Raw genomic sequence first — 72,089 nt, 5'->3', positions numbered from 1 at the left:
TTTGTACAGAAATTGTGCCTTCCTAGATACAAAGATTTATATCTAGTAATGCCAGATCGGAAGTACTTAACGGATGAATCCTCAGCACCCGACTGTGAAATACTTAAAGACTATAATTCCAATGTCTCACTGGAATGGCTAAAGGAACAGAAGTTTAACATGGTCTTTAGTGATGGTAGTCATAACATATACAATGCTGTGTATGCCGTGGCCCATGCACTCCATGAGATGAATCTGCAACAGGTTGATAATCAGGCAACAGACAATGGGAAAGGAGTCAGTTCTCCATGCTTGAAGGTAGAGTTTTTTTTATTGGATGAATGTTGGTGTTTTCTATTGCATAGTCATTTAGAGACTCTCAGATGAGCACAGTTAATGAAATGAGAAATATTTTCCAAAATAGGTTTCTGAACACTTTTCCTAAAGAAAAAGGAAATCTAGTGAGTGGTATAAATATGAATGTAAATAGAAGGTAAAAGGTATCAATGAAATTTTGTGGTTTAATATAGAGCACCGAAATATTCATCAGTGTACCCCTCACAATATGTATACCGAGGCTTTCCTCTTGAAGATTTTCCATAACAGGATGTTAAGTTTTATTTTTATTTGTCAATTAAATGAAAATTATAATTTTTTTGAAAAATTAATATCCCTTATTTCATTTTTTTAACTGGGTTAGCATCCGACTATCAGTGACTGCCTATTATGTCTGTTCTTATGTAACTGGGTTATCTCACTGAGGATGATATTCTCTAGATGCAACAATTTTCTTTTTTGTTTGTTTTTTTACAACTTTATTTTAAAAAACAAAGATAAATGTAGAGATTTTAAGAACTTTTTGCATAAAAGTATACAATACATTTTTGTCAGTACTTGTTTTTTTTTTTTTTAAAGGTTTGATAGTGTGATTAAGATCTTACAAGTTACAATGAGCATAAAGGATATGTAAAACAAGATGTAACCTGGAAATAGTCAAAGTTTTCTTGGTGTGTAAAGATTTTTTTTTACAATGAGCAGACAGTATATGTAATACAGGGTGTTACCTGGAATTTGTCAAAGTGTTGTTGGTGGGTAAGGATTGAGCATGACTTTTTTTGTTTTCTTTTTTTTTTTTTGGACTTCACACAGTCTGTGAGTTGTTTCTGGGGCAGTGCGAGCCTCTGGAGTTAGCATCCCATTATCAGTGACTGCATATTTTGTCTGTTCTTTTGTAACTGCGTTATCTCACTCAGGATGATATTCTCTAGATGCAGCCATTTTCTTAAGAATTTGGTTAAGTCATTGTTTCTGGTGGCTGAGTAGTACTCCACTGTGTAAATGTACCACAATTTTTGTATTCATTCATCTACTGAAGGACATCTGGGTTCTTACCAGCTTCTGGCTATTATAAATAGAGCTGCTATGAACATTGTGGTGCATGTATCTTTGTTGTGTATTAAAGTGTCTCTGGGGTATATGCCCAGAAGTGGAATAGCTGGGTCTTCAGGTAGTACTTGTCCAATTTTCAGAGGTATTGCCAGACTGATTTCCAGAGTGGTTATATCAGTTTGCAACCCCACCAACAGTGGAGAAGTGTTCCTCTTTCTCTGTAACCTCGCCAGCATCTGCTGTCATCTGAGTTTTGGATCTTGGCCATTCTGACTGGTCTGAGGTAGAATCTCAGGGTTGTTTTGATTTGCATTTCCCTGATGGCTAAGGATGTCGAGCACTTCCTCAGATGTTTCTCAGCCATTCAATATTCCTCAATTGAGAACGTTTTGTTTAGCTTTGTACCCCATTTTTAATAGGGTTGCTTGATTCTCTGGTGTCTAGCTTTTTGAGTTTTTTGTATACTTTGGATATTAGGCCTCTATCTGATGTGGAGTTAGTAAAGATCTTTTCCCATTCTGTTGGCTGCCATTTTGTTTTCTTGACAATGTCCTTAGCCTTACAGAAACTTTGCAATCTCATTAAGTCCCATTTGTTAATCTTTGACCTTAGAGCTCGAACCATGGGTGTTTTGTTCAGGAAATTTTCTCCTGTGCCTATGTGTTCTAAGGTTTTCCCTACTTTCTCATCTAATAGTTTCAGTGTATCTGGTTTAATGTGGAGATCTTTGATCCACTTACACTTGAGCTTTGTACAAGGAGATAAGAACGGGTCTATTTTCATTCTTTTGCATGCTGAGTGATAGTTGGACCAGCATCATTTGTTGAATAGGCTGTCCTCTTTCCATTGAATGTCTATGGATCCTTTGTCAAAAATCAGGTGACCATATACATGAGGGCTCATTTCTGGATCTTCTATTCTATTCCATTGATCCACATGTCTATCTCTGTACCAGTACCATGAAGTTTTCAGCACAATTGCCTTGTAATATACCTTGAGGTCAGGGATAGTGATTCCCGCAGATGTTTTCTTGTTGTTGAGGATGGATTTCCGCTATTATAGGTCTCTTGTTGTTCCATATGAAATTGCACATTGATCTTTCCAACTCAATGAAGAACTGGGTTGGAATTTTGATGGGGATTGCATTGAATCTGTAGATTCCTTTTGGTAGGATGGCCATTTTTAAAATGTTGATCCTTCCAATCCATGAGCATGGGAGATCTTTCCATTTTCTGAGATGCTCCTCAATTTCCTTCTTTAGAGGTTTGAAGTTCTTGTCATACAGGTCCTTCACTTGCTTAGTTAGAGTCACACCAAGGTATTTCATAGTTTTTGTGAATATTGTGAAGGGTACCATTTCCCTAATTTCTTTCTCCACATGTTTGTCCTTTGAGTATAGGAAGGCTACTGATTTGTTTGAGTTAATTTTTTATCAAGCCACTTTGATGAACTTGTTTATCAGCTGTAGAAGTTCTTTGGTGGAATTTGTGGGGTCACTTAAGTACACTATCATGTCATCTGCAAAGAGTGATGTTTTTACCTCTTTTTTTCCGATTTGGATCCCCTTGATCTTCTTTTGCTGTTTAATTGCTCCAGCTAGGACTTCCAGTACTATGTTGAATAGGTAGGGGGAGAGTGGTCAGCCTTGTCGAGTCCCTGATTTTAGTGGGATTGCTTCAAGTTTCCCACCGTTAAGTTTGATGTTTGCTGTTGGTTTGCTGTATATTGCTTTTATTATGTTTAGGTATGGAACTTGGATTCCTGTTCTTTCCAGGACTTTTAACATGAAGGGGTGTTGGATTTTGTCAAATGCTTTCTCAGCATTTAGTGAGATGATCATGTGATTTTGTTCTTTGAGTTTGTTTAAATGGTGGATTAGATTGATTGATTTCCTTATATTAAACCATCCCTGCATCCTAGGGATGAAGCCTACTTGGTCATGGTGAATGATAGTTTTGATGTGTTCTTGGATTAGGTTTGCAAGCATTTTGTTGAGTATTTTTGCATCAATGTTCATAAGTGAGGTTGGTCTGAAGTTCTCTTTCCTTGTAGGGTCTTTGTGTGGTTTAGGTACGAGGGTTATTGTAGCCTCAAAAAATGAGTTAGGTAATATTCCATCTGATTCTATCTTGTGGAATATTTTGGAGAGTATTGGTGTTATATCCACAATAAATGTCTGAATAAATTCTGCACTATACTCGTCTGGACCTGGGTTTTTTTTTTTTTTTTTTTTTTTTTGGTTGGGAGGCTTTTTCTTTTATTTCTTTAGGTGTTATGGGATTATTTAGATAGTTTACTTGGTCCTGGTTTAACTTTAGGATCCTGTATCTATCTAGGAATTCGTCCATTTCCTCCAGATTTTCCAACTTTGTGGAGTATAGGTTTTTGTAGTAGGATTTGATGATTTCTTGAATTTCCTCAGTTTCAGTTGTTATGTCTCCACTTTTCTTTCTATTTTTGTTAATTTGTGTACTCCCTCTTTATTTTAAGGAATGGTTTTTTTTAGTTTTCTCCAGTGATTCTTCCCCCACTCTAGACTCTGGGGAACTTACTTGGTTTTCTCAGAGTAAGTAAAAAAGAAATAGTGTTGGTATTCAGTTTGGTATATAAATGTGTGAATTTATTTTTCTTACTGTGTACATGTATATTTTTTACTCTTTCCGTGTATCTGTGTTTATATTTGTGTTGTTTTGTACATACATGTTCATCCCCTTATATTACTGTGGAAGTAAGGAACAATTTTTGTTCTATGTACGATTTTGTTTTATAAGCATAATTTATATGTGCGTGTTTGTGCATTTATCCAAGTATGTTTTCTAATGTACCTATTTATATATTTTGTGTGTCTGTGTGTTTATATCTATTTGTGTGTACTGTACTGCTGAAGTGTCTGCCTATATATTTTGTGTACTTCCCTTGGCATTCCCCTGCCTTTTTGTCATTATTTGTGAGTATGAGTTTCTCTGTGTCTCAGTATCATTATGGACTGGTGCTTACATGGTAACACCTCTCCTCATGTTTCATTGTCAATGCATGTTTTTGTACATGATTGTGTGTGTATGGGTTCATGTGTTTGTGCCAGTGTATGTAATTTGGGTTATTTTGTATGTATATTTTTATGTGAATACATATATCTTTCTTTTTGCCAGATTGTTTACATATATGTTTCAACATTTATGTATATTTGTTTGTAGATAATTATAAAGCTGTATTATATGTGCGACTCAGAAAAGATGTGAGTGTTTCTCTGTGTTGATTTGTCTGTCTGTGTGTGTGTGTGTGTGTGTGTGTGTGTGTGTGCTGCATATATGTGTTTAGTTCTTCATTCATATTTGCTTTTGTTTGTCAGTCTTCCCTGAGAGAACTGAAATTCTTGGAATATTATCATTTCATTTCATTTGCATATGCTGTGATTTCTCTTTCATTTTTTAAATTACGTTGCCATTTCTATGTCATCATAATACATTGTGTGCCTTGAAGGAACATATGTACAATATATAATGATGCTTGTCTTTCAGATAAATTCCTTTCTGAGAAAGGTCAACTTTACTAATCCCCTAGGGGACAGGGTGATTGTGAAACATAGAGAAATTCTGCAGGAAGACTATGACATTTTTCACTTTTGGAATTTCTCACATGTTGCATTTAAGGTGAAGATAGGACAGTTCAGCCCATATTTTCCACATGGTAGACTGATTCATTTATCTGCAGGAACAACTGAGTTGTCCACAGGAATTAAAAGGGTGAGTGTGTACTAACTTCTTGATTCAAATTATGCAGCAGTAAACTATTGAAATGAAATATTTTGTCATACCAGGAACCAATTCCTAGGCTCCTGTAGTATCTTTTTCATTTTCGTTATTGACATACATTTACTAATTCTTTAAGAATTATTACATGCATTGTTTCTTAGCAATGTTTGATGTACTTTCCTTTAAACTGAACATTATTCCTTCATTATTACACAGTAATCTCCTCCATTACCATAAACCTCTGGAACAGATGTTGATATGGTTGAGGTTAATGTTACAGTTATGAAATACTAAGAGTCCTGATTGTTAACTACTGTTATTATATACAAAATTGTCATCCCCTATAATAGAAGGACATTTGGCAAATTCATTAATGAATGTAATTAGAGAAACTCACATTCACAGAAAATCAGTTTTAGATAAACTTGAAGAACTCCTGCACACTTTTGAGTAAGATAAACACAATGTCAAAGAAACACACAGACAGCACTAGAACTCCAAAGAAATGAATATTAAAATACATCAAAAACAGCAATAACAGTAACCAGACAAAATAACAAGTAATTTTCGGTTATAATTAAATATTTTAGTAACATTCTCTAAAAGAAATCTAAGCAACAAGGCTGATTATTTAAAGACATTCCTCGGTTACATGCAGAGGATAGAGAGACTCCTTCACATACAAGAGGAAAATTTTTCTTTATAAAAAATTGGAAATAAATATAATGTATAATAACGGGAATAAGGGAAATTAGAGAAAAATACATTTGATGATTATGTAAGAATCATTCCTGATGAAAACACGAACCATAAAACCAGAACATACAACACAAAGATCAGTCTCTGGGGAAAGAAAGAATTTATTCCAGAAATGCAAGTAAGGTTCAACATTTGCACATCCATTAAGTGTAAAACACCACACAATACAGAATTACATTATTTTCCAAGAATGGCTAGAAATGGCTTCTTTTTATCAGATTGAAATTTGTTTCATTCTTCATGTATGATTTTAAATATTTTTATGCAATGTAGGTTCATCACATTTTTCACAGTGGAATTATTTTGAAATAAGTGATTATTTTGTTCTAAAACATATTGAATTTCTATAGAAAGGTGATGTATTAAAATTCAACTTACAAATCAGCATCTTCATTGAGAATTATTTCATTCTTCTTGGATCTGTTGAGGCCTGTTTTGTGACCGATTATATGTTCAGTTTTAAAGAAGGAACCATGATGTCGTTAGAAGAAGGTATATTCTTTTGTTTTATGTTAAAAGTGTGTGTATATATATATATATATATATATATATATATATATATATATATATATATATATACATATGTGTATGTGTTTGTGTGTGTTAAATCCATTTTGTTCATAATTCTGTTAGTTTCACTATGTTTCTGTTTAGTTTCTGTTTCCATGATCTTTCCATTGAAGAGAGTAGGGTGTGGAAGTCTCCCACATTAATGTGTGATGTGCACTGTGTGCTTTGAGCTTTAGTAAGATTTCTTATATGAATATAGGTGCCCTTAAACGTGGAGCATAGATGTTCAGACTTGAGAGTTCATTTTGGTAAATTTCTCTTTGATGAGTATGAAATATCCTTCCTTATCTTTTTTGATAACTTTTGGTTGTAAGTCGATTGTATTTGATATTAGAATGTGTACTCCACCTTGTTTCTTGGGACCATTTTCTGGAAAATCTTTTTCTACCCTTTTACTCTGAGGTAGTGTCTGTGTTTGTCATGGAAGTGTGTGTCCTGTATGCAGAAAAATGCTGTGTCCTTTTTACCTATCCAGTCTGTTGGTCTATGTATTAGGGAATTGAGTCCATTGATGTTGAGAGATATTAGGGACCAATGATTGTTGTTTCCTTTGATTTTCATTGCTAGAGGTGGAGTTGTGTTTGTGTGGATGTCTTTTTGCTAGTTTAAAGTAGACATTTTTTCACCTTTTCTAGGGTATAGTTTCCCTCCTTGTGTTGGCAGTTTCCATCTGTTATCCTTTGTATGCCTGGATTTTTTAAAGATATTGTGTAAATCTGGTTTTGTTATAAAATGTTTTTGTTTCTTTTTTTGTCTTATTCATTAGATCGTCTGTATTTATATTTAAGAAGTTATTCCTTTTTAGCAGCCCTGCTCCCATCTACCCTACCCTCCATTTGCCTTCACAAAGATGCACTCCCTCCTAATCACCCTCTCTACCCCTTTGCCTTGGCAAACACCTACATAGGGAAAACATGTCCTCCCTGGAACAAAAACCTCTTCTCACATTGATGCCAGACACTGCTATCTTTAGCTCTATACCAAACTGTTTCAATAGGTCTCTTAAAGTGTGTGCAAAGGTTGGTGCTTTACTCCATGGGCATTTTGGAGAGTTTGGTTGGTTGATAATGTTGTTCTTCCCATGAGGTTGCAACCGCTTTCAGCTCCTTAGGTCCTTTCTTTAGCAACCTCATTGGGGTCCCTGAGTTCATACAGATGGTTAGCTGCAAGCATGCTCAGCTGTATCCATATGACTTTAGCATAGTTCCTGAGGTGGTATCTCTGTCTCATTCCTGCCAGTAAGTACTTTTTGGGAACAGCTATAGTGCTTGGATTTGGTGCCTGCCTATGTGGTGGATCCCAAGGTGAGGAGGATTCTGAGTGATCTTTTCTTCAATCCCTGTTCCTCTATTTGACCTTGCATTTTCTTCCATGAGAGTTTTGTCCTCTTTTCTAAGAAGGACTGAGGCATTCCCACTTTGGCCTTCCTTCTTTTTGAAATTCATAATGTCTCTAAATTGTTTCTTGGGAATTGTTTATTCAGAGCTTTCAGGGGCTAGTATCCACTTATCCGTGAGTACATACCATGTATGTCCTTTTGTGATTTGGTTACCTCACTCATGATGATAATCTCTAGTTCTATCTATTTGCCTATGAAGTTCATGAAGTCATTGTTTCTAATAGCTGAGGACTACTCCATTGTGAAAATGTACCACATTGTCTGTATCTATTCATCCGTTGATAGATATCTAGGTCCTTTATGACTTCTGGCTATTATAAATAAGTCTTCTATAAACATAATGAGCATGTGTCCTTGTTATATGTTGGAGCATCTTTGGGGTATAGGTTCAGGAGTGGAATAGCTAGGTTTCCAGGTAGCACTATGTCCAATTTTCTGAGGAACCACAGACTGATTTCCAGAGTTGTTTTACAAGCTTACAACCCGACTAACAGTGGAAGAGTGTTTCTCTTTCTCCACATCAACACCTGCATCAGCTATAACCTGAGTTCTTTTATCTTAGCCATTCTAACTGGTTTGAGGTGGAATCTCAGGGCTGTTCTGATTTTCATTTTCTGATGACTAGGGATGTTGAGCTTTTCATGAGGTGCTTGACAGCCGTTTGATACTCCTTAGCTGAAAATTCTTTGTTTAGCTCTGTACCCTATTTTTAATAGTATTATTTGATTCTCTATAATCATGCTTCCTGAGTTCTTTGTCAATATTGGATACTAGTACTCTATCAGATGTAGAATTGGTAAGAATAATTTCCCAATCTGTTGCCTTCCATTTTGTCTTCTTAACAGTTTCTTTAAACTTACAAAAGCTTGGCAATTTCATGATATCCTTATTTTGAATTCTTGATCTTACAGCATAAGCCATTGTTATTCTGTTGAACTATTTCCCCTGTGTCAATGTTTTCTAAGCTCTTCCATACTTTCTCTTATAATAATTTCAGTGTACATGGTTTTATATGGAGGTCTTTGATCCACTTGGACTTGAGCTCTGCACAAGGAGATAGGAAAGGATCAATTTGCAATCTTCTGCATACTGATTGCCAGTTGAAGTGACACCATTTGTTGAAGAGGCTGTCCTTTTTCCATTGAATGTTTTAAAATCTTTTTTCAAAGATCAAGTGACCATAGGTATGTGGGTTTATTTCTGAGTCCTTGATTCTGTTCCACTGATCTCCTTTCCTATCTCCATGAAGTTTTTACCACAGTTGCTTTGTAATATAACTTGAGATCAGGGATGGTGACCCCCCCAGAAGTGTTTTTAGTCTTGAGAATAAATTCCACTATTCTAGGTTTTTTGTTATTACAGATGAATTTGCAAATTTGCTCTTTACGTCTCTATAAAGAAATAAGCTGGAATTTTGATGGGGATTGCAATGAGTCTAAATTGCTTTTGGAAAGATAGCCATATTTAAAATGTTGATCCTTCTGAACCATGAGCAAAGGAGATCTTTCCATATTCTGAGATGTTTTTCAATTTCCTTCTTCAGAGACTGAAGTTCTTGTCATACGGATCCTTCACTTGCTTGGTTAGGGTAACCCCAATGAATCATATATTCTTTGTGGTTATTGTTAAGGATGTCAGGTCCCTAATTCCTCTCTCAGCTGTTTATTTGTTGAGTAGAGTAAGGAGTTTAATTTGTTTGAGTTAAATTTATGGAAGTTGTGTACTAGTTTTAAAAGTTCTCTAGTGGAATTTTTGGAGTCAATTAAGTATACAATAAAATCATCTGCAAATAGTGATATTTTAATGTCTTCCTTTCCAATGTGATCCCTTTGATTTCTGTTACATTTCTAATTGCTCTGGACAGAACTTCCAGTACTATATTGAATAGTTAGGGGGAGAGTTGGCAGGCTTGTCTAGTCGATGTTTTCAATGGAATTGCTTCAAGTTATATAGTTTCCATTGCTTAGGTTCTTTTGCTTTTCTCTTGACTTCTGGTTTTCTGTGATTTTAGGTGATCTTGTTATCTCTGACTGGAGACTGTCTCTCATGTGGATCTGAGGGCCCATAGGTTCAGGAAGGAAATTGCTTCTTTGCAGACAGGTAGTGAATTCTGACTCCAGAGACTCTATTCTGTCTCCATGGGCTCAGGTTGGAGAGCTCTTAAATGCTTTTCTTCCAGCTGAGCTTTGTGTAGGCAGGCCCTTAGCCTTGATAGCAGTCACCCTGTCCTCTCCTTCGTTTCTTCATCTATGTTAATTAAGAGTTTTGCTGGAGATAGTTGCCTGGGCTGGCATTTGTATTCTTTTAGGATCTGTATGACATATTCTTAGTATTGTCTAGCTTTCATAGTCTCTGTTGAAGAGTCTAGTGTGATTATGATAGGTCTGCCTTCATGTGTTACTTGACTTGTTTCCCTTAATGCTTTTCATATTCCTTCTTTGTTTTGTGCATTTTGTGTTTTGACTGTTATGAGAAGGAGAGAATTTATTTTGGATAGAATCTATTTGGAGTTCTTTAGGCTTCTTTTATGCTTGTGTGCATCTCTTTTTTTTTAGGTTAGTGAAGTTTTTTTTTTTTTTTCTGTAATTTTCTTGAAGATATTTACTGTCCATTTGGTTGGGAACATTCACTCTATTCTATATTTATCCTCAATTTTGATCTTTTATTTGTGTTCTGGATTTCCTGGATGCCTTGGGTTAGAACCTTTTTGCATCTAGTATTTTCTTTGACTGCTGTGTCAATGTTTTCTATGGTATCTTCTGCCCTGAGATTCTTTCTTCGACCTCTTGTTTTGGTGATGCTTCTGTCCGTGACTGATGATATCTTTCCTAGGTTTTCTAACTCCAGGGCTGTCTCCCTTTGTGATTTCTTTATTGTTTATATTTCCATTTTTACATCCTGGATGGTTTTGCTCAATTTCTTCACCTGGATGGTTGTTCTTTTCCCTGTATTCTCTGTGGGTTTTGTGTGTCCTGTATTCCTCTTTCGGTCCTGTGTGAGTGTGTGTGTGTGTGTTTGTGTGTGTGAGTGTGTGTGTGTGTGTGTGTGTGTGTGTTTGTGTGTGTGAGTGGGTGGGTGCGTGTGTTTATGTGTTGTCTTCAAGGGCTTCTATCTGTTTACCTTTGTATTTCTGTATTTATTCAAGGGAGTTATTTATGGCCTTCTTAAAGCCCTCTAACATAATCACAAGTTGTGATTTTAAATCAGAATCTGGTTTTCCTGGTGTACTGGGGTATCCAGGAGTTGCTGATCCGGGAATAACTGGGTTGTGATGATGCTGTGAGCCTTGTTTTCTGTTGCTTAGGCTCTTTGACTTGCCTCATAACATCTATTCACCACTGCTGTTAACTGGTATTGCTGATTCTGACAGGGGCTTGTCAGTTTTGTACTCCTGTTTGTCATCACTACTGGAGGACCAGCTCTCTCCCAACAGGTTCTGCGTAAAGAGAGCTGTGGCACAGTGTCAGCTCAGTGCACAAACATTAACTGGAGGAAATCTGGCCCAAAATGGTTTTTGATTCCTGTGTTCTGAAGGCTCAAGTCAAGTCGCTCAGAGCAGAATTGGTGGATTTACCTGTGCCCTCAGGTGTGTCAGCACTCCTAGGAAGCCTGCTCTCTCCCAGCCAGATCTGGGTACAGTGAGCTGTATTACTGTGTCAGGTCGGGGCGCAAATTGAAACCAGAAGGAACCTGTCCCAGAATACTCTTTGGTTTCTGTGTCCCGAGGGTCCGGGTGGGTACTTCTTAGCACAGAAATTTGAGCAGAAGTGGTCTCTCCTGTGTTTTCAGATATGTTATCACTCCTGAGAGACCAGCTTTCTTCTACTTGGGCCTGGGTACAGAGAGCTGTAGCACAGGTTCATCTCCAGGCATAGACAGAAACCAGAAGAATCCTGTCCAGACTGTTCCTCAGTTACTGTGTCCTGAGGTCTCCAGATGGGTCCCTCAGAGCAGAAGTGGTGTTCTTAATTGTTCTTTGAGGTGCATGGTATTTCTAGGAGACCAGCTTTTTTCCCAGCATGGTCTGCATGCAGAGAACTGTAGCACAGGCTCAGCATTTCCTGTCCTCCAAGCTTACATGCACACCCCTCAGAGCTCATGGTAGAAACACAGAACCACTTTCACTGAGACATAAAACGACTTGCACTTCATGGGCTTCAGAATCCTCCCTCTCTTCTATACCTATTATCCTTACTTTTGATCTCATTTGTCCTGGAATTCCCAGATGTTTTGGGTTAGAGGTTTTTACAGGCCCAATACTAGTTCGTTCAGAGTTAAAGAAACAAAACAAGTAATAGAACATCAGGGAGACATATTGATATGACAATGTTTCTTTTCCAACCCAATGATAGTACGATAATTCATACAGAGAATATTATTATCCATGAGCATCAGAGATAAAAGTCAGGTAGTTTTGTTAGTTCATGTTTGTATCCAAGCACTTTTTAGGCAGAGGTCTGAAAATCTCTATCTCTTTTGTACAAGTCTGCTATATATTTGGAATACAAACCATCAATGGGTTATATGAAGACACTACCTGAAAACACATTAACATAAAGTACAAAAATATGCCCATTTTCCTTACAATGACTTAACATAGTCTTCAAAATATTGCAAAGAGTTGACACAAACTTATAGAAAATTATAGATAACAAAAGGAGAACATGTACTCTGATCTTCATTGGGAATATTAATCTACTGATACATCATGATAAAACCCTGTTTCAACCATATCAAAAATATTGAAAATATTCTTCAAATCTTTAATTAATTTTAAACAACCTTATTTTTATTTAGCCTTTTCCAGTATTTGTAGCCACTGAAAAAAATTGATCTCTTGAATCACTGCATATTCAAGGGCACTACACATCAATTTATCATTTTTCACTGTATAAAACCAGTGTCTATATATTCTGCTGTCATTTTTATATACAGTTTTTCATACTTTGTAATGCTAATTTATTCCAGATAATATTTTTTACCTATGATTTAGGGACATATTTTTCAGTTTTAAATGTATTCAAATAATAACTTGCTTCTCTGCTGTTTTAATTAAACTTTGGTCATGAGCAACATGAGGAGAAATAGGTAATTTAAAGAATGGCAGATTGTCATAGGAAAAAAAGTGTGGATATCTAGAGACAGGCACTAAAGCATAGATTTTAATAGAACACGGCTTACTCGCTCTACTGCCCACAGTGTAATGGGCATTCCCAAATCAATTACCAATTAAGAAATGCTTCAAAGTTATGAGAACAGGTAGTGTTGGATGAGAGAGTATTTCAAAATTCCCTCATTCTGTTCACAGTACGTAGTGCCAAATTGAAAATAATTACCCAAAAATCATCATGTTGCAATTTCTTTAAATTTCCCACACAGCTCACTATCAGCTCTTTTTCTGAGTTAGTGGGTGTTCAGAAACTATCCAGCATTTCTTCAGGGTATTTCCCATATTCATGTGGTCATTAAACATAAAACAAGGTGAACTGTCAATCAGTTACTGTACATGAAATAACCTTAATGAAATCAAAATGTGCTAATATAAATCATAAAAGAAATAGCTAAACCTCAATATACACGTGTGTCTAATTTATCTCAGATGCCATCCTCGGTGTGCAGTGCAGATTGTAGTCCTGGATACAAAAGAATCTGGAAGGAGGGAATGGCCCCCTGCTGTTTTCTTTGCAGCCCTTGTGCTGAAAATGGAATTTCTAATGAGACAAGTGAGTATTTGCTGCTTTGATAAATCCTGTAAATATATATACTCTTGTACCATACTGAGATGATGAAGTATAAAATATATAACTTTTCTAATTTACTAGTTTTATATATATATATATATATATATATATATATATATACATATATACATACATACACACACACACATATATATATATATATATATATATATATACATATAATCGAGAGAGAGAGAGAGAGAGAGAGAGAGAGAGAGAGAGAGCATTAGTGAAATTCTGCCAAAAACATATACAAGAATACATACCTTGTTTCTTGACCTACATACACGCTGACTCTATTTGAACTAATGGAAGATTACATTTTCACAAAGAAATGCTTTAGAAATAAAACTGCTATTTGAGGCAGTTCTCCACAAGATTTCCCCAATAATTAACCTAGAATTATTTTAGTGCTACTTCATGAATATATATGTTCAACATAAAATTATGCACAACATGTACATATAGGAGCCCCTACAAACTAATACTAATATAGAGTAACTTGACTAAGTCATGAGACTGCTAAGTACTAAACCCACGTTCTCTGTAAGATTAATACAGAAAAGGAAAGTATTTGCTAATTTGTGAGAAACTGCTAAGAGTATTTTATTCAGGGGACCATGTTCAAAGCCAGATATGATCTGAATCAAGGATGTAAAGGACAAGAGTTGACCCATGACGTAGAATACAGGAAGAGAATTGTGTCGGCATGTTACATACCATGCCCATAATTAAAATATTTATTTAGGGTTTACAAAATGCAGAAAGTTTATAATTAGCTTTTCAATCATTTTGCCCTTCATTCTATATAATGAAAGAAAGTTCTTAGAAGACGTATCATGCCTGTGCAATGGTTCAACAGTTAAATCGTTCGTTTTTGAGGTTTACAAATTAAGGATGCATTTTTTCCAAGATGCATTGAAACAAGCTACCTACTCAAGAGATGTCTTTTGAAGTGCTGATTTCTAACATACACTATGTTCGAAAACAATTTTTTAAGTATACTGAAATTGTTTGATATGTAAAAATAAATAAGAATTAATATTTACATCAATGGATTCCACAAAAATTACATAATATATTTTATCACATTAATTGCTTACATATGTGGGATGGGTAACACATGTTGGGAACACATATGAGCAAATAATACCCCTGTATGTACATTTACATGCACTTGTGAGACACCTGACATGACTGATGTGTCTGAACTCAGGTTCTCTTAGAGCAGAATGTTCTATTCATACCTTATTCAAATTCTTAGGCTTTTAGACAACTTATCAAATAATGGCTCTTCACAAATGCACTGCTCTAGATAAGAATTCTGAAAAACCAACAAAGCACATCAAGATTTGCTGAAATGACATAAAAATGAAGTGCAACTACAATCAGTTCATATAGTGGCCATGATCAGGATGACCACTTAGGAATGGGGTACTATTTCTTAAACAAACCGTCTGGATTACCACTCTAGCTGGAGAGATCCTCTGTTCTGTTTCTTATCCTGCTTGTCAATACTGATTTCATCTCTGAGTGCATTCACAGACACTGAGTCCCCTAGGAATGGAGATGAGGCAAGGATGAAAGTGCTCAGCGCTCCAAATGAAGAATTGAGTTGAAGGAGAACTTTTTACTACAACGTATCTACACAGGTCTTTTTTCCTTTTCAATGCTACTGCATCCCATTAACAATTACCAAAATGTTTACTTACTTACTGCCAGATGAGGATATTCTGAGGACTCATTTCTTTAATGTTTTTTAATTTTCAAATATTTATATTATATTACCTTTATTGTCCACCTTCTTCTAATGAATTATGACAGGAATCATGAAAATTTGATAACACAATTGTTACATTTACATAAAACACAGACACACACACAAGCCCACAGACATGCACCCATATGCACACAAACATACATGCAGCCTACCTGTTTAATTTAGTGTTTTTTTCTATGTCAGGGAGATTGAGCTAGTAAATTCTCTAGGACATATTATAGGTCTTGTCTCTGTAGAAGTCAGAGTCTCAATATGTCACAGGGACAGAAAAAATATTGCACTCAATGGTCTCAAGAATCAGTGTAGAGTTTTATATTTAGAAATTATACCCAACCGCATTGTAGTTAATGAATATATCTTCTCTGACTTCAATAATCTGCTTGATATGAACTTAGAACCAACACATGATTCAGGAAAAGCTTGGATTCAGATAACATTATAAATTATATAATCAACATGTTAAATAGATAAAGAATTGCTGTGTTTGATATTCACTTAAATCTTTATGATCATTAAAATTTGAAAGTGATGGTGTGCAGCAACGTCTTTCAAATAAATTCTCATTATCAGAGCAGCATTGCAAGGCTTCTCTCAACACACTCACTTGAAATATCTTGCTGATAAAATTCCTCAAACAGCGCTAACAAAACTTTCCTCTGCACATCAGATATGGATCAGTGTGTGAATTGTCCAGAAGGCCACTATGCCAACACTGAACAGAACAAATGCCTTCAGAAAGCTGTGATCTTTCTAAGCTATGAAGACCCCTTGGGGATGGCTCTTGCCTTACTAGCCTTCTGTCTCTCTGCATTCACAGATCTGGTACTTTGGGTCTTTGTGAAGCACCATGACACTCCTATAGTGAAGGCCAATAACAGAATCCTCAGCTACCTATTGCTGGTGTCACTCATGTGCTGTTTTCTGTGCTCCTTTTTCTTCATTGGCCATCCTAACAGAGTAACCTGTATCTTACAGCAAATCACCTTTGGCATTGTATTCACTGTGGCTGTTTCCACAGTTCTGGCCAAAACAGTAACTGTGATTCTAGCATTCAAAGTCACAGACCCAAGAAGGAAGTTGAGAAACTTCCTGGTATCGGGGACACCCAAGTACATTATTCCCGTATGTTCCATATTTCAGTGTATTCTGTGTACAACCTGGATAGCAGTTTCTCCTCCCTTTGTTGATACTGATGAACACTCTGAGCATGGCCACATCATCATTGTGTGCAACAAGGGCTCGGTTACTGCATTCTACTTTGTCCTGGGATACTTGGCCTGCCTGGCCCTTGGAAGCTTCACTGTGGCTTTCTTGGCCAAGAATCTGCCTGACACATTCAATGAAGCCAAGTTCTTGACCTTCAGCATGCTAGTGTTCTGTAGTGTCTGGGTCACCTTCTTTCCTGTCTACCATAGCACCAAGGGCAAGGTCATGGTTGCTGTGGAGATCTACATCTTGACATCTAGTGCAGGGATGCTTGGATGTATCTTTGCACCCAAGATCTACATTATTTTTGTGAGACCAGACAGAAATTCTATACAAAAGATCAGGGAGAAATCATATTTCTGAACAAATATTTCAGGAATTTTGTCAAATGTAAAATTGGAACCTACCAACTAAATATTGGGTTAAATGCATGTTTGTAGTTTTAGAATCTCTATCACTGGTTCCTCTAGTGATGTCTAGAGTATGCTGATGTAGTATGCATTGTCCATAAAATCTTCCTCTCATTCACTTGCTTGCTTTCCTTTGGGAGTACAAAAATTCTCAAGTTATTATTAAAATTTTAGTCATCATGTTACCTTCATGGAGATTGTCCCTCATAATATCTTCCAAAAAAGGTGATATAGCTTTTATATATATGAGTTTGTATGGTATTTGGGTTCCAAAACAGAGCCGGCCACACATCAAAACCATCAATCAAACCAAACAATCACTCAGACCAACTAAGGAATCAACAAAGATGAAATCAGAACACATTCACTGGCTTCATTAGGACTACACACATGACAGAATACTGACTGGTTTTTCAGCTGCTCTTCAAGCTATTGGCCCATAGTCCAAGGAGGAAATAGTCTTTCTCTGCTCCCAAATACAAACATACTATATCCAACTGTGGAAAGAAGCTGGCGATCCTTATGGTCAAATCAGGGAATAATAGTTGGTAGAAGCTGAGGAGGAGGGTGACCCTAGGGGAGCACCACCAGTCTCGAACATTATGGACAACCAAGACCTCTCCAACACTGAGCCACTAACCAGGCAGCATGCTTCAGCTGATATGAGGCCCCTGACACATGTGCAGCACAGGACTGCCTGATCTGGCCTCAGTGAGAGAAGACATACCTAAACCCCTACAGACTTGTGGCAACAGGGATTGGAAAGATCTTATGTTGGAAGAGGAAGAGATATCCTTCTACAGATGGGAGAGGAGGTACAGAATATGGTAGGGGATGAGGAAGAGTCAGGCAGTGAACAATTAGTGGAATAACAACTGGACTGTAAAAAGTAGAATAAAGAATAATAAAATAAAACAAGCTTGTAGATATGTTCACATGCTATTATTGGGTAGTTATGGAATGAAGTGGTAAAACTACAGATATTTGCCTGCCCCTATTTTTTTTCAGAGACTGCCCTTGTGTGTAGTTCTTGTTGAGCTTCTTTACTCAGAAAATTCTAGAATGATGGACAGGGACCCAGATGCTTTGGTTATGCTGCTTCCTAAAAACTAAACTGTTCAAAAGAACAATTGACTGTTTGCAGCTGCACATAATCCTTCATATTTGACAATTGTCCTCCCACAGTGAGATGTGAATGTGTCTAAAATGTATCAGCATTAACACAAACTATCACTGCCTTAAGTTGGTCTTCTCAGAAATATCATCATTACCAGTGTCCTTGTAAGGAAGACATTCTGCGTTAACACCAACAGTTTTCTCATAGAAAATTCATGGATGATGTCATTTGTACCAAAGTTCCCTTGGTATTTAAACTGGAGTTTAAGGAAATACTACACAAATTTGTTTTGAGTGATCTCCTCTATAATACCATTTTTATTATATTCCAGTCTTGACTTTTATCGATGTTTCCTTATACTTTCTTATCATAAAGCATGTGTCCCTATATATTCTGTGATTACAATGTAAGTGGAGGAGACAGTGGAGAACATGAAGTGGTAAAAGTTCAACTGGACTTTACTTGGCAGCTACTGGAAATCCAGGCTTAAGAACTTTGTTAGATTAGTGAAGAAGACACATGGATACTTGTAATATTAAGAGAAAACTAGTAAAGAAAATACTGTAGGCTATTTTCAAAAATCAGACATCCCATTTCAAAAATTCACATAATTTTATATCTTTTATAAAAGAATTTGTGAATAATTTTGACACTTGTTATATAGGATATAAGAAATCTTATATTGACTTTTTATATGCACCTAGTTTATTGTGCTGCAATATAATGAGTCAAAATATTATGGAATTATAACATTTTAATTAAGAGTGGTAAAGAGCACTTACTGCTCTTACAGAGGTCCTGAGTTCAAATTTATTAACCACATGGTGGCTCACAACCATCTGTAATGGGATCTGATGACCTCTTCTGGTTTGTATGAAGATAGCAACAATGTAATTATATATAAAAAATAAATGAATCTTTAAAAATATTATAAAATATTATTGTATATCTTAGCCACAGAACTCAAATTGTCTTGTCAACAACAGAACAAATATTACTACAACATTATGTGTGGAGTGTTGGCTACATATACATGGGAAACTGGTAGATTTATCCTGTTATAACTTATTAAAAATTAATGTCTTGACAACAGCCAAAGAAAGCTCAACTTGCAGGAGCTCTAACATTCCCACAATCACATGTGATAGGGTCAGAATATCTGCCCTAGTACTCAGCATAACTGGGACACCCAAAGAAACCACAGAAACACAAACACTTGACCACAGAAAAGTATGGTTGCCTTCTACTTTACATCTGTACCTGGAGAAAACCTAGAGCTCTGGCTCCCCACCCAATCCTCCAACCCTCAGAGAAAGCTTGACCTCCAGGAGCTCAGATTCCACAGAACCTGGGGACCTTGGTGAGACCAGAGTTTTAGGATCTCAGAGACAGTTTGACTACTAGGAACTCTAACACACTAAGGGTCACAGGATAGAAGAATCAAAGAATCACTGAGAGCTCTGCACTCTGAGGAGTTCTGGCACAACAAGGATCACAAAAGGGACAGGTTCAAGTCAGAGACAGCAAGATGAGATAAAACAAGAGAAAACCACATGTGAGAGACAAGCACAAGAACATATGCAACAGAATCAAATGCTACATGTCATAATCAGAATCCAGATATCACCCTACATCAAGTCCTGCATACACCATCAAACCACAAAAGCCAAGATTCAGATTTATAATCACATTTCTAGATAATGATAGAGGACTTTAGCCCACATTCACATAGAAGCTGAATAGTTCTCTACTCAAGGATAGCTTGGTCAAGGAAGAAATAAAGGAAGAAATCACAGACTTTTATAATTTAATGAAAATGAAAGTACAACATACCTAAACTTATGTGGTAAAATAAAGCAATGCTAATTTATTTAATTAATAAATAAACTCATAGGTCTAAATGCTGCCCAAAATAAACTAAAAGAGAGCATACACTAACAGATTGACTGCACAGCTGAAAAATCTAGAACAAAAAGAAGCAAATGACCCAAGAGGAGTAGATGGCAGGAAATAATCAAACTCAGAGCTGAAATTAACCAAATACAAATATAAGGAACTGTACAAAGAATTGACAAATAAACAGGAGCTGGTTCTTTGAGAAAAACAACAAAATACATAAACCATTAGCCAGACTAATGAGAGGGCACAGATAGAGTATCTACAATTACAAAATCCTAAATGAATGAGGAGACATAACAACAGAAATGTAAGATATTTAAAAAGTCATCACATCCTACTCCAAAACCCTATACATAACAAAACTGTAAAATATAGAGAAAATGGAAAATTTTTTAAACAGATCCCATGTATGGAAGTTAAATGAGGTTCTTATAAACCATCTAAACAACTCCATAACCACTAAAAAAAAATAAAAGCAGCCATCAAAAAAAAAAAAAAAACAAAAAAACAAAAACAACAAAAAACCACCAGAACCACCACATGGGCTTAGTGCTGAATTCTATGAAACCTTTCTACAAGACCTACTCCCAAAACTCTCCAAGCTATTTCACTAAATAGAAAAAGAGCAAACACTACCCCACTCATTCTTCGAAGCCACAATTATGCTTTTTCATAAAGCACACAAAGACCCTGCAAAGAAAGAGAACTTCAGGCCAATTTCCCTCATAACATTGATGCAAAAATTACTCAATAAAATTTTTTGAGGCTACAATAACCCTCGCTCCTAAACCACACAAAGATGCTACAAGGAAAGAGAACTCACTTATGAACATTGATGCAAAAATCCTCAACAAAATCCTTGCAAACCGAATCCAAGAACATATCAAAAAGATCATTCACCATGATCAAGTAGTCTTCATCCCTGGGATGCAGGGATGGTTTAATATACATAAATCCATCAATGTAATCCACCATATAAACAAACTCAAAAAAAAAAAAAAAACCCAAATGGTCATTTCACTAGAGGCTGACATAGTATTTCATATCTCAGGAGGATAATGTTAGAGGACATTTGGAAGGATATAAATAACTTCCTTAAAGAAATAAAACTGAGGTGAACACATAAGCCCTTAAAGAGGAAACACAAAAATTACTTATATACTTACAGGAAAACACAACCAAACAGTTAATAGAATTGAACAAAACCAGCCAAGTTCTAAAAATAGAAATAGAAGCAAAAAAGAAATCACCAAGAAAGACAACCCTGGAGATTGAAAACCTCGGAAAGAAATCAGAAGTCATATTCAAACATTAACAACAGAACACAAGAGATAAAATGGAGCATCTCAGGTGCAGAAGACACCACAGAAAACATTGACACAATAGTCAGAGAAAATGCAGGTTGCAAACAGCTTGTATAATCCATGTACTGCTGATATCAGTTGGAAAACTCTGCTTTGTTGGTCAGCCTAGGCATTGGAACACAGGTGAAGTTGCTAAGTGTTGGGTGACTAAAGTTTTTGCCTCCCAGAGTCACCAGAGGGTGTTTCCAGAGCTGCATGGCTAATAACTGATCAGAAAATATCTGAAGGCACTGGATGAACTCACAATTATGGCAAAATACAAAAGAAAAAAAATAAAACCTCCCAAAAATACCCCCAAAGGCACAATAGTTAAATCATAAACAAAAAACAAACAAACAAACAAACAAACAACAACAACAAACCTAGGCATCTCCCAATTGCCCAAACAAGTTGTGCAAATTCCATCAGGTCCTCCCAGTTCATCAGACAAGGTACCTTTTCCAGAACCCAGAAACCCTAAGCAAGCCTACTGTTTTTCTCCAATCCTGCAGTTCACCTTAGAAATCTGCAGAGGGAATGCATTTCCCGGAGACCCTGGATCAGGTGGGTCAGCCCACCTTTCGATTATCCTGAATGAAAAGCAAATTTGGGCCTGTTATCTCCTTATGTACCTCCATACATTATTCTTGAGTTTTACTGGAAAAACCAACTCAACTGTTTTGGTTAAATATAAAGCAAATGTTTATTACATATTAAGTACTGAGGAAAAGATGGACTTGGTTGAATAATATCCTCAGGACATCCCAGCTTCAATAGCATGTGGTCAGTTTTTGCAAGGGTTTACACAGACCAAAGATTTAGCCAGCACACTTTCCCAGGAGGGCTTGTTACTTACAAAGAACTACAATTCCCAGCATGCCTTGTACTGGCCAGGTTCCTGAGCAGATGGTGCTTACAAGTTTATTTGGGAGTTATACGTGAAAGCTTGATTTTAAGCACATAACCACCCTCACTTTTGCAGGCATAAGGGGAAGTACATAAGGAGTAAAGTAAAGAGAGTTCACAAGCTCCTGATTGCCCAAAATAAGGAGCACAGATGGAGGTGAGGAGGTGGGTTCTTCCCAGTGCTGGTTGGGAAGACAGAGTAGTAGGCTATTGCAAGCAAGAAGGGCCCACGTGCTACCAACATGCAAATTTCTGTGTATCTGGAAAAGGTCTGGTACAGATTTGAAGTCAGGGCCAGCAACCACTAAGCACAGTCTAAACCTCAGAAAGGTACTCATGTAACTCAGGGCTGTGAGTTGGACCTGTCAATCAGAAGAGGAGGCAGGATCTGCCGGGTGCCTAGCTTCAGCTTCAGAGATGTAGGATAGCTGGTTTGAGAGTACTCTAAGAACTCAAAGAACTAGAGGAAAACAAAACCATAGGGATGAAAGAGTGGAAGAAGGAATTTAAAATGGAAATTGAAACAATAAAGAAAACACTAAAAGAGACAATCCTAGAGGTAGAAAACCTAAAAACGAAATCAGGAGTCATAGATACAGGCATCAACAACAGACTACAAGAGATGGAAGAGAGACTCTCAGGGGCCGAAGACAACATTGAAAACATAGACAAAACAGTCGGAGAAGATGCAGAAACCAAAAAGCTCCTAACCCAAAATGCTAACCCAAAAGATCCAGGACACAATGAGAAGACCAAACCTAAGGATAATAGGAATAGAAGAGGGCAAAGAATACCAACAAGAGGCACAGCAAACATCTTCAACAAAATCGTAGAAGAAAACTTCCCTACCCTTAAGAATGAGATGACCGTGAGCATAAAACAAGCCTACAGAACTCCAAATTGAGTGGACCAGAAAAGAAACTCTTACCTACACATAATAGTCAAAACACCAAGAACCCAAAGCAAAGAAAGAATACTAAAAACAGTAAGGGAAAATGGTCATGTAACATATAAAGGCAGACCAATCAGAATCACACCTGACTTCTCAACAGAGACTATTAAAACTAGAAGATACTGGACAGACATCATGCAGACCAAAAGAGAACAAGCTGCCGTACCCAGCAAAACTCTCAATCACCATAGATAAAGAGACCAAGATATTCCAAGACAAAACTAAATTTACACAATATCTGATCCACAAACCCAGCACTACAACAAATTATAGGTGAAAAGCCCAATACAAGGAGGGAAACTACATCCTAGTAAAAACAAGAAAATACATAAGCAAGAAAACCAAAAGGAGAAAGACACAGAGGCACAATTCTACTTCCAAAAGCAAAAATAGCTGGAAACCGCAACCACTATTCCTTGATATCTGTTAACATAAATGGACTTAATTCACCCCCAAAAAAGATATAGGCTATCAGATTGGATACAGAAACAAAACCCAGCATTTTGCTGCATACAGGAAACTCATCTCAGAAACAAATACAGGAACTATCTCAGAGTAAAAGGTTGGAAAAAAACCTTCCAAGCAAACGGCCCCCAAAAGCAAGCTGGAGGGTCCATTCTAATATAGGATAAAGTAGATTTTCAACCAAAAGTTATCAAAAAAAGATATGGAAAAACACTTTTTACTCATTACAACAAAAATTTGTCACCAGGAACTCCCAATCCTTAACATATATTCTCAAAATACATTAGCACCCATATTCATTAAAGAAACCCTACTAAAGCTCAAAAACTACATTTCACCCAACACAATAATAGTTGAAGACCTCAGCACCCCACTCTCACCAATGGACAGATCATGGAAATAGAAAGTGAACAAGGACACAGTAAAACTAGCAGAGGTTAAGATCCAATTGGAATTAATAGATATCTATAGAACATATCATCCTAAAACAAAAGAATACACCTTCTCAGCATCTCAGGGCACCTTCGCCAAAACTGACCATATAATCGGTCACAAAGCAAGCCTCAGTAGATATAAGAATATTGAAATACTCCCAGGCATTCTATCAGATCACCATGGTCTAAGGCTGGTCTTTAATAACAACAAAGACAACAAAAACCCCATATTCTCATAGAAACTAAACAATGCTCTATTAAAAGATAGCATGGTCAAACAAGAAATAAAGAAAGAAATTAAGGATTTTCTAGAATTTAATGAAAACAAATAAAAATATACCCAAACCTATGGGATACAAATGAAAGTAGTACTGAGACTCATAGCTCTAAGACCTTCAAAAAGAAACTGGAGAAAGCATACACTAACAACTTGACAGCACAGTTGAAAGCTCCAGAAAAAAAAGGAAATAAATACACCCAAGAGGAGTAGATGGCAAAAAATAATCAAACTCAGAGCAGAAATTGACCAAATAGAAAAAAAAGAACCAGTCAAACAATCAACAAAACCAAGAGCTGGTTTCTTAGAGAAAATTAACAAGATTGATAAACACTTAGCCAACTAACTAGGGGCGAAAGAGAGAGAGAGAGTATTCAAATTAAAAAAATTAGAAATGAAAGTGGACACATAATAACTGAAACTGAGGAAATTCAAGAAATCATCAGATCCTACTACAAAAGCCTATACTCAACAAAGATGTAAAAACTGGTTGAAATGGATCAATTCTTAGACAGATACCAGATACTAAAGTTAAACCAGGACCAAGTAAACCATCTAAATAATCCTATATCCCTAAATAAATAGAAGCAGTCATCAAAAGCCTCCCAACCAAAAAAATCCCAGGTCTAGATGGGTTCTGTGCAGAATTTTATCACACATTTATTGACGACATAATACGAATACTCTCCAAACTATTCCACAAAATGGAATCAGATGGAACACCACCTAACTCATTTTTGAGGTACAAAAACACTCTTTCCTAAATCACACAAAGAACATACAAGGAAAGAGCACTTCACACCAATCACACTTATGAACACTGATGCAAAAATACTCACCAAAATACTTGCAAACTGAATCCAAGTACCCATCAAAACAATCATTCACCATGATCAAGTAGGCTTTATCCCTGGGATGCAGGGTTGGTTTAATATACGGAAATCCATCCATGTAATCCACCATATAAACAACTCAAACAAACAAAAAAAAACTACATTTTAATCTCACTATATTCTGAGAAATCATTTGACAAAATTCAACACCCTTTCATGTTAAAAGTCTTGGAAAGTATAGGAATGCAAGGCCCATACCTAAACATAATAAAAGCAATATACATAAACTTACAGCCAACATCAAACTTAACGGTGGGAAACTTGTAGCAATCCCACTAAAATCAGGGAATCGACAAGGCTGCCCACTCTCCCCCTACATATTCAACATAATACTGGAAGTCCTGGCTGGAGCAATTAGACAGCAAAAGGAGATCAAGGGGATACAAATCAAAAAGGAAGAAGTAAAAACTTCACTGTTTGCAGATGACATGATAGTGTACTTAAGCGATCCCAAAAATTCCACCAGAGAACTTCTATAGCTGATAAACAAGTTCAGCAAAGTGGCTGCATATAAAATTAACTCAAAAAAATCAGTAGCCTTCCTATACTCATAGGACAAACATTCGGAGAAAGAAATTAGGGGAAAGATACCCTTCACAATAGTCACAAAAACTATGAAATACCTTGGTGTGACTCTAACTAAGCAAGTGAAGGACCTGTATGACAAGAACTTCAAACCTCTAAAGAAGGAAATCGAGGAAGATCTCAGAAAATGGAAAGATCTCCCATGCTCATGGTTTGGAAGGATCAACATTGTATAAATGCCCATCTTACCAAAAGCAATCTACAGATTCAATGCAATCCCCATCAAAATTCCAATGAAATTCTACATAGAGGTGTAAAGAACATTGTGCAATTTCATCTGGAATAACAAAAGACCCAGAATAGCAAAATCCATCCTCAACAGCAAGAAAACATCTATGGGAATCACTATCCCTGACCTCAAGCTACAAGCCCACAATTATAAGGCAATTGTGCAAAAAATTACATGGTACTGGTACAGTGATAGGCACGTGGATAAATGGAATACAATAGAAGGATCCAGAAATGAGCCCTCATGTATATGGTCACTTAATTTTTGACAAAGGAGATGTAAACATTCAATGGAAAAAGACATCCTCTTCAACAAATGGTGTTGGTCCAACTGGCACTCAGCACGCAAAGGAATGAAAATAGATCCTTTCTTATCTCCTTGTACAAAGCTCAAGTGCAAGTGGATAAAAGATCTCCACATTAAACCAGGCACACTGAAATTATTAGAAAAGAAAATACGGAAAACCTTAGAATACATAGGCACAAGAGAAAAGTTCCTGAACAGAACAACAGTGGCTCGTGCTCTAAGGACAAATCTCAACAAATGGGACTTACTGAGATTGCAAAGTTTCTGTAAGGCTAAGGACACTGTCCAACTCTTCCCACCACATGGGGCTATGGTTCTCAGTCCCAAGACCACTGTATGGTTCAAGTAAAGCCTTTGAGATTCCTGTGTTCCCTGGAATAACTATTTTATTAGTGTCCCCGTGAGTTTGTCCCATTGTATGGTCATTTCTTCTGACTTTGTAGATGTTACTCATTTTCTCCCATTTCTTTCCACTTTCTCTAAGTGAATCATTTGCAAAATGCCATTCTCTTAAGAAGCTTACTTGGCACAAGATGTAGCTTGCACAGGATCTCCCTACTCCGGCCTTCACCTTTTCTTCATTCTACCTTCCCTGTCTTTCTCATTTACTGGGGACCTCTATTTAGGGCCCTGTCACTGACTCATGGCACTGATGTACTTGAGAAGTTATTCTGTGTTGCAGGATTTTCGTTTTCATTGTGAACCCCAAGATTGTTTTATTTACTGAAAAACCTATTTTTATTTGTTCTATGGCTCAACATTAGCACATACCTTAAATCCTGAAGGTTCCTGCTTTAATTTTACAAACAGGAATTCATAACATCAACCATAGGTTGAGAGTCAGAAGAGGTAACCAGAATGTGGAAATAGGATTAATAAGAAAAATCCATAAAGAGTGAGGAGTCAGGAAGATGGATAGAGAGGCACAGGAATTAGAAGGGAGTCACATTTGAAGCTTGTTAGGTTTTGTGATGGTATGAGAGTGAAGGACATTCTTGGTGGGGTGTCTGCTGAGGAGGAAGGTCATCTGGGTGCTTTTACTGTCTCTCTGATTAGCAGACTTTTACCCCAGAGTCTGGCTGCTAGATCTTCATTGGTAAAATAGAATAATGGAGATTTATTTTAAAAAATCAAACACAATTATGGGACTATCTTTGCTGAGTAAATTTCCCATCTGTGATGGGAGTGGCCTGCCTTGGAGACTCTTTTTTTATATTTAATTTGTTCAAAACTTAACATAATGTGAGGACTGAACCTAAAGGAGACTTAAAGTTGACAGCATATAGGAAATAAGAAATCTGTTCTCAGTGCCTTTATTTGAACATTAGCCAGAACTGAATACACGCAATCATAAAAGAGATCATTTTTAATTATTCTTTTAATGGTATGTGTATTTATCTCTGGGAAGGCATATTAATTCTAGAAGAGCTGCATCTAATCAACCCTCCCTGTCATGTAGCTTTCCTGTGTGATATTACATATGTATCCATATATTTGAATAGTAATTCAAACATTAGCTTTCCTTACACAAAAAGATACAACTTTGATATTACATGTGCAGGAACCTCTGTAATTCGACAATCTAAACTATTGGCAGATAATGAAAAAATCACTTGGGTTTGTTTCTTGTGTGATTTATATTTCACATTACTGAGAGCAAATCTTCAGAGTTGACAGATCTGGACAGTGTCCTCAAATGAGCTCTTCATGGATTCCTGTTACCAACAGTTTCTGTGCTTAGGTATTTGAAAACCTATGTTAATAGGGGTTTTTAAATTCTTTAGCATGCCTCCTTGCCAATAAACCAAAAGTATGGGAGAGCAAAGTTTAATAGGAGAGGAGGTATGTAGAAGTAGGTTTAGAAGAAATTCTTTAGGGTGATTCCAAACATGAATCAGTGTGGCCCTCCAGGCCAAATGTGACTTTAAACGTGAGCCTGCCTCTCTCTGACTTGGACTTTGTAATATAATTTTTAGATGTTCTGATTGTATTATTACTGAATGTGAATCATCTGAAACAATCCACTGACATCATTTCTAATCGTGTTCACATAAACACCTTGTTGAAACTTCCCAAGGACAATTTTGAACAAAAGAGCTTCCTTCCAGGCATTCAAAATCATGAGTGATGTCATGGATCCTGAGAAAGTTTTATCCTCCTAAGTGTTTACCTACCCTTGTTTATTACATGGACTGTGGGTAGCAGTTGCAGAGCCGCAGGGAAGAAAGTCTTTAAGATTCCTCCAGGGCTCAGGAGCAATCTGAAAAACAAATGAATCATGAGTATGCAACAAACATCTCCTTTGCCCAGAGAAATAAAAGCTGGTAGAAATTTGACGTGCTGATATGCATGGCACTTCACAATCCATTCTGCACAGATTTCAGACAGGAAGATATGTTCATTTGGATGGCAGTCTTATTCCTCCTCAACATTCCACTTCTCACGGCAAATGTCATTGATCCCAGGTGCTTTTGGAGAATAAATTTGAACGAGGTCAAGGATAAAGACTTGGGGCTAACTTGTTCCTTCATCCTTGGAGCAGTTCAGAAGACTATGGAGAAAGATTATTTTAACCAGACTATGAATGTCCTGTAAGTGCATTTTAATTATTCCTTGTAAATAAAATTGAATATTTTTGAGTGATCTGAACATGACGATTAGGCAAATCCTTTAATCATCTCGCCTGTTGCTAAGTCTGAACACCAAGAAACACACTTAATTCTTTTACTGATTCAATCCTATTTTCTCCTTTTTATTATTCCAATAAAAGGTTTGCTTTTCTTCCAGGTGGCCCATGACCTAAAGCATGGAAGCTGAGGTACACAGGACTATATACATTGATCCTTCTCATAAAGCTCCCTCATTACAGTTTATGTTGCACTCTAGAAGTAATTACTTGTTGTAATTGATCATGTAATATTTCCCTGTCCTTTATCCCAAATAAGGACAAATAAGTGGTACCCAGATGTACTCAGAGTGAATACATCACATTACCGTGTAAATAGAAACTAGGTGAATGATGCTGCAGTAGTGGACAAGTCCTTAATCTCTGTACAATGAACCTCTCACAAGTATATATTGTTCATTTGAAGCAAGGATAGTCTACTGTAAAGTATCTGATAAAACAGTTGCAAGTTTAACTCTCTTAGGACCTTAATAATTCTTGCTCAAATACATACAAACATATGCATAGACATGTAAAATTTATCAAATGCATGTATGATATATAATTTTATTTAAAAATAAATCATAAGAAAAATATGTCTTTCACTAAAAATTGAAAGAAAAAATTAACATGATGAGGAAAGATATGAGGGGACATATTAAGAATATTGCCCACTTACTATAAATATTTGTAAGTAGAGAAGCAAATGTTACAGCAGAAAGGCTATTATTCAATTATAAATCATGTTTTCTTTCTTTTACCAATAAAGTTAACTTCAAAAGAATTTATCGTGAACTCAATATTTCTCAGAACACTTGTGTTTTATAATGCTCAATAATTTCAAAATGACAACATGATCAGAATTATTGTCTTATCAAAATCTGTGCTTTTCTCTTGACCTTTTGAGCAAGGACTCTAAAACAGAGATGGAAATCCTGTCTTTGAATGAGGTCAATACCATATCGTATTTATTGGAGAAACAATGTTGTAAACTTTTAAAGTGTTTGCTAGTTTCCAGATACTCTTGTGAATTCATTCTCACAACAAAAGCTATTTGTTTCCATTTATAGAGGTCAGATGGAGATACTTCCTGGACAGAATAGTGCACCTATTGAGTACAAGTGATCATGTCTAGATATCTGTCCACAATAAACACTGTTCTCTTTTACAGAGAAACAACTAAAAACCACAAATATGCTTTGGCATTAGCCTTTACAGTAGATGAGATCAACAGGAATCCTGACCTTTTGCCAAATATGTCTTTGACTATAAAACACACTTCGGGCCATTGTGATGGAAATACTGTAACACATCTACCATATGAACTTCATGAAAAAGAGATGCATATGCCTAATTATATATGTGATGAAGAAACCATGTGTTCATTTGTGCTTACAGGACCTGATTGGTGGACATCTTTAAATTTGTGGATATACCTGGACATCTTTGTATCTCCACAGGTGAGTTATCATAGGCCAGAAATTCTAAAAGTCATGTCTCTTTGAGGGATTTTGATAGCAATTAAGAAAGTTAATGAATGAGACTAGACACATGCTGATATCATGTTCCATGGCACTTACTAATCGGAAACATGAAAGTCCTTTTGCTAGGGGCCACCTCCAGAAGTTGACTGACTCCAGAAAGGAGGAATTGAGGAGGTCACGAAGAATTGAGTCTGTCATGGAGGAAGAGAGAATCTTGCAGCCTTGACTGACTAGCATGCAGAGATTTATTTATACACATCTCAGTAAGCAGAGATTGATTCATGTTGTTTAAAAACATAGAACATACTAATTCTGTCCCCAGCTATGTGTCATCTTAGACATTCGTTTAGATTATCATTGGTAAGACAAAAAATAACAGAGTTATCACTTACAATCATGGATCATTTACACTCAAGGGGTTGTTAAAAGTCTAGTTTTCAGTGATAAACTGTGATGGAACAGAATTATATTTACATTTACTCAAAAACACAAATTTTAAGTATCTAGAGTATTTTTTGCAAAGCAATTGCAGATTATTCTTAACCTGGCAAATCATGACATTTCAGTGGCCCTGGTTAGGATGACAAGCTCCAGTGCAGTCTGCAGAGTTAGCCATTTTACTACCAGTGAATATGTGACTGACCATTAATGGTCTGAGTGCAAATGTCAGTAGACACGCAGCAAAAAATTTCAGCAACATACTGTTATAGTTATTTTAAGTCATTTTTAGTAATATGATTATTTTATCTTTTATGGAATTCTTGATATGTTTTAACTTGTTTTTCTTTTGTTTCCTCATCATAAGATGCATGAGTGGACCTTCATAAGTAAACTTTTCTAAGAAAGAAGGGTTCGGTGGTTCGGATAGCTTGTTCTTTTCATATTTTTACATGCGAATATTTTTCCTTCATTATAAAACATTTCCTATGGAGGAATGGACACCATCCAGTCTAACTTTGTTTCTCTGTACTTTCCTCAAGATATACAATCTATGAGTCCTACATATTTGCCCCACAATTGACTGGGTATTTAGAAGGAAGTTTTGATCTGCTGTAAACACTTTTCTCCTAGCAAATCTTGTTTACAATTGTATGTTCAGGTTATTCTGTTTTTCTATTTCCTGAGGGGTGTACAAAGGCAGATTTTTCGACAGTATTTGAAGCTTTATTCTAAAAAGCAGGTATCTGGGATCTTTATGTGAGTTACAACCTGTAGTGTACAAGATAAGAATATTTTCCCTAAAAGCTAAGCATTTGTATTCACAGAAAATTCCAGTTAAATATTAGAAGTATTTGTAAATTAAGACATAATAAATGACTCTTAAAAATGGTCAAATATCCCCTAGTTGTAAATATATTAAAATCCCTCCAAAAATTAAAACACTGATATCAATACAGAAGACAAAATGACAGTTATAAGGTGCAAATATGTTTCATTTCACCTTTGTTAAACAGCCATGCTTGCTGTTCCCATTAGAAGTGTATGTGCCAGGCTTCCACATCTGCTCACTTGAATCAGAGATGAGAGGACAAGTCACAGGTAATCACTGTTTTCAGGTAAATATGATCACAGGTTTTTATGTGCACTGCACCTCATGCTGCTCTCTGTGTTGTAGCTCCTTCAGCTGACCTATGGACCTTTCCATTCCTACTTCAGTGATAATGAACAATTTCCCTATCTCTATCAGATGGCCCCAAGGCACACATCTCTAGCATTGGCCATGGTCTCCTTCTTCCTTTACTTCAACTGGAACTGGGTCGGCCTTGTCATCACAGATGATGCTCAAGGCAATGAGTTTCTCTCAGAGATGAAAAAAGAGAGCGAAACCAATGAAATATGCTTTGCCTTTGTGAACATGATGTCAATCACTGACGTTAAATTCTATCAAAATATTGAAATATACCACAAAGAAATTGTGATGTCATCTACCAATGTTATTGTCATTCACGGGGAAGCAGAGAGTATTATTGAATTGAGCTTCAGAACATGGGAATCTCCAGCTATACAGAGAATATGGGTCACCACAAAACAATTTAATTTCCCTACCAGTAAGAGAGACTTAATTCATGGCACATTCTATGGGACACTTACTTTTCTCCACCACCATGGTGAGATTTCTAGGTTTAAAAATTTTGTAGAGACATGGTACCATCCCAGAAGCACAGATTTATATCTAATAATGCCAGATTGGAAGTACTTTACCAATGAATCCTCAGCATCTGACTGCAAAATACTAGAGGATTATACATCCAATGTCTCAGTGCCATGGCTAATGGAACAGAAGTTTAACATCGCCTTTAGTGATGGTAGTCATGACATATACAATGCTGTTTACGTCATGGCCCATGCAATCCATGAAATGAATCTGCAACAGGTTGATAATCAGGCAATAGACAATGGGAAAGGGGTCAGTTCTCCCTGCTTAAAGGTAGAGTTTCTTCTATTGGATGATGCTGGGTCTTTTTAATTGCGCTGTCATTTAGAGACTCTCAGATGCCCACACTTAATGAGATAGTAAAGATCTCTCAAAATTGATATGTGCCAAATATTTTTTCTAAAGAAAAAGGACATCTAGTGACGGTATAAATTTGAATGGAAAAAGAAGGTATAGGGTCCAGATGCAAATGTGCTGCATTTGGCCTTGGGCTGGAAAGTGATATCTATTTTTTTTTTAGTTAAGTTCCTATATATATCTCTCTCTGTGTGAAACTGTTTACATATATGTATCAACATTTATTTATATTTGTGTGTATATAATTTAAAGCTGTATTATATGTGTGATTCAGGAAAGATGAGTCTGTATTAATGTGTCTGTGTGTGTGCATGTGTGCGTGTGTGCTGCATATCTGTGTTTGGTTCTGCATTTATGTTTCTTTCTGTCCTTCAGTCTTCTCTGAGAGAACTGAAATTCTTGAAATAGTATCACTTCATTTCATTTGATTATGTTGTGATTTCTCTTTCATTCTTTAAATGACGTTGCCATTTCTATGTCATCATAATACATTGTGTGCTTTGAAGGAACATATGTACAATATAGAATGATGCTTGTCTTTCAGATAAATTCCTTTCTGAGAAAGGTCAACTTTACTAATCCTCTAGGGGACAGAGTGATTATGAAACATAGAGTAATACTGCAGGAAGACTATGACATTTTTCACATTTGGAATTTCTCACAACATGTTGCGTTTAAGGTGAAGTTAGGACAGTTCAGCCCATGTTTTCCGCATGGTCGGCTCTTTCAGTTATCTGCAGGAACAACTGAGTTGGCCACAGGAAGAAGAAGGGTGAGTGTGTAATAACTTATTGATTAAAAATACAGAGCAGTAAACATATTGAAATAAAATATTTTTTTCACATCAGAAACCAATTCCTAGGCGCCTGTGTTAGGTGTCTCTTTTTTGTTTTTGATATATTTTTGTAATTATTTGAAGATTTCATACAAGCATAAAATATACCTTCGTCATACCAAAACCATTTTCTGAAATTTAATAATTACAAACTGTTTTTTATTTGTTGTTTGATATTCTTTCCTCTAAAATAAACAGCATTCTCTTCATTATTATAGTGTAATCTCCTCCATTATCAGAGGCCTCTGGAACAGATGCTGAAAAGGGTGAGGTTAATGTTACAGTTATGAAGTACTAAGAGTCCTAATTGCTAACTGCTCTTATTGTACCCAAAACTGTCATCCTACAGAATAGAAGGATATTTATCAAATTTATTAATGAACACAATTAGAGAAACTCATATTCATAGAAAATCACTTTTAGATAAACTTGAAGAACTTCTTCACACTTGTCAGTAAGGTAAACAAACGGTCAAAAGAACATACAGATAGCACTAGAACAATAGACAAAAAAATAACTATTAAAATACATCAAAAACAGCAATAACAGCAACCAGACAAAAGTTACAAAAATTGTCAGATATAATAGAAGATTTTTGGTAACATTCTCTAAATTAAATCAAAACAATAGAGTTGATTTATTTTTTAAGACATTTTTGTTTGCATGCCAAAAATAGAGAGACTTGCATACAAGAGGAAATCTTCTTTTATAAAAGAAAAACAGTGGAAAAATAGAATATATCTTGAAAGGAAAAAGCGAAATTAGAGAATAATACTTTTGAAAATTATGTAAGAACCATTCCTGAATAAAACATGCACCATAAAACACAACACAAGGATTATTTTCTGAGGAAAGAAAGAATTTATTCCAGGAATGGAAGCAAGGTTCAACATTTGTAAATCCTTTAAGTGTAATACACCACACAATACAGAATTACATTAATTTCCAAAAAGCCCAGAAATGGCTCTTTTTATCAGTTTGAAAGTTGTTTTATTCTTTATTTATGATTATAAATATTCTTATGTATTATATGTTCAACATATTTCTCAAAAACGCATGTTTTGAAAAAATTTATTATTTTGATCTAAAACTGAATCTCAAGAGAAAAACTGTTGTATTAAAATTCAACTTATCAAATCAACATCTTCATTAAAAATTATTTCAATCTTCTTGTATCTGTTGAGGCCTGTTTTGTGACCGATTATGTGTTCATTTTTGGAGACAGTACAATGATGTGGTAAGAAGAAGGTACATTTTTTTGTTTTAGGATAAAATGTATATGTTTATTATGTCTAACATTTGCTAGTTTGATTATGTCTCTCTTTAGTTTCTGGTTCCATGATCTGTCATTGAGGAGAGTGGGGGGGTTGAAGTTTCCCAGATTTTTGTGTGAGGTGCAATGTGTGTTTTGTGCTTCAGTACGATTTCTTACATGAATGTAGGTGCCTTTGCATTTGGAGCATAGATGTTCAGAACTGAGAGTTCTTCTTGGTAGATTTCGCTTTGATGAGGATGAAGTGTGCGTCCTTATCTTTTTTGATAACTTTTGGTTGAAAAACAATTGTATTTGATATTAGAATGGCTACTCCAGCATGATCCTTGGTACCATTTGTTTGGAAAAGTGTTTTCTACCCTTTTACTCTGAGGTAATGTCTATCTTTGTCACTGAGGCAGTTTCTCGTTGTGCAGAAAAATGCTGGGTACTTTTACCTATCTAGTCTGATAGCCTATGTCTTTTTATTATGGAATTGAGTCAGTTGCTGTTGAGAGATATTAGGGACCAATGATTGTTGTTTCCTTTTAATTTTTTTTTAAGGTTTGATACTCTGCATTAAGATCTTACTAGTTACAATGAGCAAAAAGTAAATGCAAAACAGGATGTAACCCGGAATTAGTTAAACTTTTCTTAGTGTGTAAGGATTGAGCCTAATTTTTTTTTCTTGAACTTCAAAAGTTAGTAAAATGTTTCTGGGGCAGCCCTAGCCTCTGTGGTTAGCATCCCATTATCAGTGACTGCATATTATGTCTATTCTTTTGTGACTGGGTTATCTCACTCAGGATGATACTCTCTAGATGCAGCCATTTTCTTAAGAATTTGGTTACGTCATTGTTTCTGGTGGCTGAGTAGTACTCCATTGTGTAAATGTACCACAATTTTTGTATCCATTAATCTACTGAAGGACATCTGGGTTCTTTCCAGCTTCTGGCTATTATAAATAGAGCTGCTATGAAGATTGTGGTGCATGTAACTTTGTTGTATATTAAAGTGTCTCTGGGGTATATGCACAGAAGTGGAATAGCTGAAACTTCAGGTAGTACTATGCCCAATTTTCTAAAGAATCGCCAGACTGATATCCAGAGAGGTTCTATCAGTTTACAACCCCACCAACAGTGGAGAAGTGTTCCTCTTTCTCCACAGCCTCGCCAGCATCTGCTGTCATCTGAGTTTTAGATCTTGCCCAATCTGACTGGTGTGAGGTGGAATCTCTGGTTGTTTTGATTTGCATTTCCCTGATGGCTAAGGATGTCAAGCACTTCCTTAGATGTTTCTCAGCCATTCCATATTCCTCAATTGAGAACGTTTTGTTTAGCTCTGTACCCCATTTCTTAATAGGGTTGTTTGATTCTCTGGTGTCTAGCTTTTTGAGTTCTTTGTATACCTTGGATATTAGGCCTCTATCTGATGTGGAGTGCCATTTTGTTTTCTTGACAATGTCTTTAGCCTTACAGAAACTTTGCAATCTCATTAAGTCCCATTTGTTAATCTTTGACCTTAGAGATTGAGCCATTGGTGTTTTGTTCAGAAAATTTTCTCCTGTGCCTATGTGTTCTAAGGTTTTCCCTACATTCTCATCTAATAGTTTCAGTGTATCTGGTTTAATGTGGAGATCTTTGATCCACTTACACTTGAGCTTTGTACAAGGAGATAAGAAAGGGTCTATTTCATTCTTCTGCATGCTGAGTGCCAGTTGGACCAGCACCATTTGTTGAATAGGCTGTCCTTTTTCCATTGAATGTTTACAGCTCCTTTGCCAAAAATCAGGTGACAATATAGGTGAGGGCTCCTTTCTGGGTCTTCTATTTCATTGATCCTCGTGCCTATTTCTGTACCAGTACCATGCAGGTTTCATCACAATTGCCTTATAGTATAGCTTGAGGTCAGGGATACTGATTCCCGCAAATGTTTTCTTGTAGTTGAGGATGGATTTCGCTATTCTACGTCTTTTGTTATTCCAGATGAAATTGCACATTGATCTTTCCAACTCAATGAAGAACTGGGTTGGAATTTTGATGGGGATTGCATTGAATCTGTAGATTGCTTTTGGTAGGATGGTCATTTTTAAAATGTTGATCCTTCCAATCCATGAGCATGGGAGATCTTTCCATTTTCTGAGATCTTCCTCGATTTCCTTCTTTAGAGGTTTGAAGTTCTTGTCATACAGGTCCTTCACTTGCTTAGTTAGTGTCACACAAAGGTATTTCATAGTTTTTGTGACTTGTGAAGGGTATCTTTTCCCTAATTTCTTTCTCCACGTTTGTCCTTTGAATATAGGAAGGCTACTGATTTGTTTGAGTTAATTTTGTATCCAGCCACTTTGCTGAACTTGTTTATCAGCTGTAGGGGTTCTCTGGTGGAATTTGTGGGGTCACTTAAGTACACTATCATGTCATCTGCAAAGAGTGATGTTTTTACTTCTTCCTTTCCAATTTGTATCCCCTTGATCTCCTTTTGCTGTCTAATTGCTCCAGCCAGGACTTCCAGTACTATGTTGAATAAGTAGGGAGAGAGTGGGCAGCCTTGTCGAGTCCCTGATTTTAGTGGGATTGCTTCAAGTTTCCCACCATTAAATTTGATGTTGGCTGTTGATTTGCTGTATTTTGCTTTTATTTTGTTTAGGTATGGACCTTGGATTCCTGTACTTTCCAGGACTTTTAATATGAAGGGATGTTGAATTTTGTCATATGCTTTCTCAGCATCTAGTCAGATGACTATGTGATTTTGTTCTTTGAGTTTGTTTATATGGTGGATTACATTGATGGATTTCCTTATACTAAACTTTTCCTGCATCTCAGGGATGAAGCCTACTTGGTCATGGTGAATGATTGTTTTGATGTGTTCTTGGATTCGGTTTGCCAGAATTTTGTTGAGTATTTTTGCATCAGTGTTCATAAGTGAGATTGGTCTGAAGTTCTCTTTCCTGGTAGGGTCTTTGTGTGTTTTAAGAACCAGGGTTATTGTAGCATCAAAAAATGAGTTATGTAGTATTCCATCTGATTATATCTTTTGGAATAGTTTGGAAAGTATTGGTGTTATGTCCGCAATAAATGTCTGATAAAATTGTGCACTGAACCCGTCTGGACCTGGCCTTTTCTTGGTTGGGAGGCTTTTGATGACTTCTTCTATTTCTTTAGGTGTTATGGGATTATTTAGATGGTTTTCCTGGTCCGGGTTTAACTTTAGGATCTTGTATCCATCTAGAAATTCATCCATTTCCTCCAATTTTCCAACTTTGTGGAGTATAGGCTTTTGTAGAGGGATCTGATGATTTCTTGAATTTCCTCAGTTTTAGTTCTTAGGTCTCCACTTTCCTTCCTGATTTTGTTAATTTGCATACTCTGTCTTTGCCCTCTAGTTAGTCTGGCTAGGGGTTTATCAATCTTGTTGATTTTCTCAAACAACCAGCTCTGCGGTTTTTTTTTTTTTTTTTTGTTTTGTTTTTTGTTTTTGCTTTTTTTTTTTTTTTTTTTTTTTTTTTTTTGATTCATTCAATGGTTCATTTTGTTTCTATTTGGTCTATTTCTACCCTAATTTTGATTATTTCTTGCCGTCTACTCTTCTTGGGTGTATCTGCTTCCTTTTCTTCTAGAGCTTTTAGCTGTGCTGTCAAGTTGCTGATGTGTGCTCTTTCCAGTTTCTTTTTGGAAGCGCTCAGGGCTATGAGTTTTCCTCTCAGTACTGCTTTCATTGCATCCCATAGGTTTGGGTATGTTGTGTTTTCGTTTTCACTGAATTATAGAAAATCCTTAATTTCTTTCTTTATTTCTTCTTTGACCCTGCTATCCTTTAACAGAGCTTTGTTTAGTTTCCATGTGTATATGGGCTTTTTGTTGTCTTTGTTGTTGCTAAAGACCAGCCTTAGACCATGGTGATCTGAGAGGAAACATGGGAGTATTTCAATCTTTTTATATCGATTCAGCTCGTTCTGTGTCCAATTATGTGGTCATTTTTCGAGAAGGTGCCATTGGGGGCTGAGAAGAAGGTGTATTCTTTTACTTTAGGATGATATGTTCTGTAGATATCTACTAATTCCAGTTAGTTCATAGTCCCTGCTAGTTTTACAGAGTCCTTGTTCAGTTTCTGTTTTCATGATCTGTCCATTGGTGAGAGTGGGGTGCTAAAGTCTCCAACTATTATTGTGTGGGGTGAAGTGTATTTTTTGAGCTTTATTACGGTTTCTTTTATGAATGTGGGTGCCTTTGTATTTGGAGCATATATGTTAAAAATTGAGAGTTCCTCTTGACAGATTTCCCCTCTAAGGAGTAAAAAGTTTCCTTCTTTATCTTTTTGATAACTTTTGGTTGGAAATTTACTTTATTTAATATTACAATAGCCACTCCAGGTTGCTTCTTGGGACCATTTGCTTGGAAGGTTTTTTTCCCAACATTTTACTCTGAGATAGTGTCTGTTTTTGTCTCTGAGATGAGTTTCCTGTATGCAGCAAAATGCTGGATTTTGTTTATGTATCTAGTCTGATAGCCTATGTCTCTTTATTGGGGAGTTGAGACCATTTATGTTAATAGATATCAAGGAATAGTAGTTTCTGTTTCCTGCTATTATTGCTTTTGTAGGTTGAGTTGTGTCTGTGTCTCTTTCTTCTTTTGGTTTTCTTGCTCAGTTTTCTTGTTTTTACTAGGATGTAGTTCCCCTCATTTTATTGGGTTTTCAACCTATAATTCGTTGTAGTGCTGGGTTTGTGGTCAGATGTTGTGTAAATTTAGATTTGTCTTGAAATATCTTCATCTCTCCATCTGTGGTGATTAATAGTTTTGCTGGGTATAGCAGCTTGGGCTGGCACCTGTGCTCTCTTAGGGTCTGCATGATGTCTGTCCAGGCTCTTCTAGCTTTCATAGTCTCTGTTGAAAAATTGGGTGTGATTCTGATTGGTCTGACTTTATATGTTACTTGACCTTTTCCCCTTACTGCTTTTAGTATTCTTTCTTTGCTTTGGGCACTTGGTGTTTTGACTATTATGTGTCGGGAGGAATTTCTTTTCTGGTCCAACCTATTTGGAGTTCTGAAGGCTTCTTTTATGCTCCTGGTCATCTCATTCTTAAGGGTAGGGAAGTTTTCTTCTACAATTTTGTTGAAGATATTTACTGTGCCTCTTAGTTGATATTCTTCTTTCTCTTCTATTCCTATTATTCTTAGGTTTGGTCTTCTCATTGTGTCCTGGATCTCCTGGACATTTTTGGTTAGGAGATTTTTGGTTTTTGCATCTTCTCTGGCTGTTTTGTCTATGTTTACAATGTTGTGTTCTGCCCCCAAGATTCTCTCTTCCATCTCTTGTAGTCTATTGGAAATGCTTGCTTCTGTGACTCCTAATTTCTTTTTTAGGTGTTCTACCTCTTGGGTTATCTCTTTTAGTGTTTTCTTTATTGTGTCAATTTCCATTTTAAATTACTTTTTCCATTCCTTCATCTCTTTTGTTCTGTTTTCCTCTAGTTCTTTTTGTTCTTTGAGTGATCTTGTTTCGTCTTTAAAAGCTTCTGGTTCTTTTTGCTTTTCCTCCCGTTCTTGTTTAAGGATCTCTATCATCGTCTTGAGGTATAATTTTAGGTCTGAATCTCCTTTTTCTGTAGTGTTTGGCATTCCAATGTTTGCTGTGATTGGAGAGCTTGGTACTGGTGTTGCCAGGTTGTCTTGGTTTCCTTGGGATATACTCTTTTGCTTTCCTCTTGCCATCTTGTTGTCAGTGATATGTTCTTGCCTTTCTCTTTTACCTGGTCTGTGTCCCTGGATCTCCAATGTTACAGGTGGCGGATGGTCCGAGCCCTTTTCTGTTCCCCAAAGCCGCTGGGTGGGAACAGAGGTCCCAATGCTGGGTTCCTGGTCCCTGGATCAGGCAGGGCAGGGTTGTGCTTTCCGTGGGCACTCAGCAGAAATCTCTCTGTCTCCTGGCTGCTCGGATCTCCTACTCACCAGGCCTTAACCTTTGCGAACTGCTAGTCCAGGTGGCCGATGGGCTGAGCCTTTTTCTCTCCTTTTAATTTTATTGTTAGATGTAGAATTATGTTTTCGTGGCTGTCTTCTTTGGGGTAGTTGAAAGAAGATCACTTTGTTGCTTTTTCTAGGGTGTTGTTTCTATCTTTGTTTTAGAGTTTTCCACCTATAATCCATTGTAGGGCTGGATTTTTGGAAGATATTGTGTAAATTTGGTTTTGTCATGAAATATCTTGGTTTCTCCATCTATGTTAATTGAGGGTTTTGCTGGATATAGTTGGCTGGGCTGGCATTTGTGTCATTTTAGGATCTTTACGGTATCTTCCCAGGCTCTTCTAGCTTTCATGTCTTGGTTGAAGTCTAGTGTGATTCTGATAGGTCTGCCTTCATTTGTAACTTGACTTGTTTCCATTAATGCTTTTAATATTCTTTCTTTCTTTTGTCCATTTGTTTTTTTGATGATATTTGAAGGAAAGAATTTATTTTCGGGTCCCATCTATTTGGAGTTCTGTAGGCTCCTTCTAGGTTTATGGGCACCTCTTGCTTTAAGTTAGAGAAATATTCTTTTGTAATTTTCTTGAAGATATTTACTGGATTTTAGTTGGGAATCTTTCCTCTCATCTACATTTATTTTCCTTGGGTTTGATCTTCTAATTGTGTCCTGAATTTCCTAGATGTATTGGGTTAGGACCTTTTTGCATCTAGAATTTTCTTTGACTGCTGTGTCAGTGTTTTCTATAGATTCTTCTGTTCATGAGATTCTTTCTTCTATCTCTTGTATTCTCTTATTGATGCTTCTGTCCATGACTCTTGATCTCTTTCCTAGGTTTTCTTTTTCGGAGTTGTCTCCCTTTATTTCTTTCTTGTTTCTATTTCCATTTTTAGATCCTGGATGGTTTTGCTCAATTTCCTCACTTGTTTCATTGTGTTGACCTTCATTTCTCTATGGAATGTGTGTGTGTGTTTCCTCTACAAGAGCTTCTACATGTTTACCTGTGTATTTCTTTATTTCTCTAAGCAAGTTATTTATGACCTTCTTAAAGCCTTCTAACATCATCTGTGTTGTGATTTAAAATCAGAATCTGGCTTTCCTGGTGTATTGGAGTATCCAGGACTTACATTTCTGGGGGAACTGGGTTCTGATGATGCTGTGTGCTTGGATTTGGTTGCTTATGTTCTTTAACTTTGACTTGCCTCTCATCATCTATTAATCTCTGGTGTTAACTGGTGTTGCTGATTCTGACAGGGGCTTGTCCCTTTTGTACTCCTGTGTGTCACCACTACTGGAGAACCAGCTCTCTCCCAACAGGGTCTAGGTAAAGAGAGCTGTTATACATGTCAGTTGAGTGAGCAGACAGAAACTGTCCCCAAATGTTTTTTGATCCCTGTGTTCTGAATGCTCAAGGCAGGTTCCTCAGAGCAGAAGTGGTTGTCTTCCCAGTGCTCTCAGGTGAGTCAGCACTCCTGGAAGGCCATCTCTCTCCCATCAGGATGTGGGTACAGAGATCTGTATTCTAGGGTCAGCTCAGCATTCACATGGAAACCAAAATTTCCTTTCCCAGACTGCTCCTTGGTTTCTCTGTCCTTAGGCTCCAGGTGGGGGATTATCTTGGGCCAGGATTGTGAGTAAAAGTGGTGGTCTCTCCTGTGTTAGCACTACCGAGAGACCAGCTTTCTCCCAGTGGGGTCTGGGTACAGAGAGCTGTAGCAAAGGTTCAGCTCCAGACATAGACAGAAACCAGAAGGATCTTGTTCAGACATTTGCTCAGTTAATGTGTCCTGAGGTCTCCAGATGGGTCTCTCAGAGTAGAAGTGATGGTCTTACTTGTTCTTTCAGGTATGTCAGCACTCCAAGGAGGCCACTTTTTCCCAGTGTGGTCTGCATACAGGAAGCTGTAACAAAGGGTCAGCATTTCCTGTCTTTCAAGCTTGCATGCACACTCCTCTGAGCTCCTGGAATAGACAGAGAACCACTTGAACTAAGACACAATACCACTTGCACTTCAAGGGCTTCAGTATCCTTGCTCTCTTTTATACCTATCATCCTTAATTTGATCTCATTTGTCCTGGATTTTCTGAATGTTTTGGGTTAGAAGCTTTTTACAAGCCCAATACTAGTTTGTTCAGAGTTAAAGAAACAAAACAAAACAAGTGATAGAACATAAGGAAGACATACTAATATGACCATATTTTCTTTTACAACCCAGTTGACAGTATTATCATACATACAGATAATATTATTATCCATGAGCGTCAGAAATAAACGTTAGGTAGTTCTGATTGTTTATGTTCGTATCCAAGCACTTTAGAAGCAGACGTCTGAATATCTCTATCTCTTTCATGCCCATGTTCCCTATATTGTGAATCCAAAGTATCCATGGGTTATATGAAGACACTACCTTAAAATACATTAACAGAAAGAACAAAAATATACCCATTTTCCTTACTCTGCCTTTACATAGTCTTCAAAATGTTGCAAAGAGTGGATACACATTTCAAGAAAATTATAGGTTTCAAAAGGAGAAAATGTACTCTGACCTTCATTGGGAATATTAATATACTGATGATTCATGGTAAAACCCTGTTTCAAAAATATCAAACACATAGGAAAAATTCTCAAATCATCAATTATCTTTAAATAATCTAATTTTCATTCAGGTTTTCTCAGTATTTGTAGCCACAGTAGAACATTTTGACCTCATGAAACACTGTATATTCAAGGGAACTACAAGTCAATTTATCAATTCCAACTGTTTTAAATCCATGTCTGCATATTCTGCTCCTTTTTATATACAGTTTTCATTCATTGAAATGCTAATTTATTCCAGATAATTTTTGTAACCTATAATTTAATGGCATATTTTTCCTGTTTCAAATGTCTTCAAATAGTAACTTGCTTCACTTTTGTTTAACTAACTATGAGCAATGTGAAAAGGAAGAGGTAACTTGATGAATAGCTTATAGTCATAGAAAGACATGGGTCAATATCTAGAAACAGGTACTAAAGCATAGATTTTAATAGACCTCTACTTACTCGCTGTACTGTCCACAGTGAGATGGGCATTCCCATATTATTTATCAATTAAGAAAATGCTTCAAAGTTATGAGGACAAGCTAGTGTTGAATGAGGAAGTATTTCAAAATTACCTCTATCTGTTCATAGTAATTAGTGCCAAATTGAAAATAAATAACTAAAAAAATCAGGTTGCAATGTCCGCAGATTTTGCGCACAGCTTACTATAAGCTCTTTTTCCAGAGTTATCAGGTGTTCAGAAACTATCCAGTATTTCTTCAGTGTATTTCCAATATTCGTGTGGTCATTAAACAAAGGACAAGGTGAACTGTCCACCAGTTACTGTACATGAAATAAGCTTATTGAAATCTTAATGTGCTAATATAAAACATAAGAAAATAGCTAAGACTCATTATCTGCATGTCTAATTTTGTTCTCAGATGCCATCCTCAGTGTGCAGTGCAGATTGTAGTCCTGGATCCAAAAGAATCTGGAAGGAGGGAATGGCAGCCTGCTGTTTTATTTGCCTCCCTTGTACTGAAAATGAAATTACTAATGAGACAAGTGAGTGTTTGCTGCTCTGATATATCTTACAAACATATCTTCCTCTTGTACCACACTGAGATGATCAAGTCAAATAAAAGCTAATGAAACATAAAATATATAACTTTTCTAATTTACTAGTTTCACATATATATAAATTTCTTTTGAAATTAAAGGAGGATAGCATTTTCACAAAGAATTATTTCAACAGAGGATATCCTTGTTTGGCATCAATGGGAGGAAAAGCCCTTGGTCCTGCAAAGGCTTGATGCTGCAGTATTGGGAAATGTCAGGGCAGGGAGGAAGGAGGGATGGTTTGTGGATGGGTGAACATCCTCATAAAAAGCATCACTAACTAAACATTCCTTTGCACATCAGATATGGATCAGTGTGTGAATTGTCCAGAAGGACACTATGCAAACACTGAACACAACAAATGCCTTCAGAAAGCTGTGATCTTTCTAAGCTATGAAGACCCCTTGGGGATGGCTCTTGCCTTACTAGCCTTCTGTCTCTCTGCATTCACAGCTCTGGTACTTTGGGTCTTTGTGAAGCACCATGACACTCCTATTGTGAAGGCCAATAACAGAATCCTCAGCTACCTATTGCTTATGTCACTTATGTGCTGTTTTCTGTGCTCCTTTTTCTTCATTGGTCATCCTAACAGAGTAACCTGTATCTTACAGCAAATCACCTTTGGCATTGTATTCACTGTGGCTGTTTCCACAGTTCTGGCCAAAACAGTAACTGTGATTCTGGCATTCAAAGTCACAGACCCAGGAAGAAGGTTGAGAAACTTTCTGGTATCAGGGACTCCCAACTACATTATTCCCATATGTTCCATATTTCAAAGTATTCTGTGTACAACCTGGATAGCCGTTTCTCCTCCCTTTGTTGATACTGATGAACACTCTGAGCATGGCCACATCATCATTGTGTGCAACAAGGGCTCAGTTACTGCATTCTACTTTGTCCTGGGATACTTGGCCTGCCTGGCCCTTGGAAGCTTCACTGTGGCTTTCTTGGCCAAGAATCTGCCTGAAGCATTCAACGAAGCCAAGTTCTTGACCTTCAGCATGCTAGTGTTCTGTAGTGTCTGGGTCACCTTCCTTCCTGTCTACCATAGCACCAAGGGCAAGGTCATGGTTGCTGTGGAGATCTTCTCCATCTTGGCATCTAGTGCAGGGATGCTTGGATGCATCTTTGCACCTAAGATCTACATCATTTTAGTGAGACCAGACAGAAATTCTATGCAAAAGATCCGGGAGAAATCATATTTCTGAACAAATATTTCAAGAATCTGTCAATTGTAAAGTTGGAACCTACCCTCCACATATTGGGTTTCATTGCATGTATCTAGTTTAGAATCCCTCTCATGGTTCCTCTAGTAATGTCTTGAGATATCATATCTGCTGAACTTGTGTGTACTGTTCATAAATTCTTATACTCATTCACTTGCTTAGTGTCCTCTGGGAGAACTGAACTTCTCAAATTATTTTTTTACAACTTTGCTTAACAAAGAGAGATACATGTACAGATTTTTAAAGGCATTTGTCAATTCTTTTAGACATTTGATAACATGCATTGAAATCCCACTAGTTACCATAAGCATAGAGTACAAGTAGAACAGAATGTGACATGAAAACAGTCAGAGTCTTCATGGTGTGTATAGATTAAACATAATGATCCTTGAATACCCAAAATTGCCACAATGCTATATTCCTAGCTCTTGTGTTATTAATGATTTAAGGTCTAGGTGCACCACACTCTGAGAGGGTGCTGTACACTTATTGTTTTCCTAAGAAGGACTGAGGTTGTCACTATTTGGCCTTTGTTATTCTTGAGCTTCATATGGCCGGTTTTTGTGGCTAGTATCTAATTATCAGTGACTGCATATTATATCTGTTCTTTTGTGCCTGGAATGATATTTTCTAGATACATCCATTTTCTTATGAAATTCATAAAGTCATTGTTTCTGATAGCTGAGTAGTACGCCATTGTATAAATATACCACAATCTCTAAATCCATTCATCTACTGAAGGACATCTTGGTTATTTTGTGTATCAGAATAGAAGTTCCAAAAATGAACCATCATACATATGGTCACTTGATTTTTGACAAAGGAGCTGAAAATATTCAATGGAAATAAAACAGCCTCTTCAACAAATGGTATTGGCTCAACTGGCAATCAACATGCAAAGAATGAAAATAGACCCTTTCCTATCTCCTTGTACAAAGCTCAAGTGCAACTGGATCAAAGATCTCCACTTAAAACCAAGTATAGTGAAACTATTAGAAGAGAAATTGGGGAAAACCTTATAACACATAGGCACAGGGGAAATTTTCCTGAACAGACCACCAATGGCTTGTTCTCTAAGACCACGGATCAAGAAATGGGACTTAATGAGATTGCAAATTCTCAAATCATTATTACAATTTTAGTCATCATGTTGCTTTCATGGAGATTTTCCCTTGAAGTAACTTCCATAAAAGGTGATATAGCTGTTAAATCTATGAGCTCTCATAGAAAGTAGGTTCGAGGACAGACCTGGTTCATCATAGAAATCATCTCTCAAATCAATAAATAAGATAAACTAAAGAATCAACAAAGATGAAATCAGAACACATTCACTGGCTTCAAGTAGGAATACATACATGACAGAATACTACCTGTGTTTTCAGCTGCTCTTCAAGATATTGGCCCATTGTCTAAGGAGGAAATATTCTTTTCCTGCTCCCAAAGACAAGCATATTATATCCAACAATGGACAGAAGCTGGGGACAACTACAATTGAATTAGGGATAATTGGTAGAAGGTGAGGAGGAAGGAGACCCTAGGCGATGACCTGCTGTCTCAACTAACCTCGACAAGCAAGAGTTCTCACACACTGAGACAGCCAGGAAGCATGTACCAGCTGATATGAGTCCCCTGACACATATGCAGCATTGGACTGCCTGCTCTGGCCTCAGTGAGAGAAGACACACCTAAGCCACTAGAGACTTGAGCCCCAAGAGATTGGGAAAGTCTGAGGTTTGGAGAGAAGAGATGTCTTCTTGGAGATGGGAGAGGAAGTAAGAATTGAGGTAGGGGATGTGGAAGAGTCAGGCCATGAACCATTAGGGGAATAACAATCGGACTATAAAATATATATTAAAGAATAATAAAATAAAATAATCTTGTAGATAATTCAACCTGCTATTATACTGTAGTTATAGAAGGGATTGGTAAAACAACTGATATTTGCAAAATCTCATTTTTCTCATAGACTGCCCTCAGTGTGCCCAGCCAGTGGCACAGATTCATTCCAGTGTGAACTTGCACTGAGAGCAAACTTGTGGCACTGGCTCTGCAACCACTCCATCAACACCCAGAGATAGCCCAGCGCCCTGAGCTCAGAAACACACAATCACAGAGAAAGCTCAATTCCCAGATGAGAAAACACACTCAGGAACACTGGACTTCTGACACACTCCACATCACAGTTGAGGCCACAACATCTTTACCAACACTCAGCAGAGCTTGGCCCCCACAGGATCCATGGAAACACAAACCCTCACACAGCCAGAGGTATGAGTCCCTTCTAACTTCCACCTGGGCCCAGAGAAAACCTAGAGCTCTGGCTTCCTACCCACTCTTACAATACTCAGAGAAAGCTTTACTCTCAGGAGATCAGATAAAACAGAATCTCAGGAACTTCATCACAACAGATTTTTAGGATCCCAGACAGTTTGACTCCCAGGAACTCTAACACACATCTCAGAATCACGGGATAGAAGAATCACAGATTCAGAGACAGCTGCACTCTGAGTAGAGCTGATGCAACCAGGATCACAAAGTGGTCAGGTTCCTGTCAGAGACAGTAAGGCCAGATAAAACCATAGATAACCTGAAGTGAGAGGCATGCACAAAAACCTAAGCAACAGAAACAATGGCTACTTAGCATAATCAGAACCCAGTTCTCAGCTACATCAAGACCTGGATACCACATCATACCACAAAAGTCAAGATTGATTCAGATTTAAATTCACATCTGAGGATAATGACAGAGGACTTTAGTAAGTATATAAATAATTCCCTTAAAGAAATAAACGTAGGTAAATACCCTTACAGGTCGAAGTTTTTAGAAGAAACACAAAAATCCCTAAATAAATTACAAGAAAACACAACCAAACAGTTAATGGAATTGAACAAAATCATTCAGTTTATAAAATTAGAAATAGAAACAATACAGAAAGCACCAAGGGAGACAACCCTGGAGATTAAAAACCTAGGAAAGAGATCAGAAGTCATAGATTCAAACATCAACAAGAGTATACAAGAGATAAAAGGGAGCATCTCAGGTGCAGAAGACACCACAGAAAACATTGACACAACAGTCAGAGAAAATGCAGGTTGCAAACAGCTTTCTTAATCCCTGGACTGCCTGGTATCCTTTGGAAACTTCTGCTTTATTGGGCAGCCTAGGAATTGGAACACAGGTGAAGTCACTAAGTGCTGGGTCACTGAAGTTTCTGCCTCCCAGTGTCACCAGAGGGCATTTCCATGGAAATAATGGATCAGAAAATAACTGATGGCCCTGGATGAACTCCCAATTACCCAGAAATCACTCAAACAACCAGAGAAAAACAAAACAAACAAACAAAAAGACAATAGGCGTCTCCCTTTTCCCTGAACGAGGTGTAAAAACCCATCAAGTTCTCCCAGTTAATCAGACAGGGTACCTTTTACCAGAACCCAGAAACCAAGAGGAGCTTAGTGCTTTTCTCCAAGTCTGCAGTTCATTCAAATGCATTTCCCAGACACCCTGGTAAGGTGGATAAGCCCACCTTTCGATTATCCACGAAAAAAAATGCGATATGAGCCAGTTATTTCCTTATGTGCCTCCCTGTTACTCTTGAGTTTTACAGGAAAAACAAACTCAACCATTTCGGTCCAAATTTAAAGTAACCGTTTATTAAATATTAAGTACTGACCAAGAGATAGACCTGGGTCAGAAAAATCCTCAGAAGTTCCCAGATACAATATCCCACGGTAACGTGTTGCAAAGATTTATGCAATAATTAATTTAGCCACCTAACTTTCCCATAAGAGTTTGTTTCCTCAAAGAACTACAATTCCCAGCATGCCGGGAAGTTACCTTGTTGCTGGCCAGGTGATGCTTGCAAGTTAATTTGGGAACAACACGGAAAAGATTGGTTTACATTACAGAACCAACCTCACTTTCACAGCTTTGTGGTGGGGGTGCCTAATGAGTGAAGGAAAGAGAGTTCAAACAAGCTCCGGTATCCCCAAATTAGTGAGCGCAGGGTCACCGTTCACGAAGGGGAGGAGCAGGCGGCTGAGCAGCCTGAGCTGTGGAGGTGGGTTCTTCTCAGTGCTGGATGGGAAGACAGAGGGTAGGCTATCGCAAGACAAGCCCAAGTGCTACAGAAATGCAAACCTCTGTGTATCTCGAAAAGGTCTGGTACAGACTAGAAGACCTGACCAGGAATCATTATGCTCACTCTAACCCTTAGGGAGGCGCACAGGTAACCCAAGACTCAATGGCCAATCAGGGCCGTGAGGTGGACATGTCAGTCAGAATAGAAGGCGGGATCTTCCGGTTGCCTAGCTACAGCTTCAGCACTGTAGTGTAGCAGAGCAAGTTTGAAAAGTTGTGTTTCCCTGAGCCCTACTGACCAGTGCTGTGAGGGAAGCTCTGGAGAGCTCCTAATTCGCAACGTGGTGAGTGCAGGGTCACTGCCTACAGAAGGAGGGAGCAAGCACGTGTGCAGAGGGAGCTGGTATGGTGGGGTCCCAGGGTCTGTGAGCTGTGGCCAGAAATGGCTGCCTGTTCCATCCCTTTTTGTCCCGGTTAATCCCTGAACCCAGCAGAGGGCTCTGAATAACTTCCCTATGAGGGCAGCATCTGCTCAGATCATCTTGCACAGAGACTTGTGTGTAGATACACCCTTAGGAGGATGTCAATTTCAGAGAGGCCTCATTTCTCTTAACTTCTAAAAGTTACTAACCCCCCTATCATTTAACCTTTAGGTGTAAGACCTATCTGCAGTTAATTTTGGAGAGGCTGTAAAAGGCATCTCATGTTGGGTAGCACTCCAGGATTAAACTGTGGGGTAGAAGAGTTGGGTTGATGATGTCAAGGATTTACCATTGCTCAGGAGATAGTTAGCAACACCAAGTAGAACTTAGCTGAGGGAGGAACGCCTCCTAAACACCCCACAGATAAGCTGTATGTCAGCCAGACTTGTTACAGATTAGGATGCTAGGATACATATATTTGTTCAGTAGGACTGTCCAGAAAGTTTGCTTTAAATCATAAGAAAGGAGTCTGCTCTGATCTACAACCAGCAACTAGGCCCTTCCTCATATCAAAGAACCAGCCTCTAACATCAGCAAGGTTATAATTTAAATTCAATGGCTAAGCATATTGGCCTTTGAATCTATTGGCTAGCAAGGATGTGACAGGCCATGGGACCAGAGGGTCAGGTGACTATCAGTCAGTTCATTCTGGGGCTTTTCAAGAATGTTCCTGCTTCTTCCAAGAATTGTGGGTGGAGAATGAAACTTGGCTTAGCTTTGACCTAAGGCAGTAGATGTAAGGCTGGTGAAAGCCCCTAGGGTTCTTTAATGTAAGAATATTCATTTACTGTGTTTTTATGTATGTAGTTAATTTCCTCTGGCTGGGATTTTAATTCTACACATTGTATATGGCTGTGTTTGTTATTGCTTAGTTTCCTTTTTGTTGTTTCTTTTGTTTCTGCTGCAGCTTTTCATATTCTTGTTGTTGCTGTTCGATATGTTTGGTGTTGTATTATTATGTGGCAAAGGGATTTTCTTTTATGGTCAAATATATTTGATATTTTGTATGCATCTTGTACCTTGATAGACATTTTCTTCGTTAAGTTAGGAATATTTTTGTTCATGATATTGTTGAAATGTTTCAGGACCTTTGAGCTGATATTCTTCTCTTTTCTCTATTCCTATCATTTGTTTTTTGTTTTGGTTTTGGTTTTGATATTTGGTTTCATCTTCATATAATGTCTCAGAGTTTCTGTTTGTTTTGTGCCAGTAAAATTTGTATATTTAACGTTTTCTTTGACTAATCCATTTTCCTGTTTTATCTTCAAGGCCTGAAGTTCCCATTGGCATCGCTACTCAGTGGGTAAACCTTGCCTCTATCACTTCTTTTGAACTCCTTCAGATTCTGCTTTATCAATTCTGTTTCCATTTTTAGTTCTTCAGCAGTTTTATGCGGTTCATTGAATGGTTTGTTTGGTTTTCCTTGGCTTTAGTTTCGTAATTTATTGTTTTCCTGCAATTGTTTGATTATGTTTTCCTGGATTTCTTTAGGGAACTTATTCATGTCCTCTGTAAGGACCTCTATCATCTCCATATAGTTAGTTTGTGGATGTCTGTCCTGTGCTTTCAGCTATTTTTGAATCCTTAGGACCTGCTGTGATAGGATAGCTTGGCTCTGTTGGTGACCTATTTCCCTGTGCTGTTGTCTACACATCTGAGGCGATTATAGGTGTAGGTGCCAATTTCTGGCTTGGGCTTGTTTGGGTGAGAGTTTTATTCCTCTGTTTATATTTGCTGTCTGGGTTTCAGAGACTGTGTTGGCTGAATGTTGCCACATTTACAGACTTACCTCACTGTTGTGATTGCTGGTGTTGGAGAGTGGGAGAAAAGGAGTCCATGGAGAGATAATCTTAGCAATCCACAGGAGCTGCAGATAAAAATGAAACTTACTCTCTTGTTCTCTAGTCAGTACTAGGAACAGCAGAACTGCAGGGAGCCTTTCATTCTTTTAATTAATTTATTTATTATATATAACTACACTGTAGTTTTCTTCAGACAGACCACAATGGGGCATCATATCTTATTGCTGATGGCTGTGGGCCACCATGTGGTTGAACTCAGGACCTGTGGAAGAACAGTCAGTGCTCTTAACCGCTGAGCCATCTCTTCAGGAAAGCTTTCAATCTGTTGGGTCAGTTGCCCTGCATGCCACAGAGCCCCAGGAGGTCTTCAACTGTGGATAATCAGTTAGCCTTTGTACAGAGGAGCTCCTGGGATGCCTTCAAGCTGTGATGTCTTGAGGGGTGCAGACAAGCTGGCATCATTTCTCAGTTGCCCTCTGTGCAGTAGATCTCCTAGGATACCTCAGGCTGTGGTGTCTGATGCCATGAGTATAGTGGAACTCCTGGGATGCCTCAGGATGTGGTATCTTCAGAAGAGCAGACTAGCTAGCAGTCTGTCCCAGCAGAAGGGCCCAGGAAGAAGGGGAGTGGTATTCGGTGGTTTTAGGGGGGTAGGTGTTATGGGTCCTCCTGAATCCACTAGGCTCCCAGGGACAGCTGTGGGACGTCAGAGTTTTGAAATGTTTGAATGTTTTAAGGAAATCTCTCCAATCAGAATATCCCTCTACCCACCATACATTATCTACTCCGGGCACAAGAAAGAACCGAGGTGCATGAGGTGAGTGATGGTCTGTGAATTCTCTGATTTTGATTTTTGACTATAATCCTGTGGTTTTTGTTGTTGTTGTTAAAGGACTATTGTATTTATAGGCCTACCTTTGTGTCTCCTATTATCATTGGTGTTGTATACATTATGTTGTTTTACTAACTACAGCTTAATTATAGTATTGTTTCTCTGAAAAAAAAACGATAGACCTTTACCTATTTCTGTTCTTTGAAATTTGCAATATTGTGTTATTAGTTAGTTCCTTCAGTTTTGGTTGATTCGAGCACTTTCTGCAGAGAAAGTTTTAGTTTATTCTTCTTGATTCCAAGAGCTTTACTGTTCTTTGTTCTTGGGACATCTATGTATTTTAGTCACCACAGCCTTCAATGTTTCTGCTTGTGCTACTGAAGTCATTGATATGCTCAACACGTTGGTTTGATTCTTTAAAAAAAAAACGTTTTTAAACATATTTTGTCTCTATGTCCTAATTAGCTTCAATTGTCAACATTTTGTCTGAGGGAGCCTCAGTTGAAGTGTATCCCCATCAGAGTGATTGGTTACTGTGTTTGTGAGAACTTGTGTTGACTGGTGATGGATGTGGAAAAGCTCTTCCACTGAGGGTGGAAATATCTCTAAGTGGTCCTGGCCTGGATTATACAGATTCCTGAGCATGAGGCAATGACCGAAGCAGAAAGAAACCCAGATAACAATGTCTATCCATGGTTTTGGTTCCTTCATTTTGTAACTTGAATTTCTGTCCTAAGCTCCCAAAATGATGAACTGTGATCTGATGGAAATCAGCAAAATAAACCCATTTATTACTGGAGCTGTTTATGGTTTGAGGATCTAATCACAACAGCAGAGACTCAAATTAGGACAAAAATGTAGCTGAACAGTGATCTTGTTCCCGGGTAGATGTGGAAAGCAGGACTTTAGATGGTCAAAGACAAGTTGGACATGGAGGTTACTTGGCTGTTCTTTATGACCTGGATAGTTGGAGACTTGATAGAATGGTCCTTGCTGGATCCATCTCAGAAGGGACTTTACAACAATGTGATGCTGGAGATCTACCAGAACCTCAGAGCTACAGGTAAAACTCAGTTTTTATTTTTTGAGTTTTAAGATAAGGTGGGAAAACAACTGGTTGTTGTTGTTGTTTTTGATTTGTTTGAGGTTTTTTTTTTTTTTTTTTTTTTTTTTTTTTTTTTTTTTTTTTTTTTTTTTTTGTTATTGATTTTTTCCTCCATTCTAGAATGGGAATGTAGAAGAATGAGGTGAATGAAGCTGGTCAGGTTCCAGGATTCATTGAAGATAATACATTAGTGACTAATTTTCCATATTATATATTTTAGGCTCCTATTGGGAAGACCCCAATATTAAAGAACATTGCCAAAGTGATAGAAGACATGGCAGGTAATTCTTTGTGAAACCTAATTCAAATGTGCTTCTGAAGTAAATTTAATATATTCTAAAAGATTTAAAGATCAGCAACATTTAAATATTCATAGCTTTAGGTGTTTTGTTGACTACTAAATTCTCAGGAAGCCATGGACCTCAATGTCAGGTAGCTGATTTGTGCTTGCAAGGCATTCCTCCATGACAGTATTGAACAGAAGTAACTATTTGAATCATATGACCTTTAGAACTACACTGCAGAATGGCCTTTTCAATCACCCTCATACCATTCAGATATTGTAAAGTGTATACACACTGAATAGGTGATCTGTGTATGTCCAAAGCCTTCCAATAAGGAAATAGTCCATAGGAAAGCTGCTGTTGCTCATACACTTGTCTAAATTTGCTAAGGTCAGTGAGAGGGGAAGTTTGTGAGAGTGAAGAATGTTATTGGGGAGAAACCTTAATCTCTACAGTTCATGTCTGAGGAACAAAATCGAGCTGTGTGAATACAAGGTGGAAACCCTTTATTTGTTAATTTTTAATAGGTATATCATAAGTCTTCCTGGATACAGGCCATATTAGCACAGGGACATTGAAAGAAGCAGAGAATCTCTTACTAGATGATATATGGTAGTCCCCACTTGTAGGAGACTTTCTGAATGTGATGCAAGTTTCTAACCACATTGTTTGTCAACTTCATTTGGAATACAGCCACACATTTTTAGTGTAGAAAACGCATATGAGTGTTTGAGTGTGGATATTCTTTTGTCCTTCCCTTTTCAAATGCAGTATGACTCAAAGTATAAGAAAATTTATGAACATAAATAGAGTGGTAAATCTGTAAATTCTTGTCATTTTCTTTAAATAATTGGAAAGCTTAATTTAGAAAATGTCTGGTATAAATGTGAGCCATGTAATAAATGCTGTAACCATCACAGGTATCTCGAAGGATGGAGAACAACCCACAGTGAAGGGAACACCAAGACTGTAAACAATGTGATAAACCCTTAAGATCTAATTCTCCTTAATAATTAGACCAAAATATAAAATTAATTCACTCAGATTAAAAAGATCCATCAGTGCAATGAATGTGATAAAACTTTTACGTGTTCCAGTTAGCATTTCAGGCACAAAAGAAGTCATGCTGGAGAGAAACCCAACAAAAATGCACAGTGTGATAAAGCCTTCACATGTCCCAGTGTACTTCAAAAGCATGAGAGATTTTATACTGGAGAGAAGCCCTCTGAAGGCTTTCAGCAGAGTGAAGCCCTTGCATGTCACAGCAGTGTCCAAATACATGAAAGAACAGATGCTGGAGAGAAACCCTACAAATGTAATGAATGTGATAAAGCCTTTGCACAACACCAGTATCTTCCTATCCATGAAAGAACACATACTGGAGAGAAAAATGATGAATGTCATCAGTGTGGTAAAGCCTTTGCACATCAGTGTACTCTGTACTTACATAAAAGAACTCATACTGGTGAAAAACGTTATGAATGTAATCAATGTAGTAAAGCCTTTGCACGGTACAGGTATCTTCAAACACATATATTAATACATACTGGACAGAAACCATTCAAATATAATCAGTGTGATAAAGCCTATAGACGACAGAGTTATCTCCAAACACATAAAAGAACATATACTGGAGAGAAATTTTATAAATGTAATAGGTGTGGTAAATCATTGGTATCTCAAAGTCATCTTCAAAGTCATGAAAGAACTCATACTGAAGAGAAATCTTATGAATGTAATCAATGTGGTAAGACCTTTGCACAACTCAGATATCCTCAAAAACATAAAGTAACACATACAGAAGAGAAACCCTACAAATGTGATCAGTGTGATAAAGCCTATAGGTGACAGAGTTTCTCCAAACACATAAAGGAACACGTACTGGAGAGAAACCTTATGAATGTAATTGGTGTGGTAAATAATTTATATCTCTGTCATCTTCAAACACTTGAAAGACTTCATACTGGAGAGAAACCTTGCAAGTGTAATCAATGTGATAAAGCCTTTTCACAACACCTTAGTCTCCAAATGCATAAAAGAACACATACTGGATAAAAATCCTATAAATGCAATCGATGTGATAAAGCCTTTTCACAATACAGTAGTCTCCAGTGGCATACAAGAACTCATACTGGAGAGAAACCTTATGTGTGCCATCAATGTGGCAAAGCCTTTGCATGTCATACTACTCTACAAAACAATAAATGGCGTCATACTAGAGGGAAACACTATGAATATAATCACTGTGGTGAAGCCTTTGTACACCACAGTAGTCTCCAAAACCATAAAAGAAATCATCCCTGAGTTAAGCCCTAAGAAGGTATTTAACCTGATGAGGCATTTTTACATTTCTGTAGTTTCCATCATCATGAAAGTATTCATACTGCAGAGAAACTGTATGAATGGAAGCAATGTGATAAAGATTTTGCACATTAGTTATCTCTTAATGTAGAAAAGCAGAGATATTAGAAGTTGTTACTAGCATTGTTATGGAACTGGTGAGAGGACTCAGTTAGCCAAAACCAGGCTGACTCCATGACTGGATGCAATCTGCCTGTTTGGCAGAGTGAGCTAAGTTTGTGTTTTCCAGAACTGGAAAAGTGCAAAACAAGCCAGTTCCAGAAAAAGTCTGCCACTCAGGCAGGAGCTGCAAAAGCTGGCCCACCACCTAGTTTAAACCAAGTATAGTTAATTATCAAGAGTTCCCCCACTGGCCCAGAGCCTTAGCCAATCACAAAGGCACCATAATGCTAAAGATGGAGCCAATCAATCAAGGCCAAAAAAGGTAAAAGTCATCCACTCCTACCCTAACACTATTTAAATTCACCATGAGAGTCACAACCTCTGTCTTCCATCCTGGTAAATTGTAGATGCCTGCATGAGGTTTCTCTGCAGAATAAATCCTCATTGCTGTTGCATACTGTTTGAGTCTGGGGTATCATTCTTCATGAATCATTGATCTTTACAATGACAAAGCCTTTTCACAATATAGTTATGTATGAATACATAAAAGTAAACATATTGGAAAGAAACTAGAAATGTAATCAGTGTGGTGAAGGCTTTGCATAATATTATCATTTTTGAATCCATAAATGAAATTTTGTGAATGTAACCAATGTGGCGAAGCTTTTGCAAGAATAGAAGGAATATTTTATTGTATCCAGTGCTGGGAGTAATCATGGTAGACAACCAGGTCCTGCACTCACCATTATAAAAAAGGACCTGAGAGTGGCAGGGATTTTAGATTTCCCTGCATGAATCTATTTCATGTTATGTGCATGAAGGGTGACCAGATTGGTGGGTAAATTATTTGGGGAGGTTTGTTTCATCCAATGAATATTCCCTTTCAGCTAGGGGGCACGACTTTGTAGATATATCCAATCCACTTACACAGGTAATTCAACTCAGAACTGAGAAAAAAGCCATTGACTGTAGCTGTGTGGTTGGTCAAACATTTAATGCCATTCCGTCTGCCAGGAAATCACTGCTTTTATCTCTATTAATTTTATCCTCCAATGTTTTCTGGTCACTAAAAATGTCTGTGTTAATGTTTTTAGAATGCTGTAGATTATTTCTTTTAGGACAATGTCTCCTGGTTTTGTTATATAGTTGTCATATGCTTTGATCACCCAGTCTTACCTCTGCTGCCAAGTGCTGGGAAGCCTAACACTATTGTATGTTCTTCTAGGCAGGCTCTTGACTGGCCAGTGTCTTAGTTAGGGTTTTACTGCTGTGAACAGACACAGTGATCAAGGACACTCTTATAAAGGACAACATTTTATTGTGCTGGCTTACAGGTTCAGAGGTTCAGTCCATCATCATTCAGGTGGGAGCAGGGCAGCATCTAGTCAGGCATGATGGAGGAAGAACTGAGAGTTCTACATCTTCATGTGAAGGCAACTAGTGAAAGACTGAATTCCAGGCTGCTAGGGTGATGGTTTTAAACCCAAACATACTCCAACAAGGACACAACTACTGATAGAGCCACTCTATGGGCCAGGCTTATACAAACTATTACATTCTACTCCCTTTTCCCCTTGGGCTTGTTCAAGCACATGAGTCTATGGGAGACATATCTAGCCATAACATAAAAAATACATTTAATCAGACTTCCAATGTCCCCATAGTCTATAGGAGATTCAACAATATGAAACGTCCAAAGATCAAAGACTCTTCTGAGATTCATCCAGTCACTTAACATTTATATCCATAGGAAACCAGCAGGTCAAACTCCAGACTGTGTATCTCTGTGTCTGATGTCAAAGCAGTCTTCAGCTCTCCAACTCCCTTTTCATCTTTGTTGACTACAGCAGATTTTCTCCTGGGATGGTTCCACTCACTGTTACCAGATTTTCTTAACAAATATGACACAGCATTGGCATGTCAAACATCTTTATGTCTTCAAGGAAATGTCTATGTTACAGCTTCTACTTCCAGTGTATGGGATCCACACATGATTCTCTGGGCCAAAGAGGCAGCATCACCTCTCAGGGATTATTACCTACCCCACATCTAACAGAGAACTTATATCCAAAACTTACCAAAAATTCCAGAAGTTAGACACCAGCGACCATAATAACCCAATTAAAAACGAGGATCAAATGTTTTTGCAAATTGCTCTCTCTAACTCTGTGAAAAATTGATTTGGAATTTTGATGGGGATCATATAGAATCTATAGATTGCTTTTGGTGAGATGGCCATTTTTACTATAATAATCCTTTGCATCCATAAGCATGGGAGATCCTTCCATCTTCTGAGATCTTCTTCAATATATTTCTTCAGAGACCTGAAGTTCTTGTCATACAAATCCGTCACTTGCTTGGTTAGAGTCACACAATGATATTTTATATTATTTGGTACTATTGGGAAGGGTGTCATTTCCTTACTTTCTTTATCAGCCTGCTTATCCTTTGAGTAAAGGAAAGCTATGGATTTGTTTGAGTTAATTTTTTATCTATGTAATATGCTGAACTTGCTTATCAGGTTTAGGAGTTCTCTGATGGAATTTTGAAGGTCACTTAACTATACTATCATATCATCTGCAAGTAGTGATATTTTGACTTTGTCCTTTCAAATTTGTATCCTTCGACATCCTTTTGTTGTCTAATTCTCTAGCTAAGATTTCTAGTAGTACATTGAATAAGTAGGGTGAGAGTAGTCAGCCTTATCTAGTCCCTGATTTTAGTGGGATTGCTTCAATTTTTTCTCTATTTTGTTTGAAAATACATAGGATATATACATATATTTTCTATCTGTTTTGTTGTACCTTGCTTTTCTATGTTTAGGTATGGACATTGAATTCTTGACATTGCCAAGACTGTTAACATGAAGGGGTGTTGAATTTTGTCAAATGCTTTCTCAGTATCTAATGAGATTGTCATGTGGATTTTTCTGAGTGTATATAGATGATTACATTGGTTGATTTTCTTTTTTTTTTTTTTAACTTTATTAAAAAAAACAAAGATAAAAGAAAAAATTTAAACATTTTTGCATAAACGTATACAAATACATTTTTGTCAGTGCTTGGCTTTTGTTTTTCTTTTTTTATGGTTTGATACTCTGCATTAAGGTCTTACTAGTTACAATGAGCAAAAAGTACATAAAAAACAGGATGTAACCCGGAATTAGTCAACGTTTTCTTGGTGTGTAAGGATTGAGCATAATGTTTTGGTTTTTTGTTTGTTTGTTTGTTTTCTTTTTTTCTTGAACTTCACACATTCTGTGAGTTGTTTCTGGGGCAGTCTGAGCCTCTGGGGTTAGCATCCCACTATCAGTGACTGCATATTATGTCTGTTCTATTGTGACTGGGTTATCTCACTCAGGATGATATTCTCTAGATGCAATCATTTTCTTAAGAATTTGGTTAAGTCATTGTACATTGGTTGATTTTCATGAGGTTGTTTTCTTTTGGGTTAGTTGAAAGAAGATTACATTTTTGCTTTTTCTAGGGCTTGGTTTCCCTTCTTGTGTTGAAGTTTTCAACCTATTATTCTTTGTAGGGCTGGATTTGTGGAAAGATATTGTGTAAATTTGGTTTTGTTATGGAATATCTTGGGGTTTCCACCAATGTTAATTAAACGTTTTCTTAGACATAGGAGTCTGGGCTGACTTTTGTGGTCTATCTGAATTTAAATGAGGTCTACCCAGTATCTTTTAATGTTCATAGTCACTTTTGAGAAATCTGGTGTAATTCTGATAGGTCTGGCCTTGTATGTTAGTTGTCTTTTTCTCTTACTGCTTTTAATATTCTTTCTTTGTTTTGTTGCTTTGCTCTCATGTGATGTTATATGATTGTTTTGATAGTATGTGATATGAGAAATTTTTTTTCTGGTACAATCCATTCAGAATGCTGTAGGCTTATTTGTAGAGTTTTGTCTTTATAATTTTTCCACTGAAATCTTAAAGGCTCTGCATTCAAATAAAATTTAGTATGCATCCTAATATCTTTATGCACATTAGATCTTCTATAACCAACACAAAAGGGTTACATCTGCAAGTTGATTTCCCGTCAAAGGAGGTCTTAGAATGGTAGTATGAACTCCAGTGTGTCCTACAAATATAGGACATTTTCTTTGACAAATCAGTCTGTAATTTTAGTAATTGATAAAGAACTTCTGACACAGGGGCAATATAAACAGTACTTTATAAAGGTGGCATAATTTGAGCAACATACATATTATTAGTGTAAGGATTTAGGGCTTCTTCAGGAAATCTCTGCAAAGCAAATTCCATAGCCATAATTTTCAGCCATTTGAGCAGATTTAACTGCTACTTGATATGTCTCATAAATCTCTTCAGAATCTACAGAAGCAAAGCCATTAGTAAACCCATATGTAAAAATTAGCCTAGCATGCGGAAGAGGGATAGAAGAAATGTCCTTAGGAAACACAATGTGTTGCTCTTTATAAATTGAGCCAATTTATTAGCAGAATAATGATTATCAAATTCACTAACAGTCCTTTACGAAAATGTGGTCCATTCTTATGGGTTTTTTCTAAAACATATATTTGGTCTTTTGTATAGGATGTAACGATAACTTTTGGCCCTTTCCAAAGGTCTGTACTGCTATTTGTTTCTGTGTGTGTCTGTGTGTGTGTGTGTGTGTGTGTGTGTGTGTGTGTGTTTTAAAAGTTAAACTAATAACAGCTTGGGGATAAGAAACGACAGTTTTCAAGGTGAGGCTTTCAAATATACTCATAAAATAGTTCCTTGCTGCCAAAATACTTTTGTTGGAGTACTATCAGATGGAAAACTAATAATTGTAAAGGTATTGAATAATCTATATAATTTAAATGAGCTCTTTTCAATGCTTTTTGGACTTTTTGCAAACAATCTCTGGCGTCCTTATTAAGTTGTCTTTCAGAGATGGGATCAGCATCACCCTTAAGAATATCAAACAGAACATGAAATTGTCCAGAGTATATGCACAAACTAGGTCTTACCTAATTAATATTGCCTAACAATTTTTGAAAACCATTTAAGGTCTTTATCTGAGCAAATCTTAACTCAATTTTTTGCCGTCTCATTCCATATCTCAATACTAGATTGTGGGAAGCCAGCAGCAGCATTTTTCTGAGCCATTTGAGTGCATTCTTCCTGATACTTTCATCCCCAAATGAGATAATTTTCACTTGTAAGTACAGCCCTACAGAGCTATTGCCAATCAAAGGGCATACAATTCAGAATTACAAAGGATTCAAGCAGAGTCAAAGTAAAAAGCATGTGAGGACCATAGGCAGTAACTGTCTCTTTCAACTGTTTTATGTTTTTAACTTTAAGAGGATTGTGTTCTCTACTTGTTCCTGTGGGTTTTGAGTATCAATAATGGGGAGGGCTACACCCCCTGAAATGTACTCCAATATTGTAGATGCAAAATCTTCTAAATTACGATACATAAGGTTATGTTTAGGAGGTCTATCCTTCCTTCTAACTTTGTGATATTCCAGTTTTTTAGATAAGTCTACAAGTTCCCTTTCCAATTTAGATTCCTCATCAGAAGAAGACAATGAACTTGTATCAGTATCTTCTCCTGAGTCCTGCATGGACTTCTTGGAACAATCATCTTGTGCTCTTTTGAAACTCCTAGTAATCTTATCCATCTGTTCCTTAATTTTAGCGTGGTTATTTAATAAAGCATCTTTAACTAGTCAGAAATATTCAGTCCACCAGCATTAATAAACCAATTTCTACTTTAATTCCAGTTCTGTGTTGCTTAAGTAAAATTACTAATTGATCCACCTGCTGTAAACTAGAGCTAGTGGTTCCCATAGTCAGTACACCTCAGTACCCTTATCTGCTGGTCAGCCTCCAGGGTGATCCTTCAGTGTATTCTTTCTTTGCTGGTCTTGATGGGACCCTTCTGCACCTTAAACAGCTATTCTGAGTCAGGCAAAGGCCTGAGGATGTAAAGAAAGACACTACTTGGGTCATTCTTATGAGGAGAATGCCATTTACATTCTGAATCCTGCTCAATTTATAAGGTACAAAGTAGTGTGGAAATTCCCCAGATTCTTGGTGGAACAACAACTCCTGGATAGAACCTGTGACTTCTAGAACAGCTGAAACAGGAACAAGGATATGAGTCTTCAGCTCCTGACGAGGCCAGTCCAAAATACACAACAGGGTGTGTTGTTTCTCAGGTCTAGGCATACAAGCAGGCAGTTCAGCTAACCCCTCAAGGAGTGGGGGTTACCCACAACATTCTAACTACTCTATTAAGGATTCCTTTCTGTTCATTCCTCTACCAAGGAAAGTTCTTACTGTTAGTGTTAATGACTCCATGATATCTAGAGAGAGAGAGAGAGAGAGAGAGAGAGAGAGAGAGAGAGAGAGAGAGAGAGAGAGAGAGAGAGAGAGAGAGAGAGAGAGAAATCTGGAAAGCTGTCTCAAGCAGTATACAGGCCACCATCTTGAACTCACTGTGACTTTGAGTAGTTTATTTAGCCACTCCCAGACACACTTTGCTCAGAAACCCTCTCCAAGCCTAGGCTTGTCTTAGGAAAGCTGTCAGTGTTGGAACTCAAATCTTTGTCAAAAAGCGGTTGTGCAGCTCCACAGCTCCATCTTTGTCATCCACAGCACACACAAAACTGTCACATTGAATCGGACTAAAGCATCCCATCGGCTGTCCCAGTATCCTGGAATCACTAACATGTTAGAGCGCTGCTGGACTTTGAACATTTCAGGGATGGTGTACATGTGCTTTGACACCTCCCAGGCTGTGCCTGGCTGCTTGCAGAAGACGGTCTTCTTCTCACGTCCTTTAGATTAAGATGCGGGACTCTTGGGTCCTCACCGCCCGCAATACTTGATTGAACCTCTGAAAGGGTATGTTGCATTCATCATCGTTTCTCTGAAGAGCAGTGTAATCCCAAACTGAAACAACCTGTAACCAGATCATCATCAAATTACACTACATTTTGAAGTTAGAATAGGTCAGCATAGCTGTTCATCTGAAAAAAGAAAAAAATAAAGAATTCACAATGCCTATAGCTGAGTTTTCCTTAAAGTTTCCATATTTCTGTTCTCTGTTTTTTGTATATTTAAGACTTGTGGCATTGATACATGCATCTGTTAAATCATACATGATGATTAATAGGTATCATTAGCTCCAGAGCAATCTACATTCACAAGGTCATTTACTTGATTTTCTGCTAAGACCTTATGGTACAAGGTGAACATTCCACAGGGATTTCTGTCCATCATTTTACCATCTGTATATGTTTCTGAATGACTTTGAATTAGAAATGCTTTTAAATATCACTGCTTTTTACATAGTGACTAGGTTCTGAAGTGCAATTTATTTAACTTAGCATTGGTAGAAATAAGTGAACATGTTTATGAATGTGTTCCTACTCTCTAAGTAGAATCCCCATGCTTTCTTTGTTGACAAAATATAGAAGCATGGATTAGTAAATGACTCCCACCTTCTTCTTTCCTGCAACAGGAAGGAAATCTCTGTCTGAGCTCTTGTGATGGGTATTCTTGGATATTAAGCCCAACTGGCTATACATGGAATTGACTACAACTGCAAAAGATCGGTACTGTGAGGGATATTTCTTTATTATAGCTTTTAATAATGAAGGTTTTTTTTAAAGTCTGCATTTTTTGAAGTGATAAGAAACACGGTTAATCTAGGCCACAGTTTCTGATGGCTACCCATGTTTACTAAGTCATTGAAGATGGTTATTTGTTCTTTTCTCCTGTTCTACCTCTGGCTAGCAAGTACATTTTAAAAACAAACTAGGTTAGAGCATACTTCTCTGTAATTCTGATCAAGACTGGAGTCCAGCCAAGACATCTGGTCACATAGCCTGAACACTAGAATATCCTCCATCTGTCCATTTGCAGACAGCCATTGTTGGAGTAATTGGACCACTGCTTGCAAGCCATTCCAATAAATCCACTTTTTAGATACACAGTGATCCATTCTATCAGTTTTGTTTGTTTATTAATACAGCTGTGTTTTTTTTAACCCCTTCCCATCTCGGAAAATGTGCTGGCTAACAATAGTGCTCCACAGAGCTCATCATCTGTTTCCGGCTCTTCTCCCAATGTCTTATAAAGTCTCATTCCTATCAGGTAAGAAGTAGTTGCACTTTACCTGACCCAGCCATGAAACCACAGAACAGAAGTCTTAGTATTCCCTTAAAATCTCTCTTTAATTGTAAATATTCTGGACATCCTTCTTCTGTGGCCAGAATGTTTACTTCACTCAAGTTGAACAATGGGACCTGGAAGCTATCAGCCTTGATTCCAGGAGGAGGAAGGGGAAGGGCTAGAAGAGAGAAGGGCCGGGTGTTAGAGGTTAGACACAAGGACTACTGAACTGCAGATCTCTCCAGATCTGGAAAAGGTCTAGCTCTGGAATGGAAGCCTGGTACAGGAACCACCTTGCCCGTCCCTTCAGAGCATTTGCAGCCTACATTTCTGAAATAGGGTTGGCCCTGGACCGGAAGCCTGGGCCAGGAATCGCTGTACTGTGTCCCTTCATCACACTCTAAACTTAAGGAAGGTATTCCTGTCACTCAAATCTTTCTGGCCAATCAGGACCTCAACCTGACCTACCAGTCAAAAGTGGAGGAGGGTGCTTCCAGGTGCCCAGTTGTTTATTCCAGGTGGAAGCGAGGTGTCCTGGGTGTTTGTTGTGTCCTGCACTGTGTGATTACTCCATTACTCGGTGCAGTAAGGGATCAGGCGATCTCTGAACTTGCGACATGGTGAGTATATGGCAGCTGCTTCTAGTGGGAATGGCAGGCGGTTGAACCTCTGGAGCTGGTGTGGTGAGTCCTCCCTGGGGCTGGGAGGGACCCGCAGCTAGACATGGCCGCCTGTGAGGTTGGTTGTGGTCTTAGCTCCTCCCAGAGCACTGAGGTGACCTCCGAGTAACTTTGCTCTGGGGCTGCATCTGCACAAGCATTTGAAGCATGGGCTGGTGTGTTGAATCATCTCAGTAAGGTGAGAAACGCGGAAATGCCTGTTTTCTACTGTATCTTCTACAATTTTTGAACTTTAACATTGTGATGTAAGATACACTTGGAGTCAATATGAGAAAGTTGTAAGCGTCACCTCTTGTCTTGGGTCGCAGTACAATATTAAGCTGTGCAGCCTTGTTTTAGACTCCTTCAACTTTACCCCATCGTGTAATAATTTCTGCTGACTTCATACATGTCACCCCTCTAGGAGTAAAGTAAAAGGTGAAATTCTTCTTAAGAATCTGACTCAGCATAAGATACAGCTTTTGTGAATCCTCCCTATCCCAACTTCTGCACTTTGACCTTCTAGTTTTCTTGTCCTTTTCATTCTTTGGGATCATCCACTTAGGACTATGTCCCTGGTGTACTTAAATACTTCTGGGGATACATTTGCTGTGTAAATTTCCCCTTTGTCAAAGTGGCTAGACTTGCAACCCTCTGTCCCCATATTTTGTTCAAACGGTAACCTAGAAATTGAGCATAAAAGAGACGTAAAGATGATAGCATCTTTCGAATGCAAAAAATCTATTCTAGGCTGGATCCTCTTTGAGCATTAAACAGTTCTAGATGCATGCTATTATTAAAGAGATACTTAAAAAATTTTTTTACATTTAATTAATGTATGAATTAACCGCTGCACATACATCCACAGTCTAGAAGAGGGCATCAGATCCCATCACAGATGCTTGTGAGCCACCATGTGGTTGCTGGGATTTGAACTCAGGACCTGTGGAAGAGTAGCTATTACCCTTAACTGCAGAGTCCTTTTACTATCTCCTTTCTTTTTTAAATTTTTTCATTTACATTTCAAATATTACACCCTTAATGGGCTTCCCTTATAAAAAGTTCTTCATTTTATCCTCCCTTACTTTGTTCCTGAGATTGTGATTTTCCCCACCCTTAATCCAGTCCCACTCCCAGTTTTACTAACCTCCACGCCCATCTCTTTTTCCTGGGGCATTAAGAGTCTCTAGAGTCTCAATCTCTCTGAGTGAAGCCAGACCACATAATCTTCTGCTACATAATGTGCAAGGGGCCTCAGACCAGTCCATGTGTGTTCTAAGTAATATCTCTCTTTTTTTTTGTCCTTTTTTAAAATTCGATTTTCTCTGTATTTACATTTTAAATGTTTTCCCCTTTTCCCCTCCTTCCATCCCCACTCCCTCTCCCAACCACCCTCTTCCAACTCAGTGCCTTGGAATTCTCCTACACTTGGAAAATGAACCTTTACTGGACCAAAGTCCTCTCCTCCCATTGATGCCAGAGAATGCTGTCCTCTGCTGCATATGCACCTGGAGCCATGGGTTTTTCCATTTGTACTCATGGGTTGGTGATTTAGTCCCTGGGAGCTGTGAAAGATTTGTTTGGTTGATAATTTTGTTCTTCACATGGGGTTGCAGACCCTTTTAGCTCTTTCAGTCCTTTCTCTAGCTCCTTCATTGGTGTCCGATGTTCAGTCGCATGATTAGCTGTAAGCATCCTCTGTATCAGTATGACTCTGGCAGAGCCTCTGAGAAGGCATCCACAGCTGAATCCTACCAGGAAGCACTACTTGGTATCAGCAGTTGTCTGTGGGTTTAGTGGGTGCATATGGGGTGGATCCCCAGTTAAGCCAGTCTCTTGATGATCCTTTCTTAAATTCATGCTCCTGTATTTGTCTTTTTGTTTCTTTCCATGAGCGTTTTCTTCTCCCTTCTAAGAGTGTCTGGGGCATTTATTATCTGGCCTTACTTTTGAGTTTCTTAAGGTCTGAATTGTATCATGGGTATTCTGAGCATTTTGGGCTGGCATCCTCTTTTCAGTGAGTACATATCATGAGTGTTTTTTTGTGACTGGGTTACCTCCCTCAGCATGATAGCTTCTAGTTCCACCCATTTGCCTAAGAATTTCATGATATCTTTGGGGTTTTTTTTGTTGTTGTTGTTATTGTTTTGTTTGTTTTTTGTTTTTGTTTTGTTAAAATGTTACTTTTATTTTAGTGCACCTGAGTTAAGTGTATGAAAGTGAAACAAATAAGACAAAATAAATATATGCAGCATGTAAAGGTGGCAGGCTTTAGAACCATGCTATAGGAAACGGAAGACAATGAGGACGCCTGATTTCACAGAAACTTTGGATCCTAATTAATGCATATGCAAATCCAGTATTCTCCAAAGGATTTAGCATAGATTTTTTTTCATTTCCAGTCTTTTAAAAGTACAAAGATTTGTTTACAATACAGCTGATTTTTTTTAAAAAAAAAGATTTATTTATTTTTATTGAATAGACTGTCGCTGTCCTCAGACACACCAGAAGAAAGCATCAGATTCCATTCCAGATGGTTGTGAGCCACCATGTGGTTGTTGGGATTTAAACTCAGGACCTCTGGAAGAGCAGTCAGTTAGTGTGCTCTTAACCACAGAGCCATAGCTCCAGCCCTATACAGCTGATTTTAAAAGCACTCAATTTAGTACAAACTGTGGAATTAATCCAGCAGCTTGATAAAGGGGCCCACAACAAAACTGATCACCAAGGTAATGGTGCACAGCAAGTCGAGGATCCTCAACCTGAAGCAAGAAGAAGGAGTGGAAGGGAAGGGACTGCAAAGTGGGGTTTGTGGGTAGCCTTAGCTTCTGCTTGCCACTTAATTCACAAATTAATAGGCCTTCATGGATAACCCACTCCCTTTATATTTTATACTATGTAATAGGATTATAAGGCCAGGAAATTCCTTTGGGGAAAACCCTTTCATGATTTTAATATCACTTAGTCATTGTTTTTGAAGTGTAAAGTGTCTCAACTGGATTAGGATTACAGACCATTTTAAATACGCCATTGCTACTATATGAAAATTATTTATACTATTTATATCTAATAGTCAAAGAATCTTACTAATAAATGCTACAATAGGCATCAGTCTGACATTCTTATTAAGTGATCCCATAGGTCATGGTCAGAGTCTGTTCTGTCTCACAAAATCAGGAACACTGCATCCAGAGCAAATAAATACACACACAGTGCAGACACCTGAGGATCATGCTGGTTCTTCAATCAGCTGTCGCTGCTCAGATGTAGCCTCACTGTGTGAACTGAAGTCAGATCCAAATCTTCATCAAAAGGTGCTAGTGGAAGTGGTCAGATGCCCTCCAACGTAGATCCCCAACCCAACGGCCAGCAGAAGAGACAGGAACAGACATGGAAGGAAAACCTTCAGAAAGTCTGAGAAAATGCACCTTTCATGACGCTTGTATTTCTCACGCTGAGTGTAGCTGTGCACTTCGGGTATTTAAAAAGGAACTCCTTGCAGGGGAATATTTTCTGGCCGACTTGACCAATCCCATAACTAGTCTGAGCTTTTTTTCAAGATACTTAGCTTCTCTTCTTCTCTCACTATGATCTTCCTCAGACAGAGTGCTGTTTTTCTTGCCAAAGCTGTGGGAGTCTATTTCAGTTCTGTTGGTATCTCGTGGTGTCTGGAAGTGAGGTGGGCTATCAGAGTGAGAGCTCTTGGAGCTACTGCATCCAGATTCATGCGCATCCAGTATTATTTTCCATCTCACCAGTATAAATAGAGAAGAGGCCAGTGTGCTTCTATTCCCATTGCTGAAGAGCAGTTCCACCCTTTCAGGTTCTCCTCCCCCCTCTGCTACTTGGCGCCTCAGCCAAGGAGCCCGAGCCCAACTGCAACAGGCTTCAGCCATAGTGCTTGGATTTAGTGGCTGCATATGGGATGGATTCCCTTGTGAGGCTGTCTGTGTAGACCTTTTCTCAAATCCCTGCTTCTCTATTTGTCCCATTATTTCCTCCCATGAGTGTTTTCTTCTCCTTCTAATGAGGACTGAGGCAGCCAGCCACCTTCTGGCTTTCCTTCTCTTTAAGCTTCATAAGTTCTGTGAATTGTTTCATGCATATTCTGACCTTTTGGGGTTTTCTGAGGAACAGCTAGACTAATTTCCAGAGAGGATCTACCAGCTTCCAACCCCTTCAACAGTGGAGGAGTGTTTGTTTTTCTCTACATCCTCACCAGCATGTGCTGTCACTTGAGTTTTTGACCTTAGCCATTCTGACAGGTTACAGGTGGAATCTCAGGTTTGTTTTGATATGCATTTCCCTGATGACTAGGGATGTTGAGCATGTCCTTAGGTGCTTCTCAGCCATCTGCTATTCCTCCGCTTATCTTCATTTAGCTTTGTATCCCATTTTTAATAGGATTATTTGATTCTCTACAGTCTAACTTCTTGAGTTCTTTGTATATGTTGGATACTAGCCCTCTATCAGATGTAGGATTGGTAAAGATGTATTTCCAGTCTGTAGGTTGCTGTTTTGTCTTTCAACAGTGTCCTTTGCCTTACAGAAGGTTGCATTTCATTAGATTCCATCTGTTGATTATTGATCTTAGAGCATGTCTTAGTCAGGGTTTCTATTCCTGCACAAAATATCATGACCAAGAGCAAGTTGGGGAGGAAGAAGTTTATTCAGCTTACAGTTCCACACTGCTGTTCATTACCAGAGGAAGTCAGGACTGGAACTCATGCAGGTCAGGAAGCAGGAGCTGATGCAGAGGATATGGAGGGATGTCACTTACTGGCTTGCTTCCCCTAACTTGCTCAGCATACTTTCTTACAGAACCCAGGTCTAACAGCCCAGGGATGGCTCCACCCACAATGGGCTGGGCCCTCCCCCCTTGATCACTAGTTGAGAAAATTCCTTACAGCTGGATCTCATGGAGGCATTTCCTCAACTGAGACTCCTTTCTCTGTGATAACTCCAGCTTGTGTCATATTGACATGAAACCAGCGAGTACAGAGCATAAGCCATTGGTGTTCTGTTCAGGAAAATTTCCCCTGTGCCTATGTGTTCTAAGCTCTTCCCCATTTTCTTCTCTGTTAGTTCCAGTGTACCTGGTTTTATGTGGAGGTCTGTGATCACTTTCACTTGAGCTTTGTACAAAGAGATAAAGGATTGATTTGCATTCTTCTGTATGCTGACTGCCAGTTGAACCAGCAGCAATTGTTGAAAAAGCTGTCATTTTTCCATCGAATGTTTTTAGCTTTTTTGTCAAACATCAAGTGACCAGAGGTGTTTGTGTTCATTTCTGGGTCTTCTATTCCACTGATCTACCTGCCTGTGTGTACCAACACCATGCAGTTTGTATCACAATTGATCTGTAATACAGCTTGAGGTCAGGGATGGTGATTCCCGGTAAGTTTTTTTCATTGTTGAGTATAGTTTTTGCTATCCTGTGTTTTTTACTATTCCAAATGAACTTTCAAATTGCTCTTTCTAACTGTATGAAGAAGAATTAAGTTGGGATTTTGATGGGGATTGTATTGAACCTGTAGATTGCTTTAGGCAAGAGGGCCATTTTTACTATGTTGGTACTTCCAATCCATGAGTGTGGAAGATCTTTCCACCTTCCGAGGGCTTTTTCAATTTCGTTCTTCAGAGATTTGAAGTTCTTCTCATAGAGATCCTACAATTGCTTGGTTAGGGTCACACCGAGGTATTTTATATTGTTTGTGACTATTGCAAAGGGTGTTGCTTCTCCAGTTTCTTTCTCAGCCTGTTTATTCTTTGAGTAGAGGAAGGCTACTGATTTGTTCAAGTTAATTTTATATCCAGCCACTTCGCTAAAGTTGTTTGTCAGCTGTAGAAGTTCTCTGGTAGAATTTTTGGGATCACTTAGGTATACTGTTATATCATTTGCAAATAGTGTTATTTTTACTTCTTCCTTTCCAATTCATGTCCTTTGGCCTCTTTTTGCTGTCTGATTGCTCTGGCTAACACTTCCAGTAGTGGGCAGCCTTGTCTAGTCCCTGATTTTAGTGGGATTGCTTCAAATTTCTCACCATGTAGTTTGATGTTGGTTACTGGTTTGCTACATATTGCTTTTACTATATTTCAGTATGGGCCTTAAATTCCTGATCTTTCCAAGACTTAACATGACGGGGTGTTGGATTTGATCAAATAATTTCTCAACATCTAGTGAGATGATCATTGATTTTTTTTTGTCTTTGAGTTTGTGTATATGGTAGATTGTGTTGATGGATTTTTCATGTATTGAAACATTCCTGCATCCCTGA

At 37.7% G+C, this 72,089-nt stretch overlaps 2 protein-coding genes across 3 annotated transcripts in view; both read left to right on the top strand.

Annotated features, from left to right (window-relative positions):
* The window catches only part of LOC308413596 (vomeronasal type-2 receptor 116-like), a gene marked incomplete at both ends in the record, with an annotated part of 20,862 nt that extends 3,924 nt beyond the window's left edge, over positions 1-16,938 (top strand). Inside the window, 4 exon segments of the mRNA XM_080908658.1 lie at positions 1-297; positions 4,887-5,111; positions 13,448-13,571; positions 16,037-16,938. The exon segment at positions 1-297 is cut by the window's left edge and continues 339 nt beyond it. Of these exon segments, the coding sequence (XP_080764784.1) occupies positions 1-297; positions 4,887-5,111; positions 13,448-13,571; positions 16,037-16,938 (1,548 nt within the window).
* Positions 16,939-28,785: 11,847 nt separating this feature from the next.
* On the top strand, positions 28,786-45,948 carry LOC308413589 (vomeronasal type-2 receptor 116-like; the record flags this gene model as incomplete). Of its 2 annotated transcripts, none has more annotated exons than XM_080908642.1 (6): positions 28,786-28,982; positions 30,228-30,516; positions 32,156-32,968; positions 33,597-33,824; positions 44,563-44,686; positions 45,194-45,948. In XM_080908642.1, 6 exons carry the CDS (start codon positions 28,786-28,788, stop codon positions 45,946-45,948), a joined length of 2,406 nt encoding a protein of 801 aa, XP_080764768.1. The 2 variants fall into 2 exon arrangements, with proteins under 2 accessions (XP_080764768.1, XP_080764767.1); XM_080908641.1 differs by having other exon boundaries at positions 45,044-45,948.
* Between the last annotated feature and the right edge of the window lie 26,141 nt (positions 45,949-72,089).

The sequence above is a fragment of the Micromys minutus genome, assembly GCF_963924665.1.
Source record: "Micromys minutus genome assembly, chromosome: 32".
NCBI classification, from domain to species: domain Eukaryota; kingdom Metazoa; phylum Chordata; class Mammalia; order Rodentia; family Muridae; genus Micromys; species Micromys minutus.
This window is presented reverse-complemented; position numbering and strand designations above follow the sequence as displayed.